This window comes from Cajanus cajan, chromosome 3 (genome assembly GCF_000230855.2).
Source record: "Cajanus cajan strain Asha chromosome 3, NIPB_CcT2T_4, whole genome shotgun sequence".
NCBI classification, from domain to species: domain Eukaryota; kingdom Viridiplantae; phylum Streptophyta; class Magnoliopsida; order Fabales; family Fabaceae; genus Cajanus; species Cajanus cajan.
The window spans coordinates 18,790,773-18,862,861 of record NC_138519.1 but is presented as its reverse complement, the minus strand read 5'-3'; the positions used below and the strand labels follow the sequence as shown (position 1 = coordinate 18,862,861).

The 72,089-nt window shown below is 34.2% G+C and overlaps 3 protein-coding genes across 4 annotated transcripts; 1 reads left to right on the top strand and 2 right to left on the bottom strand.

Moving 5' to 3' along the window:
* Window positions 1-34,297: 34,297 nt before the first annotated feature.
* Window positions 34,298-35,041, bottom strand: LOC109816916 (uncharacterized). Its single transcript, XM_020382074.2, has one exon. The coding sequence runs from the start codon at window positions 35,039-35,041 to the stop codon at window positions 34,298-34,300; it is 744 nt and encodes a 247-aa protein (XP_020237663.2).
* A 5,810-nt stretch (window positions 35,042-40,851) lies between these two features.
* LOC109788860 (malate dehydrogenase, cytoplasmic) lies at window positions 40,852-46,391 on the bottom strand. 2 transcript variants are annotated; one of them, XM_020347698.3, is made up of 7 exons: window positions 46,242-46,391; window positions 44,793-44,951; window positions 44,503-44,678; window positions 43,395-43,672; window positions 42,235-42,370; window positions 42,001-42,112; window positions 40,852-41,216 (listed from the first exon to the last, which is right to left on the bottom strand). In XM_020347698.3, the coding sequence occupies exons 1-7, from the start codon at window positions 46,285-46,287 to the stop codon at window positions 41,122-41,124; spliced, it is 1,002 nt and encodes a 333-aa protein (XP_020203287.2). In that variant the 5' UTR covers window positions 46,288-46,391; the 3' UTR covers window positions 40,852-41,121. The 2 variants fall into 2 exon arrangements, with proteins under 2 accessions (XP_020203287.2, XP_082926756.1); XM_083070630.1 differs by lacking the exon at window positions 46,242-46,391 and adding an exon at window positions 45,652-45,835.
* Window positions 46,392-49,134: 2,743 nt separating this feature from the next.
* LOC109788861 (P53/DNA damage-regulated protein) lies at window positions 49,135-53,241 on the top strand. Its single transcript, XM_020347699.3, has 5 exons — window positions 49,135-49,292; window positions 49,774-49,833; window positions 50,137-50,244; window positions 51,753-52,020; window positions 52,863-53,241. Exons 3-5 carry the CDS (start codon window positions 50,161-50,163, stop codon window positions 53,009-53,011), a joined length of 501 nt encoding a protein of 166 aa, XP_020203288.1. The 5' UTR covers window positions 49,135-49,292; window positions 49,774-49,833; window positions 50,137-50,160; the 3' UTR covers window positions 53,012-53,241.
* Window positions 53,242-72,089: the final 18,848 nt, after the last annotated feature.

Sequence of the window (72,089 nt, the reverse complement as noted above, 5' to 3'; positions counted from 1 at the left end):
CATGCCATTAGATTTTGGAAGACCCACAATAAAATCCATAGATAAAGAATGCCATGCTTTGTCAGGTATTGGTAAAGGTTGTAACAAGCCTGCTGGAAGTTGAGGGAGGCTCTTAAATTTCTGACATACTTGACATTCCCTGACCCAAGTCTTAATGTCCTTTTGCAAACCCTTCCAATAGAAATGTTTTTTTATTCTTCTATATGTTTGATCACTACCTGAGTGTCCTCCAATAGGAGAATTATGAAAATAGTTAACAATTCGGCTTCGTAGACTTTGATCCGCTCCCACTACTAGTTTACCTTTTTGTTTCAGCAAGCCTTTATCATAACTAAATTGCTTATATTGTTGTTGTGTTAGTCAAATTTTGTCCATAATCTTTTTCAATTTTAGATCACATTCCCAAGTAGTTTTTATGTCGGTCACCAGGTCACTTATTAACTGAGAGACAACTGCTAATTGCCCTGTAACTCCTTTCCTAGACAACACATCAGCCACAACGTTGTCTTTGCCTTTCTTGTATTCAATGCTAAAATCAAGGCCAGTAAGTTTCTCTAAGCCCCAATTCTGCATTAATGTTGTAGGAGGTTGTTCTAGTAAATGTTTTAAGGCTTTTTTATTTGTTTTGATAATGAAGTGGTTTCCTAGGAAGTAATGAAGCCACTTTTTTACAGCAAAAAGGATGGCATAGAACTCTTTTTCATATGCAGATAATAGCTGAAACTTCTTCCCCATAGCCTTGCTAATATAGGCTATTGGATGGCCCTGCTGAAGTAGAACTGCCCCAATTCCATATGCTAAAGCATCTGTTTCTATTATAATGGGTTGGTGGAAATCTGGAAGAGCCAAAACAGGTGCAGATACTAAGGATTGCTTGATGGTCAAGAATGTTTCCTCAACTTCTTGTGTCCAGTTGAAGTTAGTATCCTTCTTCAGTAATGAAGTTAATGGAGATGTTATTCTGCCATAATTTTGAATAAACCGTCTATAGTAACCTGACAGCCCGAAGAATCCTCTCAATTCCTTCACTGATTTTGGTGTTGGCCATTCTTGTAAAGCTACTACCTTATCATTATCAGGGGCAACTCCGTCAGCTGTTATAATGTGTCCCAAGTATTCAACCTTCTTCTTTCCAAAATGCACTTCTCGTAATTTAATGCTAGTGAATTTGTTTCCAATGTCTTCAAAGCCTTCTCCAAACACAAGAGGTGTTCATCCCAATTTTTTGTGTAAACCAAAATGTCATAAAAAAAGACAAGTATGAATTTCCTCAAATGTTCATGAAAAATATCATTCATCAAGTTCTGAAATGTTGCAGGTGCGTTGCTTAGGCCAAATGGGAGAACCACCCATTCATAGTGTCCACTGTGAGTTCTAAAAGTTGTCTTGTAGATGTCAGATTCTGCCATTTGAACTTGGTTATATCCACTCCTTAAATCTAGTTTCCTGAAATATTTTGCTCCTTTTAGCTCATCCAAAAGATCTTCAATAAGTGGAATAGGAAATCTATTTTTCACAGTCATAGCATTCAATCGGTGAAAATCAGTACAACACCTCCATGTGGCATCCTTCTTTTTTACAAGAACTAGAGGTGAAGCAAAGGAGCTGTTACTTTCTCTTATAAAACCAGTAGATAACATGTGTTTAATTTGTCGTTCAATTTCCTCTTTTTGAGTATGAGGATACTTGTAACGTTTCAGGCATATAGGATTATCTTTAACGAGGTTGATTTTGTGATCATACCTTCTTTTTGGATGTAATTGAGTAGGTTCCACAAAGAGTTCAGTATATTTCTGCAAAAGTTCATCCAACTCAAGAGTCTGGCTTGAATCCAATTTTGTGTCATCTTCTGCAACTGATATGCCAAAGCTAAGTAGGCCATGAATTGGAAGCAACATTGCTTGTAAACTAGTTGCTTTAAGTTTCCCAGCTCCGTCTACTAATATGTTTGCTTGTTGTTCTCCTATCAATGTCACAGTGCTGCCTTTATGAACGAATCTTATTGTCAAGTTAGCATAGTTCCAATATATCTCACCCAAGGTTTTAAACCATTGCATTCCTAGGATGGCACCAAAAGTTGAACCAGGTAGTACCAAAAAATCAGCAACAAAAGAGTGTTCACCAAATTTCCATTCTAACTTCTCACACTTCTTGGTTATCACAATTGGCTTATCACTTACAACCATTATAGGAAAATATTTTATAGGTTGCGTTTTCAACCCTAGTATCTTAACTCATTTTGCACTTATGAAATTATGTGTGCTGCCTGTGTCCATCAAAAAAGGCACGTCTTTTCTTTTTATAAGCCCTTGCAATTGTAAAGTATTACCTCCAGCTATACCTCTTAAAGCATGCAAAGAAATCTGTACCTGATCATTATTTAATAATTCTAAACATTTTTCTACTAGAGACTCAACTGTATCATTGTCACTATCATCAATTGCCTCTGCATCTGAATTTTCTTGTGCACAAAAGATGGCATTTAGCTTACCCCAAACTTTGCACTTTAATCTATGATTCTTCTCCCATTTATCACCGCAAAATCTACACAATCCTTTTGAAATACGCTCACTGATTTCTTTCCTAGAAAGTGCAGAATTGGTACTAGCCTTTGAATCAGTAACTGACACATTGACAGAAGAATTCTGTGGTTGAGTTTGTAAGCTAGTAATTGATTGGTCCCTGAAGTTGGAGAATAGATTTGACCCAAAACATGTATATTTAGTTTGATAATCAGAAGTAATTGATTTACCTATTAATATCTTCTTCTCCAATTCCTTAATGACATCATCTTGTAATCTTGCCAAACGAACAGCTTCTTGCACTGATTTGGGGTTGTGAATTCGTACAGATTTCTCCAACTGAACTTCCAATCCTGCAAGAAAGAAGCTAATGGCCATGTCTTTGGATATTACAACTCGAGCAAGCAGGGTATCAAAATTTTCCAGGTATTCGTGTAATGATCTTGATTGTTTCAAAGGAGATAATTCAGCAATTGGGTCCTCATAAGCGCCATCATCGAAACGGTTGCCAACGTCTTGAAGAATAGTTTTCCAGGATTTGTTCTAGAATTCTTGGTTGTGCATGTAATGTCTTTGCCACGCAAATGCTTTGCCATCCATGGATAGTAAAAGTAATTTGCCTCCCTGATTAATGGGTGTGCGTTCTAATTCAAAGAACTATTCTGTTTTTGCTCTCCATTCCCTGAAGTTGGTTCCATCGAATGAAGGAAACGCAATCCGGGTTCGTTCAATAATCTTGCTCGAGTCAAGATCTGACTCGGCTTCTTCTTCGTGCTCTACATTGGAGTTAAATGGTGTAACGTCTAATCGTATTATTATTAATCTCGGTAATATACGTATATATATAATATTTCTAGCTAGAAAACACATGTATAGTAATAATATTATATATCATATCGTACCATAAATATTTAACACTACGTGCGTAGTTGCTTACTTTTACATATATATTACATATTTTTGGAAACATTTACAATACGTGCCTATTTACATAATCTAGTTTCTTTTTCTATTTCTAATATAATAATATTTACATGGGTGGTTGAAACAAATTTACAATTGGGTTCACATGGTTAGCGGGCGGTAAAAAGAAAGTGACTATTATGGGGTCGTCGATCACGGTAGGGACTTCTTGGTTTGGAGAAAAGGTAAAACTCGACACTGCTACTCCATTAAATGTGACTGCATTTGCTACCGCATCAACACTCCATGTAGTCCCATAAAATGCTGCAGAAATTACTGAAGGAAAAGGAGCTGCGATTGTTGGAACATCCATTTCTATTTATTTAATTATTTTTATGATTATATTACACAAGAAACATAAGGAGTGGGAACAATTTTCAAATAAATAATTTTAATCACATACTATGCGTAGCAATAATTAATACAAAAAAAACATATGATATATTAATGATGATTAACATTAAAATTTGAATTATACTTGTAGTGACTAGTTAGGATAAATGAGCATTATCATAATATCAACCAATAAAAGGATATTTCACCTTAATAAACAATAGGATATTTCACCTTCATTTCTTACTCATTTAAATCCCCAAGGTCAAACCTCCAGCTACAAATAATTCAAATTTTATCTTCTATGACCATAGAATAATATTTATCTTTAAAACGAGTCAAAGACATTTTAATATAATTATATTATAATCAATCATAAAAATAATCACGCTAAATATATTTGAGAATTTATCATTATTTAAGCTTTAAACAAATGACATATACGTAAATAAAATATATTAAGAGCACTAATTAATTAAATGACAATGATAATCATTATAAAATAATTAAACAATATAAAATATGAACATATTAATAATTATTATGGATAACAATAATCATAGGTTAAGCAAATAAATGAGGTTAGGGACACCTCACTAGATAAATGTACAAAGAAAATAACATAAATAAATAAACATAATAGTAGATAAAATTTTAAGGAAACAAAGTTCTCCTCCCCTTTACCTTGGAATGTAGATTTATCAAGATTTTATTTTCTATCTTCTCTTCCTTCTCTCTTTCTCTCTTCTCTTTTTTTTTTTTTCTCTACATTCGTTACTTTGTGCCTCTCAATTTACTGCAATTGAGGCCTATTTATAGGTAAATGAGGGCTCACTCAGTTCACTGATTTGAGATAACATTCTTATCCCTGTAATAATTTAGTGTACTTGCCTATATACGTAATCAGATGAAGTGAGGTAATTCTTATTCTTATCTCTGTGCTGCTCAATAAATTCTTATCTCTGGGCTGTGCAAATTCCTTATTTCTGTGCCACGTAAATGCTTACGTTACTTTGCCACATAAATGCTTACATCACATGCTCATTACTTTGCCACGTAACTGCATATATATTACTTTATATACATAACATTGAAATCCGCTGCATACATAACATTGAAATCCGCTGCACATTCTCAATTATAACTTGTAGCACATTCCTTTTTTCCTAATAAACTATTGCAAATATATATATACGTTACATAGCATTGAAATCCGCTGTACATTCCCAATTATTGCATATATATATATATATATATATATATATATATATATATATATATATATATATATATATATATATATATATATATATATATATATATATATATATATATATTTAGTTTACTAAATATAAATAAAAATAGCCTACTAGTATCTACCTATTCATTTTAAATATACAAACTAAAATTTTAAGAGTTTGATTAAAAATAATAATAATAATAATAATAAAATTATGAATATTAGATGATTCTATTTTATTAATTAGATCATAATAATTATGTAATTAGGAATAAATATTTTATTTCAATAAAAATTTGATATATATATATATATATATATATATATATATATATTTATTCTCTATTATACACACACATATATATATATATTATAATAACTAAAAATTTCAATTACTATTTTAAGAAGAGTACACTTAATAATAATATTGAGAATATTGTTATCTAAAAATTTAAGACATTACAAATGGTTCGCTGTTGATGTTTAATTTGGTCATGACCTGCACCATCATCTCCTTCATCGAGTTGATATCCGCTTTGTGACTCTTCTGCGATTCCTCGAATGCTTTCTTGTTGTCACGGTGGTTCCTCGAATTTTCCTCCTATGAGGATGCCATCAGTTTCTCAAGTCCTTCAATTCTATTTTCCAGATCTTTGTTTGTTGTTGAACCTCCCATCGTTGCCAGCAATACTGATACCAATTGTTAGATGAGAATTGGTGTTCTCCTCTAACACCACTCACTCTCTCAATCTCACACGAGAATAGAAGAGGAAATATAAGAATATAATTGTATTACTCATGATTTTCTGATTACACTAGGGTCTTATTTATAACTCTTATTTCTAAACTAAATCTATCTTTATCTTTTAATAAATAATTTATTCCTATCTTCTAGTAGCTAATCTACCTTATCTTTTAATAACTAATATATCTTTATCTTTAATTATAAATTACTTATAACAGAGATCATGAGGAAGAAGATGTTATTTGCCCTTGCCACCAGGTGGAAATACTTCAAGACTTTCTTGACACGAGAGTATGTATTTGGAGAGCGACAAAATGAGACTCCCTGTCTAAAGTACCAGATTACTGACGAGGAGTGGATGCAATTTCGTGCCACTCGATTAGACCCTTCTTGGCAGGTTAGTTATTGATAATTCTTACGTTGACACAAATACTTAAGGTATATTTTAATCTCATTTTCTTATTTGTATTATTGTAGGTCAAAAGAGTAGCTGCCCAAGAATGACAGAGCAAGAATGATGTACTCCATCTGTTGTCAAGAGGGGGATATGAATTAAAAAAAAGAAAATGATGAAGGCTAGGGTAGAGGCATCAAGGTTGAGTCTGCTGACCTTTTAGATTCACCTCCCCGCTATGAGATGTGGATAGCAGCTCGAACAAAATCAGATGGGCAAATGACTTCTGAGTCTGCAAGGATCATTGCTGATAACATAGTAAGTAAAAATATACAAACTAACACTGTTAATTTCAACTCATTCAATTTATAAGTGTGGTTTACGGTATAATTATTTTTAATATGTTGCAGGAGGGTTTAGTTGAGTAGACCACCCAGGGCTTATTTGTTCCCCATGGTCGGGATGATATCCTCACAACGGCCATAGGAGGGCTAGAGCACGCAGGGCGTGTGCGTGGTATTGGTGGTTCTTGGAGTCACTGAGATTACTTTGGTGCACCACCATCGAGGAGCAGTGTAGACCCCTAAAATTGTCCGGGTCGGAAATAAAGCTCAAAGACTCTCAAAGACCGAAGGAAAGTCATCCGGAAGGACTCCTGGAAGACCCTAGGATGATTCTTTGTAGGTCTAGAAGTCTTAGAATAGCTTAAAATAAGGGTATGCAAGGATTGGAGCTCAATACACCCTCCCAGAGGTTCAGTACGGCCGTACTGAGCCATTTGAACTGCAATACGGCCGTACTGAACTCAATACGGCCGTACTGAAGATTTTGAACTTCAGTACGGCCGTACCAAATTCAATACGGCCGTACTGTATTTCAAAAACCCAGTACGGGCCGTATTGACCCCCCAGGTCGTATTGTGCCTCAATCCTATAAATAGGACGTCATTGGCACGTCCTTCCACACTTTTTACACATTACTCAACCCTCTTGCTGAGTATTCTTGGGTTTTTGAGCTATTCTCTGCCCTAGAAATCTCTCTGGGAGCCGATCCGACGAAGTTCTTGAGTCATGAGCCATTAGCTTGAGATTCGAACAAGTCGAAGGGAAATCTCTTTTGATTTCCATAGTAAAAATTTGTCTTTAGGGGAAAGGAGCGAGCGGACGTGTAGTGGGAAGGAGCGCCAAAAAGCCTCCTAACGTTGTTCTGATATATATAAAAGCCCGCTTCGGAGGTTTCTTTCTAAATCCTTTCTTTTACCGCTTTTATTGATTTTTGATTGTCGCATTACATGTTTAGAGCTTTCATCATGTAAATATTTAATCTATAATCGTTTCTAATAAATAGGGGTAATTTAGTAATTTTACATTGTTATTTATGAAATAATCCGTCATAGGGAACCCGAAAGGGGCGTTGTGGGGTGCTAACACCTTCCTCGCACGTAATCGACTCCCTTACCCGACTCTGGTTGTAATGGCCAAGGTTGATTTATGAAAATCAATTGCCTTATATCTTTTTCTAATGTTTTGAGTAAAATATTGGTGGCGACTCCAAGAACCCTTCTTTTTACGAAAATCGCTAATCTATGGAGGGTCCTGTTTGGGATTAACATAGGTTGGTGAGAATCATTTAATAAGTATTGTTAGTTCGATGAGGTCTCAGTTTGAGAATAAGTCGCTCTAACAATCCACCATTTTTTCAAAACTTTAAAAAGAGTCCAACCATCGTCGCGAATGCCAATGTCCGTTTCGGCGGGTGGCGACAGATGGCGACTCCACTGGGGAAGCCTCGAGAGTCAGTCCCATTTAGTGATGAATTATTTCTAAAATAATAGTTTAAAATTACTTCGTTACCCCTCGCTTGTATGATAACATGTTTTACCTAGTTGGCTTTAATAACTGTTGGATGTTTAAATTTCCGCAATCGTTTGAAATATAAACTGCACACGAACCTTTGCACACAACAGTTCCCTCTATACCCGGGGGCATGAGTGGAAAGCCATAGGGAGTGGATGTTAGTACGGCCGGTTGTCGAATGGGTCTATAGGTGCCCGTAGACCGTTGTCGGAAAACATCACTCAAGGTGAAAACCATGAACTCGAATCCGACAGTGCGTTGGAACTTTCCATCGACTTACGACGAGAGGAATTGGGTCCCTATAATGGGGGCACCTTGGGGGCCTCAGACCAGTGAGAACAGTTAGAACCTCCTTGAACATGCACTTTTCTGCAGGATACCCCTACCTCGTGATTCGCTCGTGACTGTTCGTGGATGAGTGAATTGTTTGTGCATCGTTTATGTGACATTGTTTGAGCATACATTGCATTCTTTAAACATACAACATTCCCTTTTTTTAAAAAAATAAGAATAAATAGGAATAAGAATCTTCCCTTACATGGTGTTAACATCTACCTTCATCACATTCATATAGGTAGTTTCCATTTTCACCCAAAAAATAAATAAATACAAAAACAAAATACCCAAGAAAGAGAAAAAAGGGTCATTTATCCAAACCAAGCAATATCATGCATCATCCTAGGAACATCCTGAAAACATGATAAAGCTTAGCTGAATAAATACAATGCATGCATATTCAACGCCATCATCTCATATCATGCATTCTTATCGAAGATCATGGAGGGATTTAGGTTTGCATTTCATACATCTCTCCTAGTAATTCATTAATAACATTAATAAAAAGAAAAGATTAATCGATGCGTATGTTCAAAGAATGGATCGCACGCCGTTTGTTATCAAGTGTAAGCCAACAACCGCGCCAAGCGAACGCACATCAACTCCGTTGTTGGTAATCAAGACGAATAAAGGGGAAGGTCCGATACCGTTGAAGATCACCGCTCCAAGACCTTTTCCCTACGAATCGAATAAGGCTGTGCCATGGATATACGACATCCATTCTTCTGCCGACAGCGATATCTCTAACATCGCTGGACTTGGGGGCATGACTAGGAGTGGCAGGATCTACACTCCCGAAGATCTTCATGATAAGGCTCCCAAGAATAAAGAAAAAGGAAAAGAGAAAACCGAGGAAAACAAGGTTTCCCAAGGAGTTCACGAGCTACCCATTATTAAGGATGATCCGGGGAAACAAGGGTTAGGATACAACCCTAATAAAGATCAAAGGACGAAGAGGAACAAAGATCCTTCTCGACGTTCTTTAAGCCAGATCTTTAGGAGGGCCGGTTCACAAGCGTCAAGGCCGGTCGTCGTCATCAAGTGTTCTTCTTTTTCCGATAGGGATGTATAGACCTGATGACTATTAGAGATCACTCCTCGGGGACAGCCCGACCCCCGAGCCTCGATAGGGCACATGTTTCCGTTAGAATTATAATAAAATCATTCTTTATTAATTCTTACTGCTTCTCTTCTTGCTTACAATAAATTTCTAGACCACGTTATTTTTAACCCTGTTTGAATAAGCATGAATGAAGTTGAAATTGTCTTAATAACAATAAACCCGCATCATTTTTATGCGAAAATGGGTGTGATAACTTGGAGCACCATTCCTTGGCCTCGACAAGTTGCCATCATGGATAAAAAAGGAATCCTTTAAAGAACAAAAATCATAAAAACAAAAAAGCTCGGCAGGAAACCCAAAAAGGGGGATGCGCAAAAATAAGAGCAAAAGACCCGCTAGGAATCCCACGAAAGGGTGACCTAGGCAAAAGTTAGGGTTGCGAAAATAAACAAAAACAAAGGTCCGCTAAGACGCCACAAAAGGGCGTTTTAGGAAAAAATAAGGACAATCAAAAAGCAAAAATAAATCCATGATGGTACCATGAGCTGAATTCAAAAAGAAAGGTTCAAGGAAACTATCTAAGTTGTCGAATCACAGCGTCAATAACAAGACTTCCTTAACTTCATAAGTGTTTAATCAAACAAGCCTAAACACATAAGCCTACCTTGGCCAGCCATTCTTACAAAAACCATTTTTGAAAAAATAATCCCCTCTAAAACACAAACTTCTGAACAAAAAATACCTTTCCCTTCTTTTCTCTTGTCCCAAACGATTTTAGAATAATATAGTGGAAACATGGAGATATAGTGGTCAATAGGAGGGTTGATACATCTTCTAAAGGAAGAGAAGGATCATTGGGTCGATGACACCAATCTCGATATAACACGCATCATTCCTCGGTTACAGAAATCGGCAGCGCACAGCCCGTCTAGAGGAATGGCAAAAATCCAAGCAAAGAAACGCATCGGTTAATTCTTTTGAAAAATAAATCAAATAGAATTAGGTGCATCATACCGCATACATGCATACAGATGATAGGTGTACTGGAAGATCACTTATTCTCTGTTTATTGAAAAAACAAACAAAAAACAAAAAAACAAAAAAATAAACTTCAGAAAAAACAATGCGCCCGTACCATGTTCAGTACGCCCGTACTAAAATTAGGGTTATGAACAAATTTTCAACTCAATACGGGCGTACTGAAATGAATACGGCAGCATTGGTCATAACGTCCACACCAATACGGGCGTATTGAATTCAATACGGCCCGTATTGGCCCATTCTTTTGTACATCAACAACATCTTCATTCCTCTGCATACTTTACCTGTGAGTGTGTTTGAGATCCCTCCGATGCCGAAAAAAAAAAAGGCCAAAATCGACAAAAAAAGAGAAAAGGCAAAATTCAGAAAATACAGAATAACTGAGCCTGGAGAGGCTTGCCGAAATAATACTCCCCAGAGATATCTCAGCTTGCACTCTTGGGCCGAATTCCCAGTGAAAGCTATCAGAGCAAGATCAGCAAGATTCATCAACGGAAGCATGATCATCCAAACAGAGCATCCGAGTCAAAAGACTCAGACTTCCTCAGTGGAAGATGGCTTTCCAACTCAAGCGACGAGTGAAGCTAAGCCTGCAGAGGCTTTCTAAATAATACTCTGGGATACACAAGATCCTCAATCCCCATTCGCCTACTCAGAGGCACTCCTTCAAAAAAAAAAAAAAAAAAGGAAAATAAGAAAAGATCAAAATGACAGAATCCCCCAGCGGATAACAGCCTACGCAGAGGCAACAAAACCAGAAAATCAAAAAAGAGTCACCCGAATAAGGATAACCGGGATACTCCACAAACGTCGAAAGGACGTCAGCCAATCATAAGGCATCGCTCACATCAGAAAGAGCATCTTTGTGTCTACATCCCCAAGGAATCAGAATTTCCCCAGTGGGCACCAACTACGCAATGGAAAGTTGGGACACAAGAACCCATGAGTAACTGCACATCCCCTAGACGGATCCCTGCGTCATCCAGCCCTCAGCGGCACCCAAATCGAAAACAACCGTCGAAATAGCATCGTGGACTGTGGAGACAAAATCATCTCAAATCCCTGGAGAGGGTAAACTCACGCTACCAAAGTGACCAGAAGCACGGAGGTATGCAACCCTGGGGAGGGCAAACCGCAGACCCTGGAGAGGGCAAACTCAAGCTGCCAAAGTGATCAGAAACACTGAGGTATGCAACGAGCCTGGAGAGGCGACGACTAATACTCAGCTACCCCGTCGTCAGAAACACGGAGGTATGCAGCTGCCGAGGTTGTCAGAAACACCAAGGTATGCACGAGCCTGGAGAGGCGACGACTAATACTCAGCTATCCCGTCGTCAGAAACACGGAGGTATGCAGCTGCCGAGGTTGTCAGAAACACCAAGGTATGCACGAGCCTGGAGAGGCGACGACTAATACTCAGCTACCCCGTCGTCAGAAACACGGAGGTACGCAGCTGCCAACATCGTCAGAAACATGGAGGCATGCACACCCTGGAGAGAGCAAACTCACGCTACCGAGGTTGTCAGAAACACCGAAGTACGCACGAGCCTGGAGAGGCGACGACTAATACTCAACCTGGAGAGGCTACTCGACAGTTTTCCCACCTAAAGACACTACAAGTTGGAAGGGTGGCTTACTCCCCGAACAATTGGGTCAACTCCTTTACTTGTCAACCGGTACACCAAAAAGTCGTTCGACTAAGTAAAGGGGGGGCAGCTGTAGACCCCTAAAATTGTCCGGGTCAGAAATAAAGCTCAAAGACTCTCAAAGACCGAAGGAAAGTCAGCCGGAAGGACTCCTGGAAGACACTAGGATGATTCTTTGTAGGTCTAGAAGTCTTAGAATAACTTAAAATAAGGGTATGCAAGGATTGGAGCTCAATACACCCTCCCAGAGGTTCAGTACGGCCGTACTGAGCCATTTGAACTGCAATACGGCCGTACTGAACTCAATACGGCCGTACTGAAGATTTTGAACTTCAGTACGGCCGTACCAAATTCAATACGGCCGTACTGTAGTTCAAAAACCCAGTACGGGCCGTATTGACCCCCCAGGCCGTATTGCGCCTCAATCCTATAAATAGGACGTCATTGGCACGTCCTTCCACACTTTTTACACATTCCTCAACCCTCCTGCTGAGTATTCTTGGGTTTTTGAGCTATTCTCTGCCCTAGAAATCTCTCTAGGAGCCGATCCGACGAAGTTCTTGAGTCATGAGCCATTAGCTTGAGATTCGAACAAGTCGAAGGGAAATCTCTTTTGATTTCCATAGTAAAAATTTGTCTTTAGGGGAAAGGAGCGAGCGGACGTGTAGTGGGAAGGAGCGCCAAAAAGCCTCCTAACGTTGTTCTGATATATATAAAAGCCCGCTTCGGAGGTTTCTTTCTAAATCCTTTCTTTTACCGCTTTTATTAATTTTTGATTGTCGCATTACATGTTTAGAGCTTTCATCATGTAAATATTTAATCTATAATCGTTTCTAATAAATAGGGGTAATTTAGTAATTTTACATTGTTATTTATGAAATAATCCGTCATAGGGAACCCGAAAGGGGCGTTGTGGGGTGCTAACACCTTCCTCGCACGTAATCGACTCCCTTACCCGACTCTGGTTGTAATGGCCAAGGTTGATTTATGAAAATCAATTGCCTTTATATCTTTTTCCAATGTTTTGAGTAAAATATTGGTGGCGACTCCAAGAACCCTTCTTTTTACGAAAACCGCTAATCTATGGAGGGTCCTGTTTGGGATTAACATAGGTTGGTGAGAATCATTTAATAAGTATTGTTAGTTCGATGAGGTCTCAGTTTGAGAATAAGTCGCTCTAACAATCCACCATTTTTTCAAAACTTTAAAAAGAGTCCAACCATCGTCGCGAATGCCAATGTCCGTTTCGGCGGGTGGCGACAAGCAGTACTGTTGAATCTTGCAGTCAGGAGATTATGCAGAGAATGAAGATGCAGTTTGAAGAGAAATTGAAGAACATTCGACAAGAGTTTGAACAAAAGTTTGAGCTTTTGGCTCGTTCTTAGCAACAGACTATGGTTGCTCATGATGGTGTTCGAGTCAGCACTAAAGGGAGTTGTGTTGCTCTAGATCCCTCAGGGGAACAGACTCACACTGATGTACCAAACCAGTATGAGTTATATGTTGAGGATGACTCCCCGCGGTTAGTGGCTATTGGTCGAGTATTTGAGGGTGGCTCAACCATCCGTGGTGTCCCTCTAGAGCCAAACTGGACACGGGTTGTGGTTGACCAAGTTCAAGATGCTGCTGCTCCAGTGCCTTTGCCCAATACAGAGGTTCAACGAGTGGGGCAAGCAACCGACACATTCTTAGCTTGGCCAAAACGTTTGGTGATGCCGCTTTCAGCACGGGCAAAGGTAATTCTATTATATTATCGCTCTTTTATATTCTTATAATTCTATTATTGTTTAACTAATTTTGATTCTTTCTTTAGGATTTTATCAATCGTGGTAAGGAGGTCATGAGAGAACCTTTTATTGATGATGCTAATATCGCAGAAGCTGAGGATGATCTCATATCTAGGCTTCTAACCATATTACCACGATTGAAGAAGAAATCAATTCAATTGCAGTGGGACATTAGAGTTTTTGGAGTTGATAGCTCTAATGTTCCACTATACATATCCCTGCCCAACACATTAGATATTGTTGGGGGAAACTCCATGTTAAATATATATATCATACAACTGTGGGCCATGTAAGTGATATTTTCTTTTATGACTCTAAAATTACAATAATTACATTTAACTTATAATAATTAATTGTGTGAGGTACATGGACAAATTGAGTGTGGAGCAAGCACAAGCATAATTATATGGATTTATTGAGCCTCAATCCATCCAAAAATCAGGAAACACTCATGTCCAGATCCAACAATATATGCAAACATGCATGAGTGAATCAGGAAGACATATATACATGGGTCTATACATTGAAGGGTTAGTTTTTTAATTGGTTTTTTAATCATGGTAATTTTATAACTAATTTGTTTGTCATACAATGTAGGTCCCATTGGCAATTAATGGTAATCAATCCTAAGGAATACACCATGGTGTGGTTTTGTTCACTACATCGAAAACCAAGCCACGAAATGAAATGTCAATTACAAGGGTAACTAAAATTTTTCATTATGTTTTAAAACTCTAACTATATATATTGGCTAACATCTGTTTTTATTTCAATTAATTAGAATCGTGTCTGGAACTAATATTTTAAGTGGAAGAGACAGATCAAAGACATTGAACTTCATATATCCTAAGGTTAGCAAATTAATTAATAGAGGCAATAATATTTGAATTTATCGACTTTGGAAATAATAGTTATTTGTTTCTCATTTTAGTGTAATAAGCAACAAGACTCGTTTGAATGTGGCTATTACAACATGTATTGGATGAGAGCCATAGTTTCTGCGGGTATTACTGATTCTTGGGGGCAGGTAATTCATATCAAAATTTATTTAAGTATATTTACCTTTATGATAATTAACATTACATATTAATGACACTTAACTTAATGTTTCAGGTCTTTCAAGATCCATCTCCATTGCCCGAAGATGAAATCATCAAGATAAGAGAACAATGAACAACTTTTTTTCTTCAAAGTATATAATAGTTAGATTTCTAAGTTTAATTAGTTGGATATTATGTTTCTAGTTTGATAGCATTGACAAACATATGTTCTATAACTTTTTTAGGATAATAGGATTTATATTGTCTTAATTTATGTTTTTTAATATTTATATATTATTTTCTTTTTGTCATTCAATTTTGAAATATAAATTATATTTGAATTTGTATCTTGGACTGCCTGAGTTAGGTTTTGTATTTTGGACTGTATGCAGGTTTTGGGTGTATCAAAAAATAATAAAAATTTTAAAAAAAACACATAAATTTACGTCGGACTATACCATGTCCAACGTAAATATACGTCAGACATGGTATAGTCCGACGTAAATATTTTAGTTTTTTTTGTTTTACAACCGCTTTTTACGTCGGCTCTAGGGAATGTCTGACATAAATTTACGTCGTCTATTGCAACCGACGTAAATTTACGTCTCTCGCATTAACGTTGGACCCTTTTCTAACGTAAAAACCTTAAAATAATCGACGTAAATTACCCCTTTTGCACTAGTGTTAATGCAACTTAACAACTTTAAACAACTTTAAAACAATAATCTACTTCAACTTATATATCTTGAATTATTAATAATTCAACGATAGACAACATGTAAACAACTTAGTTTCATCAACCACACAACCTATAAACAACTTAAGCCAACAACTACTCAACTCATCTTCATCAAGAAACTTAACAACTTTACAACCTTATAAACAACTTCAACAATATACAACATATTCGACACAAATTAAAAATCAACCATTTCAACAAAAAAAAAAACACAATGCATAAAGCTTCCCTAACCTGAATATTGGCTCTGAATAGCCAAGAATTTGGGAATAAGAAAAACTTTCCTCCGAGCTTGACTCCCGAACTTCAATCCTTCAAAATCAAGCTTCCTAGCATACCAGAGTCCTTCTCTCTAAACTTCTCTTCCTCTTTCTTTCCCTTTCTCTCCCTCCTTAACGCCTATTTATAGAGGTTAGGACTGGCCAGAACGACCCGTTTTGAATCCGGAATGGTCTGTTTTGGGCTCCTTCATCATGTGTAAAATTCACATGCAAAACGACCCGTTCTGAAACCAGAATGGCCCGTTCTGGCACGTCTAGAACGGCCCGTTCCCAAACCAGAACGGCCCATTCTAGAGTTGATTTTAACTCACAACAACCACGTTTGGAACGACCCGTTCCAGTCTAGGATTTATAGGCCAATTTAGTAGTTTGGAACGGCCCGTTCCAGTTTGGGAACGGCCCGTTCTAGGCTACTAAATCACCCATCACCTTCTGAAATACTTACTACGTTAGAATACCCCCCAACAAACAGGAATTTTTATCCCTGAAAATAAACTTACTTAGGAATAAAGAAAGATACTGCTCTCTACACTACTGCTCAATCTTCCCAAGTAGCCTCACCAGTAGTTGCATCCCAAAGAACCTTCACCAATCCAGTGGACTTGCCCCTCAACTCCTTCAACTTGAAATCAATCACAGCTACCAGTCTTTTCTCATAAGTCAAGTTTTCCTTGACCTGAATCTCATCCAACTCAACTACATGACTCAGGTCATGGACATACTTCCTCAACTGTGAAACGTGAAACACATGTTCCCCTTCAGCAAACTCCAAAGGCTTTTGCCTTTCATCAGCATTTCTGTCTACTCTGGGTAGTCTTCATACTCTCCTGAATCAACTTTACTTTCTCAGTAGTTTGTAGGACTAACTCCGACCTCACAACCACTGATTCATTATCTTGGTACCAACATAGAGGAGTCCAGACCTCCTACCATACAAGGCTTCAAATGGTGTCATCCTGATACTAGCATGAAAGTTATTGTTATACGTGAACTATACCAGTGGTAGGACTTCCTCCCAACTCCCCAAGTAGTCTAGAACACAAGCCCTCAACAAATCTTTCAAGGACTGAATTATCCTCTCTAACTGACCATCCGTCTATGGATGATAAGCAGAACTCAATCTCAACCTCGTGCCTAAGCTTGGTGTAGATGCTGCCAAAATCTGGAAGTGAACCTCGGATCCCTATCTGAAATAATATTGGAAGGCACCCCGTGAAACCGTACTATTTCCTTCACATACAACTACGTCAACTTCTCCAAGGATCACTTGATATTGACAGGCAAGAAATGCGTACACTTGGTCAATCCTTCAACAAGAACTCAAATAACATCACTATTCCTAACTAACCTAGGCAACCCAATAATAAAGTCCATAGTGATACTATCCCACTTCCACTCTGGGATCTCCATCATCTGCAACAAACTACCAGGCTTCTGGTGCTTAACCTTTGCCTTCTGATAGGTCAGACAGGCTGCCACATATTCAACAATGTCCTCCTTCATACCAGACCACCAGATAGTCTTCTTGAGGTCTTGGTACATCTTAGTCATACCAGGATGTATGCTAAGTCTACTCTTGTGTACTTCCTCCAAAACAACTTTCTTCAACTCAGTGTCATGAGGTAGGCAAATTTTGCCCTTAAAGCTCAAAATTCCATCTCCACCCAACTCAAAACCAACTGCCTTCTCAGTACCCAACAACCAAAAAAAATTTCACCAACTCAGGATCTTGCAACTGCTTCAACCCAACTTGCTTCAAGAACTCATTAGTTATGGTAGTCATTCCGCAACTAATGTGGTCTTGAGCCAACTCTACATAGAGATTCAAATCTCTGAATTTCTCAACCAGCTCCAACTCTTTCACCATCAAACTAGACATGTGGATGGATTTCCTACTAAGAGCATCCGCCACTACATTGGACTTCCCTAGGTGATACATCAACTGAAAGTCATAATCCTTCATAAATTCCATCCACTGTCTCTGCCTCATGTTCAACTCCTTCTAATCATGTGTAAAATTTACATGCAGAACGGCCCGTTCTGGCACGTCTAGAACGGCCCGTTCCCAAACTAGAACAGCCTGTTCTAGAGTTGATTTTAACTCATAACAACCACATTTGGAACGGCCCATTCCAGTTTAGGAACGACCCGTTCTGAGCTACTAAATCACCCATCCCGACTGAGAGTGGAGTAGCCAGGAGGTTCTGAAAGAACAGAAGCTGAGAACCTGTAGGGAATGGTATTCGATTTCTTTTAACAGCAAAAAAGCATTCGCCCTTGGTCTACGTGGATCAGGGGCCCAGCTAACACGTGAAACACTCCGCCTGAGCTCATCGAACTTAACTTGTAGAGTGAGACTAGTGCTCGATATGGTTCGTTTCATTTCTCGTTCTCTCGATATGCTTCAACACATACCTGTAATCTATCTTTTTTCAAGCTAGGCTTAGTATCTCAGTCTACGTTACAGTTAGGAGTGGATAAGGCTCTTCCATTCACTAGTCCAAATTGTTATTTCTTTAAATCAAAAAATCAATCAATTCAAGTTGATTATATCAAATCAAATATATGAACCATTGAATTCAAGTCTCAATTCAGCTAAGTTAATGGTTTCCAGTTTAACCGATGCAACTGACCAATTCGAGTCAATTTTTAAAATATTATTATCTTTTTATTTATTTATCTACCTTCACTACTAGAAATATGCTTTTTTTTGCGGATTTTCCTACGAAAAGAATTTTCCACGAAATATTTGCGATTCTTTTTACAAATTAAATATTATATGAAATTTTTGTGAAAATTTTTACAAATTAAAAATTGCAGGAGATTCTTGCCAAAATTTTTGCGAAAATAAATTTGCAAAAAATATCTACAAATTTTATTGCAACCACATTTAATATAAATAGTATTTTTTGCAGATAAAAAATTGTAAAATTTTTTTTTCCTATAAGTTTTGTTTTGTTGCAAATATAATTAATAGATAATATTTTGATGAATTATAGGAAAAATCGTAGGAAAATTTTCCTACAAATTTTCCTGCTCATTAAATTTTTTTAATAAATTAATAATAAAAATTTTAATTAAAAAATAGTTTTTTAAATATATATTAAGTATAATTTATATTAATTTAAATTTACCAACCTCTGTTCAAATTTAGATTTTTAGAATTTTTAGAACCCATAAGCTCATTCACACTTTTTCATCACTTTCGCACACTTTCTCTCTCTTCGATTCATATTCGCACTTCCTTTCTCTCTCGTTACCTCTTTCACCGATTAGGGTGTACTGCACTAGCTCATTGAATTCACTTTCCTAATGCTGCGATTCGACCACTCCCTACCCTAACAGGGACGGAGTATAACTATAGAAGCGGGAAGTTGTTCAATAATCAATAATCAGAGAAGATCTTATTCTCTGATTTTCAATAATCTCTATCAACATAAGAATATCACGGTTATTAGGGGTTATACTTTATATAATCAATCACAACCGATTTTCCTATTCTTCCAATCCTCGCAGCACATTTAACACCTCGAAGCTGAATTGGAATAAATTGGAAAATCATAGAACTAGGTAACTTAGGAGCTCAGGTTTCTATGGTGAAAGGTCTTGTTAGGTGTAATTATGGTTGTTTCCCAAGTAATGGAGGGGATGATTAGGAATATGGTGTTTTTTTCGGTTGCTAATATAATGAGAGCAGAAGAGATAAGACTTTATTTCTTATTGGTCATAAACAATATGCTACATGTTTATAATTTATATTTTTTTTGTTAGTTTCCTATAATTCATAGACATATATTTTGCAGTGTAATTGTGAAAGCTCTCAAGGTGGATAGTTTGCAAAAGCTTTGCTCATGTTTAGAACCTATTCTTCGTAGAGTTGTAAGACAATTGACTTCAAATTACTTTCACACTATTTACTGCTCTATGTATACTGTTTCTTAGCTTAGATAGATATATATCCTGTTATTTGACTCACTACATTGTATGATTTTTTTCTTTATCAGGTAGTGGCAAATATCATTAACTATTTGGAGAGCACATCTGATCCTCCAACTTTCATTCAGGTAACCAATCGAAACTAGCATAAGCAAACTACAAGAGCATCAGAAAATAAATTTTAGAATTTTATGCATGTTCATACTTTCTATGCCCATCTTTTACTTTTTTCTCCCTTGAACCAAAAATTATAGCTAGTTAGCTAACTAGCTCCTCCTCTTCTTTCAAAACTAGGCTACTTCCTTTCTCTTGTCCTTCATCTACCAAAATTATCTTCTCAATGTTTTCTTGCACTTCTTCAGCACAGGTTTCTATTTCTATTACTTATTCTGTTGCAATGTTTTGTTCATCATGCTCACTATTTTTCTCCTTGGTTTCTACTATCTCTAACATTAGCTCGTTGTTTTTAATTATTTTAGCTCTTTCATCATTGCCATAAATCCCCTCAAGGTCTAAACTCTTGCAGGGCCGGCCCTGATCTAATGCCACGGTAGCCCCCAACTAAAAGCAGAACGTGAATTTGAATAAGGAACATATAATCAATAGACGGAGAAATCATAGAAACTAGTAGAGGTGATGATTTCATTTATGAAAATATGTATGCACACGTTCATTTTTTTTCTACCTCATACCATATTTTAAAATACAGCTAATTCCCAGAAGAAATATTCTTTATTTTTAGGATGCTATACTTCATTGTTTTTTATTAGTAAAAAAACTAAGAATTATCTTCTAACAAACATTGGTACACATAAGCCAGTGTAGATGAGTTCTGGGAGTTTAGGGCAAATTGTGGTAAGATGCAGCTGATACTTAAAACATGACATTTGCCATAACAGCTTGCATGATAGAAATCAATGAAACTAACAATTTATTTACAGAATTTACAAAATTACTGCAGAAAATTAGAGTTGGAATTCAGGTGTTGAAGATTAAATTGATTGAAGTAGCACAAGCACATGTCTATGTTTCTGTAAAAGATTTTGACAAAACAAGGGAAGAATGAAAATAAAAAAATAAAGTGAATTTGGCAGTTTACTAATGATAGTATGAGGCTTTTAATGATTAATGGAACATGCAATAAATCTTTGAGTAAAAGGGAAACAAAAGGGTCAAAGGTAGAATAGAAAAAATTGTTAAATGGTCAAACCTGTTCCAGTTTGGTGTTGTGGCACCAAAATTAATAGTAACCCAAATGTTATCATATGTAGCAGACATAATTCTTGGTAGTGGGTGTTCGGAAATTTTGTGATGGATGGGAAGCAAAATTTATTGCAAGAGGTTATATTATCCTTAGTATTCATATGTTTCCCATAGGTAGACATAGAATCTGCAGCATTGGCCTTCATTCATGTGCTTCTTTAGTTTTGCTTCTTATACAAGTAATACAAACTCTATTTTCCCCCGACAATGTAAGTAAGGATCAGGATTCAATCCTAAGTTCATAAATGCATTGTGCACATTATTCTTTTGGACTTCCCAAAAAATTAAGATTTGTGTTCTTCTGAATACTGTACATGAAATGAAACTATTAACATAGATTGATCAGTGTGTAAGAGTTTTTGATTTTCAGTAAATACTTATTAAATAACCTTGATTATTGTTTATATTCCTGATCAGTTCAGATATGAATTTTATGATCATTGCTCTTTTTTAAAAAGCAAAACAGTCAAACTTGTGGAGTCAGGTTGCATGTTCTAGAACATTTAAAAGAAAAGTCACAACTAATATGGTATGTTATAGTTGGCACATTACCTATCACTTATATGTAGTTAGGAGTTCAATCCTTTGACCCATATATATATATATAAAAGAACATATTGTGAAACAAAGTTAATCTCTTAAATGGATTTTAGCACTTCGAGAAATTAATCTTTAATTCTTGATCCGAAGATAACCGGGATTTTAATATATATATATATATATATATATATATATATATATATATATATATATATATATATATATATATATATATATATATATATATCAAAAGCTAATCATGTTGTTCCAACTCCATGAAATCATATTTCTTTATTGGTGGAATTAAAAGTAGTTGGAGTGATGAATTGTTGCAATATGTAACAATTGCTATTTTTTATGGCCAAAACTGCACTGAATTATTTTTTATCAGAGAACTTCACTAATGAACTGGTATAATAATACAGTTCGGTGAACCACTAATCTAAACTCTATTACCTAGTAGTCTTATTCTTTGGCATTTAGTATGTAAATGTTATATCCCCGTTTTAATGGGACGTAATTTTGGACTTTGATGCATATTTTCTACAAGATGATATCGATGTAGTTCATGGAAGGTGCTAGCTGATTCCCTTTTTAATCTAGCAAAACTGGATGATGTTCCTTCTCAAATCTGGTTTATTATTAGCTACAATTTAGTTTATAAGCACTTGAATTAGGCATTTTAAGATGTAGGTGGATTACTATTAGCTAGTTCCATTATTAGTTGCTTTTAATTACTATTATTATTAGATATAAGGAATATTCAATTATATTCCTTATAAGTTGTATGTCTAATTTTATTGTTTGATTCATGTTTCTTAGTCATTTTGGAGTCAAGCTGAAAATGGAAATGACCACTTATCGAGCATGGATGTATAATAGGCTTCTTCCTGGTCGAAGGGGATATACAACTGAGTTTTTAAATGGCCTTGAAGAGTTTATGGCTATTTCTCGTAAACAACCAGTTTATTTGAGTGAAGGAAAAATAAGGTGTCCTTGTAAGTCATGTAAAAATGAGGCTTATTTAACCCTAGATGAAGTGAATGTTCATATTCTTCAAAGAGGATTTACACCTAGATATTGGTATTGGACATCCCATGGAGAGAGAATCCCTCGTACAAACGTTGATGTTGATATGCATTCAGTTTCTAGCAGTAGTCAACAATGGGGTTATGGAGATGTTAATAGACATCAAGACATGGTATTTGATGCTGCTGGTCTTAATGATGAGCAACAAAATTAAGAGGAACATCCAAATATGGAAGCTGCCAAATTTTACGAAATGTTGAATTCAGCTCAACAACCATTATGGCCAGGATGTGAAAATACATCTGAGTTGTCTGCAACTATTACAATGTTGAGTTTAAAATCTAAGCACAACATGTCACAAGCTTGTTTTAATGATGTGATGAAGTTTATGAAAGAGTCAAGCCACCCTAAGAATGTCATTCCTTTTAATGTTAGGGAAACAAAGAAACTTGTAGTAGGGCTCCTAACATATTTGATTTGTGTCTTGAATGCAATAGATTAAATCTTTAGTATTTATTTTTTTTTCCAACTGTGAGTGTTATTTAATTTAGTGGTTTTTTATGATGACATTGTTATAATGATGTTAAATGAGATCTTGACCTTTTATGTTTATAAATCAGGAACTAACATGGACTGGAATTAGACTGGAAGAGTTTCAGCCATCTTGCTTTGAGAAGGTTATTGTCATTGCTCAATTTTTTTTTGCTTAGTTTTGATTATGATGATAATAGGTTTAAACTTAAAGAGTTCAGGAAAGTTTTGGTCATCCAAATTTGAGAAGGTTCTTGTCATTATTTAGTTTCTTTACTTGGTTTTGGTTAATAATGTGATGACACACATTATCAAGTACATCATCAATGTTTTACATTCTATGATATGGGTATTGAGTTTATATATGCTTTTCTTTTTAAATAACTTCTGGATGAGTCAATCATGCCAAATGCAATACTTGTTCCTGCACGCACTTTTCTTTTTTGTCGTTGGAACCTTTTTTTGGGGCTCAGGTGACTCAAATTCATTTGCAAGTTACTTGTCGGTGAACTGTTCAATAAAATACACTCGAAGCCAAGGTGGAGCTCATAATCTTGGCTTGTTTATTCAATGAACCCAAGTTTAACTTTTCAAATTTTTGGTTCACTCCCTGATTTAGGGCTCAAGTCATCCGACTTATTCAATTATAAGCAAACAGTTCAAGTAGCTAAAAGTGACCACTAGCTACCCTAAGTTGAGTGAAATATGAACGACTCAAATGAACTGCACACGAGCAGTATATTTATTTTTTCAACCAAAAAAAAGAGAGTAGTATAATACTGTTCTGATTTGATTTTTAACTGACACGGGTACATACATAACGATAAAAGGAAAGAGTAGATATTCTTTTTAGTAAATATAAAGAATGAGGTTAATAGTGAAAGTTATAAGAATTGTGAACTTGTAGGGCATCATAATATTAAAAAAAATTATAAAAAATTACCTGCGATTTTTCTTAAGAAATTTACTTGTGAATTTGAAATTTTGCAGAAAATTTACCTACAAAATTTTAATTTTGCAGAAAATTTACTTGGGAAATTTTAATTTTGCAAGAAATTTACTTGCAAATTTTAATTTTCGTGAAAAATTTCTTGCAAAAATTTTGTGGATTTTAAAATTTGTAGAATATTTTTTGCAAATTTTTTAAGAATTTTTTTTCCACAAGAAAGTTTGCTGCCATTTTTTTTTTGCAAGAAAGTTTTCTATAGATTTTTTTTATAACAAAAATCATAAGAATTTTTTTTGCGAATTTTGAAATTGGCAAGAAACAATTATCCATGAAGGTATTAGCTGCGAAAATAAATTTGTAGAAAAATTCGCAAAAAACTTATTTCCTACAAATTTTAATGAAAAATTCCTAGGAAAATCTTTAGGTAATAGAAAAAATTCTAGTAGTGCTTTATATATAGATAAAAAAAATGTAAAAAAAAAATATGTACGTTTGTGGTCTCAATTTCATGTTTAATAATAATAATTAATGAATGGATAGGGGAGTTACTCCATTGCTTTACTTCATAGTGGGAGAAAAATTGAAAAGAAAGAGAGGAAATAAACAAAAATTCATTTAATAAAATATAAGTAAGAAATAAAGTAGAACTTACAATAATTATTAAAATTAAATTAAATTAAAACAGAAAAAATTAATATTTTAAAAATTATATTTTATTTATTTAAAATTTATATATAAATAAATAATATATATAATTATTATTTTACGCTTCTCATATTATTTCGTTTCTATGTATATAGACATACTGTGTGTTTGTATCAGCGTCAAAACGTAATTTTTCACGTTTGACCGAAAGGAAAAAATAGCAGCTTCTCCGTAAATTGATACTTGGACATAAAGAGAAATGAAGAACTTACGTTTAAAAATTGAAACCAAACATGCACATAATGTATCACCCTTACTACTAACTACAATAGTGGTCATATACGGAAGATGGTAGCTTTACTTCTGAAACTGGTCACAATCACGGCCACATATTATAAAACAAACCAAATAGAAAGAAAATGTTAATTTTATATTTCCCCTCAATTCTGCGACAATTCTCTCATTCCAAAGTATAAATTTTTTATCCTATAAATACCCACAATTCTACCCTTTGAAGCACCCATGTTTTTGCAATATATCCTCTAATTCATCACTTTGGCAATAATTTCCTCTAAATCTACACTTCGAGCACAGTACAAAAATATCAATTTCTATTAAAGTAAATGTATTTTTAATCTTTCAAATTTGAAATTGGTTTTTTTAATTTTTATTATTTTATTTTAATTTTTATACGCAAATATTGTCACATAAAATCTATTTTGTATTTTTGTTAATGAATATATCACATTAAACTTAATTGATGTTACATAATTGTCTTAATTTATCACTTTTATATATGTTATTAATATTTGTAGACTAAATAAGATTTTTGAAAATTATAAGACTATCTTAAATTTAAGTTTAAATTTAAGAAATTAAAAATATATTTAAATCATAAAATTACTCCTTAAATAACCTCTCTCTCTCTATCTATCTATCTATCTATTTATATATATATATATATTATCTTTTAGTTCTTACAAACATTTCCTCGTTTTTAAAAGTAGTGCATGTATGGAAAATAAAATTTAAAGCACAAATGCGTGAGCACTAGGGAAAAGAATAAGTCAGACCTTATAGAGTGATTTATGACCTGTCTTCTTCAAAGTTTGACCTGACCTAACCTATTTAATAAAAGATCGAGTTTAAGGTTTTCTTTAAAAAAATTATTTATATAAAAAAAAGTCAAGTTTATGTTTATAAAAAAGTTTGTTAGACTTGATAAGTAGATATATTTATTTATATAATATAATAAAAAATTAATATATATTATTAAAAATATAAATAAAGAAATAAATTTGTAAATAAAATAAATTATCACTATTAAAATATTTTTTATATAATTATTTTTTTCTTCATTATAAGTTTTTAAGTTTATAACTTGTACATGAATATACATGAATATACATGGTTACATATAAATTGTCCTTTCAATAAAAAATGATTCAATTTTTTTTCTATATTCCTTTTAAAGTTTAAATTTTAATAATATTAAATATTTTATATTTTAAAAATAATTTTGTTAATTTTATAAATTAAGTTTATTAACTTAATTAATATTAATAATTTAAATAGATTAATAAATCAATACAGATTTTAAAAAAGTCAGGTTAGACTTAAAAAAAATTATAATAAATAATAAATTAAACTTAAATTTTAATTCAGGCTCAACCCATGTATTTAAAATCTACCATGTAGTATCTACATCCCTAGTAAACAGGGTAAACGCCACACTATCGAAGATTTAAAAACACTAAATGGTATTTAATGAAAAAAATTGTTAGTAGCTTCTACATGCATGTGTTAAAACGTTAAATGCAACAACATATACAGTATGAACTGGATAAGTAACTAAACGTTCAACATTTTCTCATTATTTAATCAATTAAGCTAACATATATAGCATACTGATAATCCAATACTCCTATTAATGAATAATACATTAATTAAATACATTTTTTTAAAATATTACAATTATATGATTTTAATTTATTAAATATAACAATTACGTGATTTTAATTATATAATTTTTTTTATTAATTTAAATTACATATATTATTCATTTTAATAATATAATTATAATATATGTAATTTAAATAAACAAAAATTATATAATTACGATATTTAAAAAACTAAAATCGTATAATCACGATACTTGAAAAATTAAAATTTCAATATTGAAATAAAGACTAAAATTACTTAATTAAAATCTTATAACAAAATTGTATAATTATAATAATTGAAGGATAAAAATGTACTAACGCTAAGTAAATTTAATCATTTTATTTTTATATAAAATGAATGCATTCATAAAATAAGATTCAGCGTGCTGTCAAAAAATTATATGATTCAGCCTCTTCTAAAATAATATATGTTTAAAATAAATGATTCAGCCTACATTTTATTATAACATGGTTTCAAAATTTTAATTTTTTTTCTCTAATTATTTGATTAAATATTTATATTTAGAGTATTATATGAACAAATTATTACATTTAATAATATAAATTAAATCCAAATTAAAGTAATTTAATTTAAAAGTATAAAAAATTTACTTATATATATATATGGATTAAAAACAATAAATTATTAAAATTAAAACTCATTTATAAATACTTGTTGAATCTTTTTCATAGCTCGATAAATAATTTAATAAGCCAATGATTTTTTTCCGTGTTTCAGAATACGGTTAACCAACATGTTAACTAATAAATTGGATCGGATTTTGCGTTTTTTTCTTCTGCAGTACCTCGTCGTGACATGAGCGTGAAAGGAGGAATCCTTTTTTTTATAACTTTTATAAGGGCTAAAATCATTTATTTTGGCTTTTTGGCTCCCATATTGTAGGGTGGATCTCGAAAGATATGAAAGATCTCTCTCCAAGCCGTACATACGACTTTCATCGAATACGGCTTTCCACAGAATTCTATATGTATCTGTTCTTACCAGATTTTGACCGTAGGGGTGATCCGTCCAGTAAGATCGGTGAGCCTCCTTTGCTTGATGTATTGGTGCTCCAAGATGGGGGAGGTACCTGCAAAAGAGACTCCGATGCCAAAGTTAGGATTTGTATGAGTAATAGTCTCGTATAAGTAATGCACGTACCTTGGAGTGAATTAGGTTTGCTTTGGGCTCTGGGCCTGAGATAAGATATGATAGCGGATCTCGTCTGGGACGAGATCCTCGGTAATCAGTGATTAGATAATGGATCTCGTATGGGCGAGATCCTCGGGAATCAGTTGTCATTCACCTGAATGCCGAGCTGACGTCGCACGACGCGTGCCCGAGATCATCTTGCACTGTGATGCCGAGCTTGGAGCTCGGCTTCGCGATACGGTCAGTACACTAGCCCCCCGAGCTCCGAAGACCGTAGGTCGAGGAGTTAAGACCGAGCTCGCCAGGGGGAAGTGACCCTTCGCGTATGTCCGCCTGTCGAGATGCCACGCGTGCAAAAGTCGTTTCGTATTTTGAAACGCGAGGTCGGCGCGTTAGTGGTCATGACGGTTATGCAATGATGGCTTTCTGTGTCATAATTGGTCTCATTTAATGCGTGGTCAGGCGTGTCCCTTGGGTGACACGCGTCGTGACCGTTTTGAAATTCTGGGGGAGAGTTTTTTCTTTTCTTTCACTCGCGCCTCTTGGCCTTTTTCACTTTGCTCTTTTCCATTATTGTGGATTCTTGTGCACGTCGTTGCTCTCGCTTTCGTCCATTCTCCGTCTCCGTTTCAGTCACCGTTTCCGGTAACCCCTTCGTTGTTAGGGTTATTTTCTGAAGAGGAGTACCAGGTACTTCCTTTTTACTGCCTTCTTTTCTCTTCTTCCCGGTTTTTCTTCGAGTCTTTCTTTTCTTTTTCATGGCTGGGGAGAGTAGTGCCGGTTCTTCTGCGCCTTCTCGGGGTAAGGCGCGTGGTAAGGCGGTGGCTATCGGGAAGGCTACCGCCGAAAAGAGGGATCCGCCCCAGGGCCCGGAGCCAGGCATTCCTGGTTATGACTGGGTCAAGTGTGAGATGGCGGGGGTCCAAAGCGTCTTTCGGACCTTTCTTGATGTTAACAGGATCTCTAGGTCGTGTAGGGTTTGTGACCCTTCTATCTCCCATATGATTCGGCTTGAGCCTTGTCAGGCCGATGAGGGCGTGTACATGGGGAAGTCTACTGACCCTCCCCATTTCTATATGTACCTAAGCTTTTTTGAACTTCATCAACTCGGCTCCTTGCCAGTTGCACCCCAATAGCTGGGGTTTTCTGAGGGCTTTTCAAGTCCTATGTACAGTGCTGGGGATAGAGGTGCCTCTTCGCGTCTTTCTTCATTTTTATCAACTGAAGCTAGGCGCTCCGCCTTATGGTATTTTGTCTTTGAATGGGAGTAGGAATGGGGGTTTGTTTACTCTCTACTCCCAATCATATAAAAACTTCAAATAGGAGTTCTTCCGGGTTGCCCTTGTGGGTATTGACCCCTTGGAGGATGAGGTGTTCCACTTCGGCGGCTTGCCGAAGTTTCCTTTTTACTTGTGTTCCAAACCGTCTAGGTTTCATGGATTGCAAGCTCGTTCTGTCGCTTGCGAATTCGCCCTACAGGGAGAGGGGCTTAGAGAGTGAGTATTTCGTGTTTTGGTGGTTTGCTAGGGTTCGTGTAATTTCCTTTTGTTGATGTGTTTCCGTTTTTGTTTGCAGGCATTATGGGGAAAAACTTGTGGCGCGAGCTTAAGCACCGCTACAACGTTGCCGAGCTCAAGGTTCCCGAGCCTCTAGAGGAGGATGTTACCCCCCTGAAGGCTAGTCGGAAGAGAAAGAGGGGAGGGAAAGAGGCCGGGGGAACCTCGGTCCCTCCAGGTGCCGAGGAGGTGACCTCCAAGGCCGCTGATGCTGATGCGGTGGATCTCACTAAGAGTCCACCGCCCCAGGTGGCCTCTGAGGAGGTGGCTCAAACTGCTGAGCCTACTGTGCAGGTCGCCGAGGTGAGTGTCCTTTCTCTTTATGCACGTCTTTTGCGCTGACTTTGTTTGGTTTATTGAGGCGGAGTGTATCCTTTCGCAGGTCGGGGTGACCGCTGCCGAGGTGGGAGACCAAGCTGCTGAGCGAGTTGCTCGAGTTGGCGGGGTGGTGAGTATCTTGTTTCTTGGGTTTTTCGTTAATAATTTTATTGTGCTTTCTGGTCGCTTGACCTGGGGCCGTTTTTTGCAGGCAGGAAATGCCCCTGAGGCGGCGACGCAAGCTGCCGAGCGGGTTGCCCAAGCTGCTGAGGTAGGTAGCGTTTGTTTGCTTGATTTTGTGGTTCCCTGTATGTCACTTGGTTTATTTTTGACATAGGATTGATTTTCGCAGGCAAGGTCGGGGGTCCCCATTGTGGACTTTCTGGATGCCGAGTAGGGGACGCCGACTTCCGTCGCTGTTGAGGCCCGTGGAGGAGGCCCTAGTCATGAGGTTCCTTCATCTGCGGCTGCCGCTTCGGCGTCGCCTCTTGGCCTTTCGTAGGAGGCTTCCCGGAGCCGATATCTGACTCACCGTTTCGGGAAGGTTCTTTCCAAAGTGCGGCTGGACCACGTGAGCGCCTCCGCCGACATGGATTCGCTGTGGAGCGGGGGGGTGACCAGGGAGAAGTTCTATCCTCAGGGTTCGTTGAGCTCCGAGGACCAGGGGTTGATAGACGGGGCTGGTCCCGAAGAGAGTTTTGATGCGGCCCAGGTCCTTCTACAGAGGGTTATGGGCATATTGGGCCATTGGAAGCCCAAGTGGGGCCAACAGCGGGATGATTTGGTCAAGCAACAAGAGGACCTGGCCAAGTTGAGGGGCCGACTTCAACCCTGGAAGGAGGCAAACAAGATCCTGAGGGAAGAGAATAAAGCTCTTAGCGCAGCCCTTGATGAGGGGAAGCGGCACGAGGCTGAGCTCCGCTCTGCGCGTGGCGACCTTGCACGGGTGCAGAAGTCTCTTGAGATTGCGTTGCGATCCAATGAGGCTTATGCCTCTCAGGTGGGGGAGCTGCAGGAGCTCGTCGCCTTCTCTCGAGGCCGCGCTCGCTCCTTAGAGGATGAGGTGACCTCTTCTCGTGGCCAAGTGCGGGCTCTGGAGGACGTTGTGACCTCCCTTAAGGGAGAGTTGGCGGCGGCGGCTGAGGAGCGCCTCCGTAGCGAGGTCATTCTTGGTGGCCGTGAGGACGAAATTGCCACCTTGAAGGCGGAGCTCGCAGAGCTGGGGGCGGGGAAGGCGGCTACGGACAAGAGGCTCGCGGAGGTCGAACGCTCCGTTGTGGTTGAGCACAAGAGGGGCTTCCAAAAGGCTGCTCGTCAGGCTCGGCTTCTTGCTCCCGGATTCGACTTTTCTTCCATGCATGTGGAGAAAGTCGTCCGCTTTGGGAGGCTAGTCAAGGAGGACGATGCCGACGACAGTTCTAGCGGGGATGCTTCAGCCTAGGCCGCCTTCGTAATAGCTAGATTTATTTTTCTTTGGCTTGAATTGATGTACTGAATTTTGAGAACTTTGTTTGTATATATATATATTTTGCTCTATCTTGTCCGTATTTGCGTTCAATTTTGGTTGTTCGCGCTATTTGAGGCACATGTTTGGTGTCTGTTATATGCTTTTGTATATGGTGATACTTCTACCTTTAGTTGGTGAAGTCGAGATTCGAGGTCGGCCTTAGTTTTTGTTTAGTAGGACTTTTTGTGGGAGTTCGAACCCGGCCGTAAATGAATGTGTTAAGATTCGTATTTGGCCCCGAATTTCGACTAAGTAATTGTTGTGAAAGTTCATAAATGACCCTAGACTGGAGTCAAGGTCAGAATTCAACCTTAAGTTGGTCGTGCCGGGGTTTGAATTCGACCCCGGTATTGAGAGTGGGGTGTGTTTTGCCAGGGTTCAAAGTCATCCTCAGGTTAGTGGTTCGCACTCGACCTTTATCGGGAGTGTCGAGGCTCATATTTGCCCTTACACTTCGATTTTGAGCAACTGATTGATTTTATTGTGGTTTGGATTTGACCGATTTTATTAAGGTTCGGGTTTGACCTTGAAAGTGCCGAGGTTCGTATCCGACCTTAGGCTTTGGTGGGGTTCGGGTTTGATCTTAGATTTGAGCAAAATGATTTAGCTAAGATTCGAACTCGACTTTTAAGCGGGGACATCGAGGTTCATACCGACCTCGGTTTCGAATAAAACGAAGTTTTTGGCGAGGTTCGTATTCGACCTCGCATCCGGATGTTGTGGTTCGTACTTGACCTCCTATGCTAAGGGAGGTTCGGGCTCGACCTCGGACTTCTGTTTGGGTGAGCGTTTCTGTGAAGGTTCGATGACCTTGCTTTATTGGCGCCGAGGTTCTAAGCCGACCTCAAACCGAAGTGTAGTGAATTGGATGGGTTGTCCGTATCCGCCCTTAAGTTTAGGGTCATGTATGTTTCGTCACGGTTCGAACTTGACCTTAGGTATACGGCTTGTACTCGGCTTTTAACGATAGTGTCGAGGTTCGTACTCGACCTTAGATTTAGGGTGGTGCGTGTTTCATCGAGGTTCAAACTCGATCTCGGATATGTGGTTCGGACTCGACCGCCGAATAAGTTATTAAGGTTCGAACTCGACCCTTGACAAGAGCGTCGGGGTTCGTATTCGACCTCGAATTCAAGTGAAGTGATTTGATTAAGGTTCTGAATCGACCTTTAAAGAAAGCGCCAGGGTTCGTACTCGACCTCGGAAATGTCGAGGTTCGGACTCGACCTCAAATTTGAGATATGCTATTTAGCTAAGGTTCGAACTCGACTTTTAACGAGAGCGTCAAGGTTCGTACTCGACCTCAGGTTTGAGATAAATTATTTAATTAGGGTTTGCACTTGACCTTTAACAGAAGCATCGAGGTTCGTACTCGACCTCGAATTTGCTATTTGATTACGGTTCGGACTCGACCTTTAAAGAAAGCGCCGGGGTTCGTACTCGACCTCGGAAATGTCGAGGTTCGGACTCGACCTCAAATTTGAGATATGCTATTTAGCTAAGGTTCGAACTCGACTTTTAACGAGAGCGTCAAGGTTCGTACTCGACCTCAGGTTTGAGATAGATTATTTAATTAGGGTTCGAACTCGACCTTTAACGGAAGCATCGAGGTTCGTACTCGACCTCGAATTTGCTATTTGATTACGGTTCGGACTCGACCTTTAAAGAAAGCGTCGGGGTTCGTACTCGACCTCGGAGATGTCGAGGTTCGAACTCGACCTCAAATTTGAGATATGCTATTTAGCTAAGGTTCGAACTCGACTTTTAACGAGAGCGTCAAGGTTCGTACTCGACCTCAGGTTTGAGATAGATTATTTAATTAGGGTTCGCACTCGACCTTTAACGGAAGCATCGAGGTTCGTACTCGACCTCGAATTTTCTATTTGATTACGGTTCGGACTCGACCTGTAAAGAAAGCGTTGGGGTTCGTACTCGACCTCGAAGATGTCGAGGTTCGGACTCGACCTCAAATTTGAGATATGCTATTTAATTAAGGTTCAAACTTGACCTTTTAACGAGAGCGTCAAGGTTCGTACTCGACCTCGGATTTCAGCGTTTGCATAGTTAGAGTTCGTTTTCATCCTTTAGATAATCAAGAAAATAAGAATATGAGATGAGCGAAAGGAGTAGTTTTATTTATGGTGCTTGTGTGCCTCGTTAAAAACCCTCTCAGTCAAAGGCTGAGGCGGGAAAAGAGTGCACAGCTTTGTTCACACTGAAAGAAGAAGAGAGACTTAAAAACTTAAGGGGCTATGGTGGGGGGATTCCCCTTGCTTTGCTTGCTCGACGAGGAAGTCTTCAGGCTCTCGGCGTAGCATTGCCGAGCTGTTTTCTGATTAGCTTTGACGGAGATGACTTTACCGTCCTTGCCCGGGAACTTCATGGTGAGGTGTGGGGTTGACACTACCGCTCCGAGTTGGTTCAAGGTTGGCCTCCTGATGATGATGTTGTAGGAAGTGTTGGCTTCCACGAGGAGGTACCGGATCATGACCCGCCTTGTATCCGGTGGCATTCCGAAAGTTGTCAGCAAGTCTACGTATCCCCGGGTGTGAACTCGCTCTCCTGCGAAGCCGACTAGGGGCTCCGTGTGAGGCTGGATGAGAGAGTGAGGGACGTCTAGTTTGAGGAACGTTGGCCAGTACAGGACGTCAGCCGAGCTTCCCTGGTCGATGAGTATTTTCTGCACTTTCCAGTTGGCTATCTCCACCACGATGACCATGGGGTCGTCCTGGTTAGGGTTGACGCCGGCGTAGTCTTCGTCGGAGAAGGAGATCGGCGGTGAGCTTTGGTGCGGGGCCGAGGTGGTAGAGTGGACGCAGTTGATGTTCTGTAGGTGTCTTCTTCGGGCCGAACTGCTGGCGCCTCCTCCCGCAAAACCACCTGCAATCGTGTTGATTATTCCCCGCAAGGGGGCTGAGTCTGTCTCTTGACTTATTTCGGCCTATACCGCGCCATTAGCATTTTGCTGGGACCCTGTGGGTAAGTCTGTGCGAGCTCCTGACCCGCGGCCTCTCCCGCGTCCCCGACCTCCAGAGCCACCTCGGGAACCTGGCTGTCGCTGGATGTAGTGGCCGAGGTGGCCTGCCTGGATGAGTTCTTCGATGCAGTCCCGGAGTGTGCGGCACTCGTTAGTGGTATGGTCGTAGTTCCTGTGGTACCGGCAGTGTTTGGACTTATCGGCGCTGTTGGGGGTGTGGCCGGGTGGTGGAAGGGCTAGTAGGTTATTGTTACTGGCTTCTTCCAGGATGTGGAATCTCGGGGCGTTTAGGGGAGTGTAAAAGTCATACCTCCCGCTTCTGTTGGCTCTGGCCGACTTCTTAAATTGGCTGTCATTATTGACTTTTACCTTATCTTTGTGGCTCTGTTCCGGTTTTGCAGGGCCCTTCCCGCGAACTTGGTCACGGAAGGCCGAGTGCTCTTCCATCTGAATGTAGCCGGCGGCGCGGGCACACAGTTCATCCATGTCGCGGGGGGCGTCGTGGCATAGGCTGTCAACGAACAATCCGGGTTTCAGTGCCATGAGCATGGCGTGCAGGGCGACCTCCGGGTTTAGATTCCGGATCCGAACCGAGATGTTGGAGAAGCGCTCCATGAAAGCTCGTAGAGGTTCATCGTCGTTCTGCCTGAGGTTGGCCAAGGCGGCCGAGGTTGTGTGGTGAGGCCGGCTGGTGGCGTATTGTGCCATGAATCGCCGCACCAAGGTGGCAAAGCTGTCGATGGATCCGGCTGGTAGTTGGGTGTACTAATGAAGCGCGGGTCCCTTGAGTGAGGTCGGAAAAACCCTACACAATATAGCGTCGCTGTTAGTGTAAAGGTTTACCTGAGTTGTGTACGAGTCTATGTGCTCGTCGGGGTCCGTGGTGCCGTCGTAGCGGTCAAGGTGGAGGGGCTTCCACCCGCGGGGTAGCGGGGTCTCCATGATGCCATCCACAAAGGGATGACGGCGGAAGGGTTCTTGGCCCTCGGAGACGTGAGTGGGGGCCCTGCTAGTACCCTGCCCTGTTCTGTGCTTTGATGCATGAGACTGGTGCGTGGCAGGTCGTGAAGTTGGTGCCTTAGTCGTCGCTCGGGATTGGGAGGCTGAATGTGTCTCCTCCTCATGATCGTCACTGTCGTGCGGAGGTTGATTAGAGTGATGTCGAGGGAGCTGGGCGCGGATGCGCTCATTCTCGGCGCGTAACGCTGCGAGGTCTGCTTCATTAGCGGTTCGCATTGCTGCGAGGTCATTCTCATGCTGGGCACGCATGTTCTGGAGGTCGGCGTCGTGCTGTTGTCGCATCTGCTCAACTTGGTCGATCAGCCGTCTCAGGGTTGCAGCGTCGCTGTCTATGGTAGTTGAGTGGCTTGCGTCGTCTGCTGCTCGTCTGATGTGGCTTCTAGTAGAAACCATGCAGGTGGCCGATAAGAGTTGTCTTGATCGGCCCCACGGTGGGCGCCAAATGTTCTTACCGGATTTTGACCGTAGGGGTGATCCGTCCAGTAAGATCGGTGAGCCTCCTTTGCTTGATGTATTGGTGCTCCAAGATGGGGGAGGTACCTGCAAAAGAGACTCTGATGCCAAAGTTAGGGTTTGTATGAGTAATAGTCTCGTATAAGTAATGCACGTACCTTGGAGTGAATTAGGTTTGCTTTGGGCTCTGGGCCTGAGATAAGATATGATAGCGGATCTCGTTTGGGGCGAGATCCTCGGTAATCAGTGATTAGATAATGGATCTCGTATGGGCGAGATCCTCGGGAATCAGTTGTGATTCACCTGAATGCCGAGCTGACATCGCACGACGCGTGCCCGAGATCATCTTGCACTGTGATGCCGAGCTTGGAGCTCGGCTTCGCAGTACGGTCAGTACAGTATCTATGATATCGAGTATGGAATTCTATTTACTCACTTGAAATTGAGTATCTGTTTCCCCTCCTTTTCCTGCTAGGATTGGATATCCTGTATTTTACATTTTCAGTATTTTTTATTCTAATACCACCTTGTGATTGTAATGACAATTTGATTAAAATAGTAATATAATAAAAGTAGAAACAACTTAAGATATCAATAGTCTCATGATGTGTTTATAAAAAAATTTATGATCATCAAAATTGTAATAAAATTTACAAAAATTTCTTATAGATTATTTTTTATAAAAAAAATTGTAATAAATTTTTGTAAATTATTTTTGTAAATAAATTCATAAAACATTTCTGTAGATTTATTATTGTAAAAAAATATGCAAAAAATTCCCTCAAATATTTTTTAAAAAAAATTCAAAAATATAACATTTTTTTTAATAATATTGATTTAGGATTTTATAAGATTTTAAAAGGGGTTTTTTTGAGTAAAAAAATCTGTTGGTATTCAATCAACATTTTAGGTCACTTAAAAATAATCTAGTGGTATTCAATATGATTTTTCTAGATTTTTTTAAAGAGTTCATTAAAATTCATTGATATTCATTTGAGTCTTTTTACAACTTAAAAATAATCCATTAGTATTCAAAAATATAGGGATTTTAAAGGATAGTTGTATTAGAGAGATTTTGAAGGACTTTTTAGTGGTATCTATAAATACTAAATTCATAAAACAATCTCATTCAAACCTATCAGATTTTGGAGGATTTTTTGAAGTGACTTTTTAAGTGCTTCAAGAATTTTCAAGTGAGTTTTTCATCTTTTTTTTTATGCTCATGTCTTCTCCATTTTGTTCTCTTGCAAATAATACTACACTACTATTCATATAAACTACTATTCATATTTCATTCCCCTATTTGGTGAAACTTTTATACGTAAATGATAGTGTCATTGACTTGCTCTATTTTTCTCTTCATTCTCTTTAATTGTGTGACACCCTCTACCCCAACATTAATACACAATAAATGTAAACAATATTTTTTTTTCTTTTTGAGTAAATAAAATCTTTCATAGTTGATAACATCTTTCATGGATAAAACAAATGTCTCAAATATCATAAGATAGAAGGTTCACATTCCTAACTCATAAACCATAAAAAGTTAACATGTAAGTATCAAAACTCAAGAAATCATAAAAAAAATAATAAAGGAAATATAGATTAATTCCAGTAAAGGTGGCAGTGCCTCCTAGTTATGAATTAATTTATAACTTCTAAATCATGTAATAAAAATATAACAAAGATACACACTTTAGCCTTTCATCAAGAACATTCAAAATTACAATTCTCAACATACACTTTCAATCGCTGCAACTATAGACTTCATCTACGTTATACCTTCTCTAGATATTACAAAAGAAAAGAAACTGAGGATTTTAAAACAATAACATCCTAAACTAAGCCTAGTTATGCCCTGATGTCACATATTCTATCAGAGCATGCTCAACTGAAACTTTAAACCTCATCACCAACATCCTCATGATGATGATCACCTGCAACATAATTTAAACATGTACAAGAATAACAAGGGAGTGAGAAACATCTCACTCTAATTCAGATGTAGAAATAAATGTTAAGCAACGCACACATAATCATAACAAATACATCACTGGTGACCCAAGGTACACCTAAAATGTCTCAGTACAACACTGGTATGCGGCCTAAGCGGCACACCTGGATCACATAGCTTGTTACATCACTGGTGACCCTAAGGTACATCTTGTTAGCTTGTTACATCATTGGTGACCCTAAGGCACACCTTGTTAGCATGTTACATCACTGGTGACCCTAAGGTACACCTTGTTAGCTTGTTACATCACTAGTGACCCTAAGGCACACCTTGTTAGCTTGTTACATCACTGGTGACCCTAAGGTACACCTTGTTAGCTTGTTACATCACTGGTATGCGGCATAAGGGACACACCTAGAGTTATATATGTATATGATGCATGTCATACATTCACTATTTCATTGACTCAACATTTCACTTATTACGAAATTTCATTTATTACCTCATGTCATCATTTTTCGTATTCTCATAGTCATAAATAACTTATCTCAATAGCCCATTCTCATGTCATTTGTTCATATTTCACATAGTCATGTCATAATTATTCCTCATAAGGTCCGCACAGGAATCCACAGATCACTCTTATTCATATTAAAACTTATTTATTTTTAAAATTAATTACATATTCATTCATCACTTCCAACAAGGAACACAGTAGAGCAATAATTATTCCTCATAAGGTCCACACAGGAATCCACAGAACACTCTTATTCATATTCAAACTTATTTAATTTTAAAATTAATTACATATTCATTCATCACTTCCAACAAGGAACACATTAGAGCAATCAGAAAGTAAAACAAAACACATTCATGTTCCTAGAAACATACATCAGGCAAGGGATTGGGGACCAATCCAACTACTCAACAATTATTCCCACACCCTCGAGCGAGGTTTCTCACTCCCTCCCTTACCTCGATAAGTAGGAGCTGAAACTAGAGCAGAACCTTGCTAATCTTCTCCTCTAAATTCCCTCTTTCTTTCTCTTTCTTTCTCTCTCTCTCTCTCTTTCTCTTTCTCTCTCTAAGTTTTCACCTTAGTCAGTTATATTTTCTCACAGCCCCTCCCTCCTATTTATAGGCATAATTCAAGAGTGGCCGGAATTGCCCGTTCTCAAAATTAGAACGGCCCATTCTGGAATTGATTTTAACACACATTAACCATAATTGGAATGACTCATTTCTAACTTAGATTTTAGGCTATTTTATTTGTCTGGAACGGCCTGTTCCACTTTTTGGAATGTCCGTTCTACTTATGAGAACGACCCGTTTCGCTTTTTGGAACGACCCGTTCTAGGCCTAAAAAAAATAATAATAAAATAAAATAAAATAAAATAAAATAAATTTTCATATAAAAATTAATTTTTTATAAATATTTAAATTTTTAAAAATCTCTAAAATGTTCTATAAAATCCCCTTAATGAAATAAGCTCCATAAATATAAAATAATAATAATTAACTATGTAGAAGATTCGGGATGTCACAAATTGACTTGTTCTATTTTTCTCTATTAATTAGTTCAGATTGTTTCTCAGTTATATAACATAGAAAACGCTTAAAATTTCAACTTTTAAGTAATAATTTTTTTATAACACGCGTCAAGAAAAGGGAAAGGTGAAAGTTAAAATTGATATCATGATCTCTATAATCAACTATAAATCTTCAAGACCTTGTAATCAATTTAGATTTATTAGAACAATATATATATAAGATGAATTTGAGTTAGAGTTTCTATGAGTAGAATGAGATAAGAATGAATCTTAGTTGATGGAAGAACCCTCTAAGCACAAAACTGTGATCTCTCTCCCTTTCTTGAATTTGTTCCTATTATCCTTTCCCTTTTATGACTCAACAATTATTTTATTTCTTTTTTACTATAAATTTTATTTTATTTTTATTTTTATATTGTAAAATTAGGATTTTTTATATTTTAAAAAACAAAATTATCATAAGACATTGCAGTGTCTTAAAATTTAATATTAAAAATATTTTTTCATAAGTGAATAATTGAAAGCAATTAAAAAATTAAAAAAAAATATTTTGTACCTGTAACAAATTTCATATATTTTTTTCTCCTAATTGATGTTTGTAAATTTCTAAGATATTTTAAATGAATAAAAGTGTATGAAAGACAAACTTTCACTCAAATACCAATATAAAATGAAGGGACATATTTAGTTATAAGAGAGTAGGGTAGCTGTCTCACTACTTTTTTAATCATTTATAAATTTATAAATAAAATATTTTAATCAAAAATTATAAAAAAAATTTAAAATATTGTTTAGAATAATTTTTAGCATGTGCAACACTACATAACTTTCTTCGTAAAGAATATCATTCTAATGAATTTCTAATTGGAGTGGTGGACGAACCTTCATCTTCAACGGTTAATGAAAATCATAATTTTGAGCCTATTAAACTTAGGAGCAAGAGTGAAAAGATACTAATACTTGAAGGACTAGTATAACTATGAATATATGAGTAATGCTATTTAGAAGAACATGATATTATGGAGAATTATTATTATTATTTATCCAAACATTGTTATTTTTTTTTATTATTTTTCTCTTTGACTTTTTTAAAATTTGAATGTATGAAAAAAATCTTGAACTCTTTTTGTATTTGTAAAGTTCACAAAGTCCCGCATAATCCATTAAAATTTTAATTTAAAAATCTTGCAAAATCCATTAAAATCCTTATTGAAAGTCTTGCAGAATTCTACAAAATTTTAAAAGTTATGAAAATCCTACAAAACCTTTTAAAATTCATAAAACTTTTTTCAACTAAAAAAGTTCTTTAAAATCCTAATCCAATACACCCCCTAAGATATCAATAATCTCATGATATGTATTAAGTAAGTTTTACTTTCAACTTTCAAACTCCACTGTCCATTGTTTTAAATCTTGATGCAATTATATTTTCATTACATACATGATTAAAATATAAAGAAACTATCAGGATTCAAGAAAATACTTGTGCAAGAAAATAGGTAAGACGTGTGTAACACTTTTGTTTTTGTGCAAAATTCATATAAGATATACTAAATAATAGATGTAATTTATTAATAAGGAATGGAACTAGAATTCATATATTTTAGTATATAGCATATAAACTAACACAATGTCTTTTGCCTGAAGGGCTAAAGTTCTTACAAACATACAATAAAAATAAACTGAAGTGATCACAATTTCAGACAGAGAGTGAAACTTTCTTTTGCTTTTTCTGAGTTGAGGAAAGTCTCCCTTATTTTATTTTCAAGAGCCACAATTATTGAGTAGTGATTCCAAGAAAACATGGGTGCTCAATTAAGGCATGACTTGGCCAATTCTTTCTCCTCAACGAGCTCTGCGGCTGTTTTGTCCATCTTGTCCTGTGAGAATTCATCGATCTTGAGCCCTGCCAAAAGCATGGAAAACATTATCAAATAAAATATCACATTGAGTAGGATTATTTATGGATCTGATATTTTAAAAAGTTTAAATTGAAATTTATCTATTTTATAAATTGCTTCATCGAACCATTTTTTATAATGTGGATTTATTTATTTTTTAAAAAATGAATCGGATGTTTTTTAAAATTAGATTGGTGTGTTACAGTTATAAGCTTTTTCAAAAAATTCAAATTGAACCGACCAGAATTGTTTGTAAAAATAGATTAAGTAATTGAAATTGTTTTACAAAATAGATTAATTCGATTATTTCATCAAAATGGATTGAATTTTTTAATTTGGATCAATTCAGAATTTTGCACACCCATAACATTGAGTTGAGTCATTGCCTGTATTTTCTTTTGTCATATACTTTTTTCGTCGAGATTCAAAATCATGTATCTTGGAAGTTTAGAAACAAAAGAAGCACTATCAACACTCGTTTTAACACATTTTTGCTAATATTTTTTCTACAATTGGTTAAAACTAACAATTTGTAGTGTGTCCTATTGTCAATAGAGAGACTCGATAAATAAGATATCAGACCCACAAAATTTGTAATTATCAATAAATTTTAGCCAATAAAAAAAAGTATTAAAGAGTGTGACTATCATATTCCTCTTAGAAACAATTGATCATCACATAAATCTTCTGTGCTTAGATTGACATAATTAACACTTCATTGAATCCAAAGGCTTGAAAGAACAAAAAGAAATTTAAATCCTACTTAGTTTATAAGGAAAAATAATGTACCTTGAACAATACTCCAGTCTCCTTTCTCACATGTAACAGGGAAAGAGTAAATGAGGCCACTTGGGACACCATAAGATCCATCAGAATACACTCCCATTGATACCCATGTTCCCTGAAGTTGATGCAAATACAACAATAGGTAAACAAATATAAAGTTGCAGTAACAAAGTATTATAAGTAAGGAAAAATTTGCAAAGGGTAAAATTCTATGTAGGTTTAAAAAAAAGAACCAACCTTAGGAGTACCTACAACCCAATCATGTATGTGATCACATGCAGAACTTGCTGCAGATAATGCACTAGAGAGCTTCCTGGCTTTAATGATGGCAGCCCCACGCTGCTGAACAGTGGTGATGAACTCAGTGTTTAGCCTGTCACAAATCATAAAGAAAATCAGTTTCTTAATGAAAGCAAATTGCTTGCTTATGCTTACAATGAGTAAGTAATTTGTAAACTAATCGTGTAAGAAATTGTCACGTATAGGAAGTGTGTGATACTTTAAAAGTCTTTAACAAACATGGATTTTGAATAGTTGACTGTTTAAAATTGACTCTCTATGAAAATTGGTGGATTAGGGGGAGGGACGTAAGAATGGAATGGAATGAAAAGAAGGGAGTGTGGTTGAATCTCTCCACTAATATAACAATTAACTATTAACATTTGTTGATAAAAGTAAATAAAAAACTATTGAGTGTTAAAATATTTGGATATTACTTAATATATCTTTATACACATGCACATTGTTCTTTATGCTAATGAAATAAGTATTATATACGTACAAAAAATTTTCTCTCATTCCATACCTAAAAAATTAGGAAGTTTAGCAATTTATTACAAATTAACATAAAAAGAAATTTGTTTTTAGTATATAAAAAAACTATAGAAAGGGAAATTCACCGTTAGAGCAACATGAGTAAACTCTCTGTCTAATAGATGTTTTTCATAGGAATCGAGCCAAGAATCACCTTGTGGGTTCAAACATACTAATGACATAGTGCAATGACTATATTTAACTAATTTATTTATGGGTTAAATATGTCTTTTATATTTAAAATTCTTTTTAATTTTTATTATTAGTATTTGGAAAATTTTTATTTGATTTTATTTTCTAAAATGTTTGCCCGTGAAAACAAAAATCTTGACACTAGGGACCAAAAGTGTTATAGTAAGAAAAAGTTCTTAAGAGTAAAATTTGACTAAAATTGAAAGATTAAAACTAATAAAAAAAATTTGAAAGATTAAAAGTGAAAATTGATATAAACATTCGAGAAGTAAAAACATCTTTAATCCTTTATTTGTTCTTCTATACCATTGGCAAGACAAAATAGCACAAGTAAACACAATAAAGTTCAAAGCCTAAAGATATGAGATTGAGATAGTTTGAGAGAGAGGTACCAGTTATCATCATTAACTAATTCTCTGACTGGCTTCTCTCCACTGCTGGTGGTGGCAGTTGCATGGTTGACATCTGGATATTGGGTTGAGGAGTGATTCCCCCAAATGATGACATTTTTCACATCACTGACATTAACATTTAGCTTCTCAGAGATTTGGCCTAATGCTCTATTGTGATCAAGTCTTGTAAGGCAGGTGATATTTTTCTCAGGGATTGAAGGAGCAAATTCTTTCAAAATGAGAGCATTGGTGTTTGCTGGATTGGCAACCACTAGTACCTACATTAACAAGAGCAATTAGGTTATAGAGGAATCTATCTCATTCATTCTATAATGTCACAAGTACTACCAAGAAACCAGAAGTGTTCAAGTGTCAAACTAATTGATATTGCTATAAGAAAAGAACCAGTAACAATAACAATTACATCAGAAGAGGATGTCCATCTCATCATTTATTTAAAAATACTGAGAACACAAACAAAAGACATCACCCTACTGTGACATCAAATCCTAGATAAAGCAATACTTAAATTGCAATATCCAATATTAACATTTGAGATTCATTTTTTAATGTAAATCCCCCTCCTAATCTCTGTAGTGAACAAGACATTAGATAAGAAACTATGAAGGAGGAGAAAACAAGAAAATAATTAGATTGTAATTGTGGAATTTGTGTTATGTGTTGCTATAATTGTAATTAAGACAAAACTTAGATATAGAATTATAGGTATTGTTTTCTAATTAGAGTCAAAGTTTTATCCAAATTTGTTATTGCTTTATCTAGAAGTTTCATCACCTCAATAATATGCATAACAACATAAGTGTATATTATCGATATCTGCATTAAATATAAATACATATTATTAAGATGAAACTTCAATTCTAATTAGATAACATTCTTGACAATACCTATATTCTATAATTGTTTTATTCTTGTAATTATTGTTACCATTTTGAAGGCTATTGAGGCCAATAAAAGTAGGCTCTATAGTAGAAAGACATGCAGAATCAAATACAGTTTCATTCAGCACTTACTGAATAAGCTCTCATCAAACGATAACTTGCATGTTTCAATAACTTAAAAGAGTCAGACAAAGTAGTTTTCTAACCTTACAATCTGCTGCAGCATGTTTCTCAAGTGCTGAGGCTTGAGCCTTGTAAATTGACACATTTTTACTCATCACATCTTTTCTTTCCATTCCTTCCTTCCTTGGGAATCCACCCACCATCACAGCAATGTTCACATCCTTGCAAGCTTCAGCAACATCAGTAGTAGCAACAACACCTGTTGCATTTATATGCACAAACAATTAGCATTATGATATCCCAAAAAGAAGAGAAAAAAATTCATGATGTAACAATTATACTTAGGTAAACATTATCAATTTTGAAAACATGCCTTTAAGAAGTGGAAAAGCAGCATCAATGAGTTCCATCTTCACCCCTTTTAAGGCCTCTGCTGCTGGTTCAATGTCAAGCATGTGCAAAATCACAGGCTGATTTGGGCCCAGCATTGCCCCTCTTGCAATCATTGGAACAAGTGCATAACCAATTTGCCCTGTTGTTTGAACCAAATCAAAATCAAGAGGTGCTTCCAATGAAGTTAAAAAAGTAATGCTGCAAGCAAACTTTACCATCCTAAATTTCCAATTATTCTTCTTGTGACCATAAAGTCTCACACATCTCAATAGTAGAATAAGACCAAAAAGAAAACAATGCATGATGTGAAGTTGGAATTGACATAGAGATTCACAAAATATCTTTAAGTTTTTGACACTGCACATTTTATTAATTTTATTTATATGGACCACAAACATGTTAGAGGTGTAATATAGCTTGAAGATCATTTCACAAGGCTAGCCAATGTCAACTAAGAACTCAATCTAAGATTTTAAATTGCTGTTGTGAGAAGTTGTAGACAATTGGACAACAATTGTGGTTGTGTACAACCCCAATAATCTTAATTTAATCTGTCAATTAGACCGTTTCTTAAAACCCTGTCTTGTAATTCATACACACGTACACACATTTATGATTATTTGATACATAGAGTTCAACGTTTAAATAAATGGTCTACAATCATGCTTTTGGCCACAACATTAAGGTTTTAGGGTGTTTCGGGTCACAATTTGTCACTGTATCAAAGAACCTGGAAAAATAGTGACCCTGACCAAAATTTAAAACCTTGTTAAGATATGCAAATACAAGAAAGATTAGAGGAAATTTGAAAAATGGGAGGAAGAATATATTAGCCATGCCTGCAGCACCAGTGACCAATACCGTGATTGGTTCCTTCTCTTCTTTGAGGAGACCAAACATGTATCTAACGATCTTCCAAAACAAAACAAAACATAACAAAACAAGACTAACTTTTTTAAGAACTGTATAGTCCTTAATCATCTGCCAAGCTAACATTTCCAATTCCATGATCAGTTTCAGTTAATATCCAAGGGACATGATCTACATTATCCTTTTATACATGTAACATAATTTTAAAATTGAAGAATCTATGCTCATGTAACATGCCTCTACAGCAAGGCAATTATATACCATAACAAAGTGCACAAGAAAAGCAAGTGCAAGAGAATCATCATCACCTTAGCAATAAAGAAAAGAACGTTTATCAAAATTAGAATATTTATACCTCATATTTTTCTCAGATGGCAAATCTACAATGAATTCAAGTAATAAAATTATGAAATTAATTCAAAAGCACAGACAATATCATTTTATATTCTCAAAATAATTTTTAATTGATTGGTCTGATAAAAATGTTTACAATTTACTACGACAACGGTGCATGAGAATAAACTTTAAAATTAGTATGGTGTATTGAAAATAAGATTACCAGCAGCACCAGTGACCAGAACTCTAACTGGGTCTGTAGCCACCATTATCACTGTGATTTCTAGGAAGAATATAGAGATAATGGAGGTTTATATGTGGCAGAAAGAAAAGAAAGTTATGTATATAGAAGAGAAAAGTGAAAGAACAAGATATAAATAAAGGTGGTGAAGAGAAAAAAAACAAGGGGGAGTTAAGAATAACGGTAATTTAGGATGGAAATAAACCCGTGACTAAATTAATACTGAAACAGTTAGAGGAATGTGTCATCAAAAAAGGAAGGAAAAAGTCTCCTTTTGTCATGTGCTGTAAAAATAATAATAATAACAAAAATGTCTCTTTTTGCCATGTGATATTCTGTATGTTTGAAATGGTAAACTGAAATTTGTGACAGAACAGTTTAAGTGAGTAATCTAATGAATCATATGTATCATGTCACATAAATTTATATGGATAAGCATACTTATAAATTTGAACTTGATTACATACAAAAAAAAAAATCAATAGAGTGCATCATAGGTGTTTCTTTACTTGCATAAAAAGGTTTGACATTTGCTGAACAAAATGATTTCTAATCACTTAATACTAATGATGTATCAAAACCAAATTAAATATATATTTATTTTATATTATGTGGTAAATATATTGTTGTTCTTTTATTAAATCCAAAAAAAAAACATGAAATTATTTTTAAAATACTTATGTTCAAGTTAAGGATAATTTAGAAGTTTTTTTATTAGTTATTTTTTTATTCATTTTTAAAATAGTATTTTCCATCGAATATGAAACTTATTTAAATTTATGAAAATAACTTATAACTTTATAATCTTTTTTCAATTTATTTTAATGAGGTTTATGGTCTTTTTGATGTGGTCAAGTTAATAATTTATCTAGGGACACAATCTACTTCATTACTCTTTTATACATAGAACATAATTTTAAATTGAAGAATTTAACATTATTTTTTAACAAATTTTGTGTAGGAGTGAAAATATATTGAGCTGACTTGAATTTAATTCAACTCAACTCAATAATATTTAACATAACTTGTAATTTGACTTGAATTTAACATAAACATTTTTTAGTTTAAATTTGATTTAATTCAAGCTCGTTAACAGTTGAATTCAATTTGTTAACTCAAATTTCATGAATCATAATTCTTTTTTTTTTTTTAATTTTATACATTTAAAAATTTTAATTTAATAATATATTTTAGATAAATTGATTTTTAAATTTTTTAAAAGACAAACATAACTTATTTTATTAGCTTTGTAAAGATACAAAAATGAATTCAAAGAAGTATAATTACAACCAAGATTTGTATAAATATAAACTACTATATCTTACATAAAATAATAAAAAATCCATAACAATGAAATTCTAAAGAATTCATTTCTTTTATTATAAATTATTTCAAATTTTAACAAGTTGAAACAAAATAAAAAAGTTAATTATATAAATTATATATTTACATATTAAATTAATTTATGAACTAATAAATTAAATTATACACAATTCAACTCATTTATTTATCAAACATAAATTTAATTTATTAGTTCATAAATCAAATTTAATAATTAATTAACAAATCGAATTTTGAACAATTTTTTGTTGGTTCATATATCAAGACATGTAGTCTCATGTAACATTATGCCTCTATAGCAAGGCCATCATATACCATAACAATGTCCACACGAAAAGCAAGTGCAAGAGAATCATTCATCATCGCTGATTATTTCCAGTCCCTCCTTGAATAAATTTTTGAATCTCACATGTCATAACTGCCAAACTTATTAAATACAAAAATAATTAACGAATATGACCTGACAATAATAATAATATCAATTTTTTAAAGCATAAAAAGTAAAATAAAACATTATAAAGCCCAAAATTAAGCATAACTTATTTTATAAAATACTAATTAGTTCATCTGTGTCTTACATGAAATTTTTTTTTACAATTTTATATTTATTTTGACAATAATTTATTATTAAATATATTTTTTATTTTGTTTAAATAATAATATAATTATCTTTTACATTAATATAAAAAAATGCTTAAATGTATATAATATATATATATATATATATATAAAAGAAATATCAAAATATACTCATATAATGTAAGTAAAAAAAAAATATATACCATAACTTTTTTTACATAAATGTAATTAAATTTATAAATTTCTTTTGAAAAGTTTTTAATTCTAATTTTATTAATGTGCTATTATTTTTTTAATATTACGTCAATTTTAAATAAGTAGATTTTTGTGTGAATTTTATAATTATTTTTACATCAAAACTACAATAATTTAAAATTAATGTAATTAATGTTTTATATTTTTATTACTTTTTTTTAAATTATTGTTATTATATGATATAATTAATATAATTTTAATTTTAATTAAAAAAATTGTATATGAAAATTTATTAGTGAAAAATTTTAGAGGAAAAATGTTGTAGAAGTTGTCCCCTTTATATATATATAATACACATTTTATATTTAGTATAGATTAATTTTATGTATTTAATTAATATATAATATAATTGGAACTAGTAAATACACTAAATTTATAAAATATATTAAGTATTATAATAATATTTTATGTTAATTTTCTTACAACAATTTTATGCTAATATTAAAACTATAATTAAAGTTTTGATATTTATTTTTTTATTTTGATATATTAATAAAAATAATATAATATAGTACTTTTTGTATTGTTTTGTTGGAAGAAATTTTGAAAGGAAGGAAATTGAGAGTGTTGGAAGAAAATAATTTGTGTAGGATTTCTTCCCATTATATTATTTATTAATAGATGTTTTTTAAACTTTAATTTTATTTTCAGGTAAATAAACACATAAAAAAAAAAAAAAAAAAAACGAAGAAAATGAGATTAGGAGGAGTACAAGACCTAACTCCCTCAAGAAGTGTTTCACAATCAACACTTGACACTTTGGTCCGTGTGAGACGCTGGTGCGTTTTAGCCTCGTCCTCACCGTTTCATCCGACGCACGCTCCCGCAGGCGATTCTCCCCGTGCCCGTCAATTCCTGGTACGCACACATATGTATTCTTACATAAGTTTTTGGTTCCATAATCCTTTAAATGATTATGAACAAATGATTCTTGTTATGATTAAATTTGTGGGAATAATTTTAATTTTAGAACCCATTGAGTTTCATAGAGTTAAGTTATATTCTAATATGACATAGAATGTTAGTATTAATGTAATATGTTATTAGCAGCTTTGCCGTGTCAATAGTGATTCTACTGGCTCGATCAGTTTGAAGGTTTTTAGGAATATTTCATGGTTAGTTATATTTGGGATAATTATTCTACCCATGTACTTGTTCATTGTTTTAAAAAAAGAAAAAAAAAATCTTTTTTTTATGCTTCTAGATATAGTTGTGAATTGTGATTTTCAGAAGTTTGCCAAGAAAACTTGTGAACTGGGTTCTTGATTCAGAGAACCAAACTCTTTTAGTTGAGCTCTATTACCCCAGCTGAATCCCTTGTGCATTGACATTGCTGCAGCTGCAACCGAGGGGTGAATAGGAAGGCATCGCTCTGTTGAAGGGAGCTATCTTCCAGAAGGTGATGTTTTCATTTGAATTTTGAACTCACATTCTATGGAGATGTTGATGTTTATGTTGACCGTCATAGGGATTTCTGTGCAATGTGTAAGCAAGTACATTACTGCTGAGATAAGCGGCTGTTTGGATGGAGAAACATATATGGATATTCCTTCATCTGTATATTTGCTTTGCAGTTGCATTTCTTAGTTCAAATCTATACGAATATCTTTATTTTTCCAGTTGGATTCAACTGAATGCTTGTTGTTTGTGGCCATATTTTGCACAAATTTCTCTAAATAATATTTTCGTTGCAACTTTCCAGGAGTGCTTTTTTTTTTCTTCAAACATGGATGAGTCCATGAAACAGTTCCAGAAAAAGTTAACAGAACTGGAAGTGGAAGCTGAGCATCTTCTTTTAGCCCGACACCAGGTAATTCAAAATTTTCAAATTAAAGGTGATTAATGCTTTTAAATTTTTTTAGAAAGAAACTAAGTAATTAAAAATCCATTGAAAAAGAGTTAAATCTAGCTTGTATTGCTACATTGAGGACAAGATATGTGAAACTTAATCTGAATCATATGTAACTTTAAAAAGGTGTATTTCTGCTAGTGCTAAGTCACACATGATTGAAACTTCAGGGTGCCAATTTTTTTTTTTTCTTTCTATGGGTAATTTTGGAAACAAATTAGTCACATGCTATTCATGTGACTAAATCTGTCAAATTTTATGTGAAAATTAACAGAGGGGTTGTTCTACCCACATTGAAAACCTTGAGGGTTGAAATTGAAATACATCTTTTTAAAGTTCAGGGACTAAGTTGCACATAAGTCAGGACCAAACCCATGTTCATTTGCACTTTTCCTATTAATCATACAATTTAAGTTTATACACTTGATTCTAAATGAACTAAACCTAAACCCTATGAAAACATCAAGTTCTACTATAAAAAATACCAACATTTTTTCAACATTTTAAAATATGAACGTAACCACTAAGCCTCATGACTATGTTAAATCCATTCACAAGTCATTTTAATGTGTCACAAAACTAATGTGTTGGCTGTTACCAGATTATTGCAAGACAAGATTTTTAGGGTGAGAGAGCTGGGGATGTGGAGGGGAGGGACTAAGCAAATTACTTAGAATGGCTCACGAGCTCAAGACTCTCATGCCCTTCACCTTGAATCATATGTACTAAATTACATGACCTGCTAGTACTTTTGTTGCAACTAAACTTTGACTTTGTCTTTATCCCTCCAAGTTGAAAGCTTAATAAAATTTTAGCTTGTTTAAAAAGGAAACCCAAATTGATAACCCGGTCGTTTGTACATTTTAAAAGAAAATGATACTTTTTAATTTTAAAATTTTTTAGAATTTTAAAATCCTTGTGAAGAGACATATAAGTGGTTTGTGTATGTATGTATGTGTGGAAAAGATCTGTAGAACCCTCCTGGAAGTAGAGCAGACTAAATGGAGGGTAACCCAGCTAAGCAGAGGGAGACTGATAAAACTATAGGCAAAGCAATCAAGGAGAGTTTAAAGGTCACATAACATTGTTTGATCCTACTATCCACTAATTCAACATACCCTTTTTGGGATCTGCTGCTCTGTGTGCTATCTAGGATTCATAACTGTATATCGAGCCAGAACTTAATCAACATCATGCCAAAAGTTACAATGATTCAACCAATGTGCCAAATGACGACACTCATTTTGGATGCACAATTTCTCACAAATTAACTAATTACTTAATCCAAAGTAATTTCCTTACTAGTATGTTATGTCCTCAACAACAATCAATTCAATACCATAGTATCAATCAAGAAATCTATTGTTTATTATTTTAATAAAGTTTTTTTTTTCTTCTACTGGATCTCTTTAATAGCTTTTCAATGAAATTCAGTGGCTATACAATTGTCCTTTTTTGAAAAAATACAGCTGGTTGAGAATGATAAATTGAGAAATGGGAACAGAGAAGCACTTACTGCATTAAGGAAAAGGGCTCGAACAACAAAAACTAGTGTTCCATCACCTTTTGAATCAATAATGAAGGGAGTTGTGGGGACCAGCTCAAGACCATTGGTGCAAGAGGTTTGCAACACCTGTGGCAACCATGACTCTTCTGAGCAGACGTGGATGATGTTTCCAGGAACTGATCTGTTTGCCAGAATTCCATTTCATGCTGCTCATACTATATTGGAAACAGGTCCTTCTTTAGTTCCATTTTATGTGCTGGGATATATTGCTTGCTTTGATATTGCTTATTACTTCTGTCTTTGTGGGGGCATTCTGCAGTAGTAATGTTTGGTAATAACCCCTTATCAATGCAATTTTACCATCTTTGCTTCTGCAATTCAGGAATACTTGTGAGATAAATCTTTTCCCCCTCCTTATGTGTTCTTATTATAGTGGATGAAATGAGAAGTTAGGTTATATGCATTAGTTTGGAGTCTGGATTATCAACAACTTTTCTATTTAATGTGAGAAATGTGTAGATACAATGCAATTATGTCTAACTGGAGTTTTTACTGTGCCTCTCTCTTTTTATTTTTTGTAAATCCTTTTAAGATATTTAAATTTCCTGTCATACTCTTTATTGATTGAACCTGACTGTGGTAGGCAATTTCTTCATGGGATTGCAAACCCTGCAACACTGAAATGAATGTAATTTTACCTAAATGTGGGTTTGTCATCTGCACTGTTGAGGCTTTTTAATGCCACTTCAAAGAGGGATTCTTTTGTCTAGAATTAAATCTGAATTTTTGATTTAGGAACTTTCATATGATTTTTATATTAATTTATTTTTCATCCTGAAACACAGAATAAGTAAATGTTTAAGCATGATCATTATTAAGCACCAATTTTATAGTTTAGAAGTTCTGATTAGACCGAGTATCTTCATTGCTGCAACTTTTATTGTGATAGTCCGAAGTTTGAAGTATAGCTATGACTGCTATGCTATGAGTGAAGTCTTTTTTTATTGAAAAACTGATTTCTAATTTCAAGTGGTTGCTATCTTCTTTTTACTGACCATGTAATTATTTACAGATCAAACACAGCTTGACTTTGAGGCAAAGAGACTACAGAGCGTTGTGAAGGAAAAATCTTACCTAATATCAGAGGCAGGTGTTCTTTCAGACAAGATAAGTCCTGGAGTGCTCAAATCACTTGTAACCTTAAATGACAAGCCAAAGTAAGACGCCTTGTGCTAACTATATAGTGAGAAACCTTGTGGCAGTATCAACTGGCAGAAAATGGGACTGTTTTCTGGAAGAGTCTTTCATGAGGCATTTAGGTTAGCCAGTTTTTCTAGTCTGTTACTGTAATTGTGTATAAATTAGTACTTTTTTGAATTATTTTCCCAAGTTCATACATTACTATGACTGCCACATTCTATCCTACAAATGGAGCAATTGTTACACATTTAGTGCATGTTTGGTTTAACTTATTTTGAAGAAATAATAATTTATCTTTATTAGCTCTAAGATAGATTTGGAAATTAAAAAAAGGTTATCTTTTTCAAAGATAAGTTTTACCAAATATGGGCCTGATTCTTTAAATATTGTGTGGACCTTGCATTTTCTCTTAGGGATTTCCTTCCTACACCCGTCCTTTTTTCCCCTGCACCTGTTAGTTGTATAAATTTCTTAAATTACCCTTATCTCCACCACCTTCTGGAACACTCAATCTGGAATACTCATTCCTGAACAATGTTGATCTAGAATACCATTCCGGAACACCCATTTTGGAAAAGTTAAACGGTTTCAGAACACTCATTCCGTAACAATGTCTTTTCAGAACACTGATAATTTAACTAATTTATACAAATGACGGATGTAGGACAAAAAAATGATGGGTGTAGGAAAAAAATAACCCTTTTTCTAAACTTACCGAGCCTGCTGTATCAACCTTCCAACCTAGTAATTAATTTAGAACCAAAGAATAAGAATGATGTTTATGCTCATGGGCAATGTGTAATTATTGTCTTGTTCGTGCAAAACTAGTAGCTGTGTGGTGGTAGTTGAGGTGGGGGTTTGTTCAATTGAACTTGGACCATTGACTTTTGAATAGCTTAGATGATATGACATTCAGCAACCATGTATTGTTGATGTTCACATTTCTGTGGTCCCCTTAGGAGAAAGATCTTCAAATTGAGAGGAGCTGTTGATACGGATGTTTCAGCATGAAAGATTGCAATATAAGCAAAGGGATTGTGATCTTACAAAGTTGTTGCAGAAAAGTATGCTGTGGTGGGAAAGATAGAAAAAATTAAAGTGTTGGGATAATTCCAACACTTGATGGAAGGACTTGTCACCAATCAAGAAATTGAAGTTTTGGAGGGTGACAAGACTTTTTTCTTCTACTTATTATATCTAAGATGAGGTGGTCCAAACTGGTATCTTAGGGGTAAAGATACGTGGGAACCAAAGTAATTTGGTTGCAAGAAAGAGGCAATAACCTTGCTGATAAGAAACTAACATTTTTATCTTCCACTCATTTCTTCTCTCTTATTTCTATCATTTCTTGGCAACAAAACACACCCAAGGTTTTAGCCTTTTAGGTTACTGAGGGTGTCTAAGTGGTTATAAGGACAATTCTCAAGTTTCTGTGTACCCAAAAATACCCACGTCCATAATCAAAATATATATTCACGATATATACATAAATTATGTTTTGAAAATACTTGCAATAAAAGAAATTAATAAATACACATCTCAATAGTAAGAATTATAATATTCACTAAAATATACATTTTCTTTTTAAGATGAATCTTGATAAATATTTAACCATGAACAATGTCTACCTAAATCCGATATGGGAATGAAACTGCCCATGCTTTAGATTTAGATTTTTTTAAGGTGTCTTAACTAGAACAATGAATCGTTCTTCCCAAAACAGTTTTTTTTTTCTTTTCCTTTTGGGTATTATATAAGAAGGCATTTATTCTACACGAGAGAAACCATAATAAAATATTACAAAGTAGAAGAAATCCTTGTACAACATCAGAAGGAAAACAGCCAAATGAATGGGCTTTTTTTAATGTTTAGACAGTTCAAAATCAATAAACTTAATTCCCGGAATAAAATTGATAAGTTTCTTAATAATATATCCGTTCATACTTTAAAAATTAATTATACTTTAGTACCCAAGTTAATGTGTTTTAACATCAATTCTTTCAACATTGATTCTCTAAATTAATTCTTATACTAATGGAGTCCGGTGGATATAAACAGCAACACTTCCATCATAACACACATGACAATTATCACCGGTATACTTAGATCAACTAATATAAAATTGTTCTTATTTAATCAATAATATTGAGTTTGAGTTTTGTCTATTTTAAATATATAATTATATTAAATAATTGAGAAAAAGAAACTTTGTTGTCAGAGTGATAGGATACAATCCGAACTCGAATAAGATTATTTTTAATAATGTTCTGTTAAAAAAAGAAGTTGACAAATAATGATCTCCACTCATGTGGTCTGAAGCATTTTATTGCTCTCTTTATTCTTTCTTATTTTGGGGGAAAGCCCTTTACCCTTTACACATAACCAAAACAAAACCAAAAGGGTAATGATAAATACAACTCCGTTTTCATATAAACACATCCTTTTTTTTTTATAAAATATAAAATTTTTAAATTATCTTTCTTTTTTTTTTAAATATATAAAATTTCTAAATTTGCATTCTGCACCCCTTTTTTTTCTTTTCCTCACACCCCTCTTCTTTTTTATTTTTTCTGCATCCTGCACCCCTTTTTTTTCTTTTCCTCACACCCCTCTTCTTTTTTATTTTTTCTGCATCCTGCACTCCTCTTCTTTCTCTTCCTAACACCCTTCTTCTTCCTTGTTTTTCCCGCACCCGCACCCCTCTTCTTTCTCTTCCCTGCACCCCTCTTCTTCTTTCTTTTTCCCGTACCCCGCACCCTTGTTCATTCTCCTCCCTACACCCCTCTTTTTCTTTCTTTTTCCTGCACCCCCCTTCTTCTTTCTTTTTCCGGCACCCCCTTCTTCTTTATTTTTCCCGTACCCCTCTTTCTGAAATAGTAAAGTTTTTGTTCTAAAAATTATTTTCCGGAATAATAAAGTTTTTATTTCAGAAAATACTTTCCATAATAATAAATTCTTATTCCAGAAAGTATTTTCTGGAAAAATTTTGTTACATAATTCTGGAAAGTACTTTCTAGAATACTAAAGTTACTGTTCCGGAAAGTTCTTTCCAGAATTATATAAGAAACACACTTCCGAAAAATGTTTTTTGGAACAATAATTTTACTATTCCGGAAAGTACTTTCCAGAATGATAAAATTAAATTTCAAATCTTATTTTCCGGTATGACAAATTTAACTTACGTGTTTCTTTATCTCCTCATCCACTACCGTCGTCTACGATCCTGTTGTCCATAAGTAATGTTAAATAAGTTAAGAAAAATTATAAATATAAAATATAATTTAATATATTAATTTGTACCTTGTATTGAATGTAGAGAATAATGAAGATTGAATGAAAAATTAGGATTTAAGAAATAATAGAGTAAAAAGTGAAAAATAGAATTTAAAAGATAGAAAGATAAAATATGATTATGTTGATTGTAAAAAAAGAAAAATCAAGAATGAGAAACAAAAAAGAATAAAATCATCAAAAAATGACTAGAGTGATGAAAAAGGAGAATGAGAAAAAGAAGAAGAAAGAAAAAGAAAAATCATGAAAAAAGAGGTGAATAAAAAACAAATTTAAAAATAGAACTTAAAATAAAAATTTAGTTAAAAGAATATTTTAAGAATTTTATTTAAAATAAAAAAAAAAAGATTGGAGGTGTACTTATAAAAGATAGGAAGTGTATATATCATCAGCCAAACCAAAATTGGGTCAAGAGACATACTTTATGGTCCATCAGCTGAATTGGACTTACTTTATAATGGCCCATATCATAATTCTTGTGTTATACTAATATTTAACAATTTTGTTTGAAGAAGAATAAGATGATGATGTAAAATTAAAAATGGTTGATGTAGTAGACATTCCGTACAGAGGGTCAACGTCTGTGACAGGCTTTTCTCTTCTCTCTCTTCAGTCTTCATCTCATCTGCCACTGCTCTGCTCAATTTTGGATTCTCATGCCCTATTTCTCTTCCTCTCTCAACCACAAACAAAAACAATTTCATAATTATGGTTCCTTAAATACTCATCTTCTTAACTAATAGTATATCAAGACATTAGGTTTTTAGTTTATATTTGAGAATAACTTAAATTAATATAATTAAGTTAAATATTTAAGAAATCTTTTTATTATTAGAATAAAAATTTAAGTGCAATTTCTATTATTATTTTTAATTAAAATTAAAATTTTATTTTATTAATATATGTAAATATATATTAATAAAATTTATATTAATATAAATATATATATTCGTGAAGTAAAACATCGAGTCTAATTAAAAAATAATAACAAATCCAATTAAAAATTGTATTTATCTTAAAATAATTATGACAAATTAAATTAAATTAAAAATACATGTTAGCATACCCGGTGACAGATGTTGATAGTCTCAGGCGAGTTAGTAGGTTGAGCGCGTGGTATGGTGACATCTGAATTTGAACTATAATTTATTATTTTATTTTGGTGAGGTATGAAGTCTGAACTATAATTGATACCTTCACAAATCGCATATCATTCACGCCGTACACTATTGATAGGATCATCACCCTCCTGCCATTATATTATATATCTTCTCATCCATTTACCATTCTACCCTCAACATTCCTTTTATTATATATATATATATAAAAGGATTTACTTTTTTTAAAACGAAGTTTATCTAAATATATTTTTTTCGACAATTCATATTATGTATTAAATTTTAATAATACAATCGTTGAATAAAAAATTTTAACATATAAATTAATTTTATAAATTTTAAAAAAATTAAAAACTATTTAATATTTAATTTTATTATTTCAAACTTTTAAATTTTAAAAATTGATTAATGTATTAAAAAATTTTAATTCAACGATTAAATTATTAGAATTTAATATAGAACATGAATTATTGAATAAGACAAGTTTAAATAAATTTATTATTTAAATAAATATGCGCGCACACGTGTATACACACACTCTAAATAAACTTAGGTTATGAAATTTTTATTTATTTATTAATTAAAATAATTTTTAATCTTAAAGTTTCACTTACTTTATTTTTTTAATCTTTATAATTTAAAATAGACTTTTTTAGTCTCTATATTTATTTTTTCAATCATTTTTAGTCTTTATAGTTTAAGATAAATTTTTTAGTCTTTATATTTGTAATTTTTTAATCATTTTAGCCCTAGTCATTAATTTCTTTTTTAACATTATTTGTTTTGTATTGACGTGTTAGAGGTCTTCAATTTTGTGAGTATAAAAAAAATATCTTAATAATGAATGTCATATGTAAAGGTACAAAATAAATATGAAACGTTGAGAGTCTTAATGTAAAGTAACTCCGCTAAATAAATTTAACATTATATACACAAAGTTGAATTAATGGATTCATCATGTCAACATAAAAGAAATAATATTAAAATATAATTAACGACTAGGACTAAAAAAATTAAAAAAAAAATCTACAAGTGTAAGAAATAAAAAATATTTTAAGTTATAGGAATTATAAGAAATTGAAAAGATAAGTATAAACCATAAAAACTTTAAAGAAAAGTAAATAAATTATAAAGATTAATTATTTTTATTATTTAATAATAAAAATTTAATGAACATCATTTTTTTATTACTAATGTTTAAAATGATAAATTTTATTATTTAATTTTTATAACAAAAATAATATTTTTTTAATCTTTTGAAAATTAATGTAATTGATCTCAATTTTTTTAAGAATCAAAATAATATTTGATTTTGATTTGAATTTTATTTAAATGCATTGATGTTATAAAATGTTTTTACACTCTTACCTAATTGCATATTGTTGTGGAAGTTAGATTTGTTGACCGGTATATTCTAAAGATGATTATTTATTATTTTGCAATGCAAATATTACATATAATAATTAAATTCCGAGTATATTGTTCTATTTCATATTTAAATAAAAATCAAATTAGTGGTATTTTTGTTTGTTTATGAACATGATCTATAGAGTCTCAAAATTAACAATTAAGTATGAGTGATATTGTGAGTTAAATCTAATAGGTTAACCTGCCAACCTATCTATTTTTGGTGGTTGGGTTGGGTAAATAAGCAAACATGTATGTGTAAACCCCAATGCATAACAATCGATGATTTTAAGGCAATTAAATATCTCAAAAAAATTATTTAAGGAAGATTTTGACGTGTGAAAAGTTTTGATTAATGAAGAGTTAAATGAAGTATCAAAATTTTATAATTAGTGAAATGCAGTCGTTGAGATATTAAGTCTAATAGGTATTAAACTCGAATCCTCCATCAATCTACCTAAAGCAAGACAAGATAACATGAAGATAAAAGGTTTAAAAATATTACATGTTATTTTTTAGATAAATTGACATAGTGTCACTCATATCATAGATGATATTTATGGTCTAGTAAAAAAAGCTCTTATGAAATTAGATTAATTAATTAGTTAATTATGTAATTAGTTCATAATTAATTCTTAATATCCAAACTAATTAATCATGAAAAGGTAGTTTTACCGTTTTTAGGAGCAATAGAAGTTTATCCTACCTTTTTAAATTTACAAACCAAACACATGCACATCACTAATGCGACCTATTTTTGTGATTTTCGCACGTAAACAACGTTTCTTGTATAAAGAATGATTGCTTAAAAGTAAAATATGAGAAAAATGTAATAATTTATATATTAGGAAAATTTAATGTTACAAAATATGAAAAGTCTGGACTCTCATTGCAGTAGGCCCAATGGGCCTAAGGTTCCAAGAAGTGCATCCAAATGCTCACTATTCCGAACCCATCGCCCAACAACAAAGAAGTGAACCAAACTTATAAAATATGAATATTGAAAAAATAATTTAAAATATTGAGAGTTTTGACTTTTGAGCATTCTGGTCTGTGATCATGTATGTTCCAATACCAATAGTTGTTGTGCTAAAAATAATTATTTATATTTTTATACATATTTATTGTTTTAAAATTAAAGTATAATGAATTATTATTTTTTAAAATAAAAGATAAAAAAAGTAAGTTAATGATGAACATGTGAATTAATTGATACTATGAGATTATTCAGATTTAACCGATATTTTTAAATTTAAGTAATAAAAAATATGCTAAATACTTGAAGGTCAATACTAATGATATTACATTTAAGTTAACCCAAGGACAACATCTCAATTTTAAAAGTTAAAAAACCAGAATAAATCTTTTACTCATGAAAATAATTTTTCATAATAAAATAAACTAAAAATATATTTTAGTTATTTTAATATGACATAGAGTTTAGGTAAATTAGAATAATACCTTAATAACATATTTTCCTATTGATGCTTAATAATATTTTGAAATTTTTAATATTGATAAATTATTGAATTTCGTTAATTAGACTAATACCTCAAATACAACATGATGATATTTTGTTTTATTATTTTTTAAAATGTAAGATTGAATTGTGAGTTGTTTATTTATTTTTAAATTTCAATATTTAATTAATTTATGATGATAGATTTTAGAGATTTGAATTTCATAAGTTCATTTTTTAAGGATGTTAGAAAGATAGGCTTTAGAGGCAAATGATTTATTTTCTTCTTCTTTTGACTTCCCAATCCTTCCCCTGAGGTAATGTTGTGCTAACTAAGTTGAGATTTGAAGCTTAGGAGTTGAGAATCAGTGGTTAAAGTTGTCATACAACGAGCTCTTGAAGAGTTTCATTCTTCATCGTTCTTTTTTCCTTCCCTGATTTTTGGAGCAATTGAGCTAAGGAAAGTTGTTGTTTGATTATTTAAAGTTGTTGCATGTAGCATTTGTTGTTGATTTTTCCCATCATGTCACTCTCTACCTCGCATGCATCAATGAAAATAATAGTGAAGTAATTTTAAAAGAAAGGAGGTTATGAAAAGAAAGTCAAATAGAATAAAATAAAGTTTGAAGTAGAGATATCATATTACAACTAACTAGAAACAAAAGAATAAATTGAATGTCGATTTAAATTAATAACAATGAATATTAACAACTGTCCTAAACATGGACAAAACAAAATCAAATTTTGTCTAAGTCTCGATGTCAAATCCTATCAAAGAATAAACCCAAAGCAAGGTCTAAGTCGCATCTCCAACATCGTCATCATCATGTTGAGTTTTACCTACTACAATACCAAATAGAACAAACACAAGAAACAAGGAGTGAGAAACATCATACTCTAACTCATGACACATCATATAGCCGAATAACCAACACACATTAAAAAAGTAAAACAACTAGAACATCACAACAACGCAACATAATATCACAACTTATCATATAATAACAAAGGTACATCACAAGAGTTAAAATAATATATTCCACCACTAGGCATCAATAATCCACAACAGAGTTTCACTTCAAACATGTAATGCAATAGAGCCTACCAATTTTGACTTTGAAACATAAATCCCTTTATGGAATTACAATTAAACCATATACATATACACAAATATACATTTATTATAGAATATTGAAATTGCAAGCCCTAACGTCGATCAAATGTCTTTACACAATTGTTATATCAAAACAATACAACAAAGACACAAATGTCATCTCTAACATGGCTATCCACTAAGCATACTTGTCAACCTAATCTTGTCCTACTCTAATACCAAGTATGATCATTACAGTTCAACCACGTGAAAAACAAGGGTAAGTTTGTGAAAGAAAACAACATAACACAAATCAACACAATTGTGACTCGAACTCCAATTCAGCAACGCATCACAACATACAACATGAATTTACAACTTAACAATGTTATCAACATACAACTCAACATATAAACAACTCAACTTATCAATAATCCAAAACTTAAACAATATCGCAACATGACAACATAGTATTATAATTCTTTCAACTTAATGCAATATATCATCACAATATAATGGCAATGTAGCAACTTACAACACAACTACAACTTGGTAGAATGTCAACTTAAAAGCATCAAAGCAATATAACAACTCAACATCATATTAGCTTTTCAACTTTAAGCATAAGATCAATGGGAACAACATTCTCTTAATCAACTAAAAATAAATAAACAACTAAATCAACTTTAATCTCAACTTTCAACAACTAGTATAACTTATAACATGTATTACAATCTCAACATAACAACTTCAATTACAACATGAAAAACTTTAAACAACTAATGCATCGTCATACATATCAACTTATGGAGATTTTTAACAAGTAAGGTGAGTATTTTAAGTGATTAGACCCTACCAAATCACCACGACTGGTATAAACTAAAAACAACGATTGACACTACGACTAGAAACAATGGCTAGTAGGGATGACAAAATGAACTAGTTTGACTCGTTTAGGCTTGGCTTGCCAAAAGCAGGCTGGATCGGGCTGGCTCGTTAAAGAAAATGGGCCACAAAACTTTGCCTACCCCACCTAAGGGCAAGTTGGTGGGTCGGCTCGCTAGCTTGCAAAAAAAAAAAGAATAAAAAGGAAAAAAAAGAAAAGAAAAAATTAAAAAGTTTTTATATTTATTTTGAGTTACTTTTTAACATTTTTTTTCAACATCTAAAGGGCCTACATAAATCAATGTATCTAAATACAAAAATTTTAAATTACAAATGATTTGATTTGATTTCTTGCACAACAAATCTCAAATTTGTTGTGTAACAAACTAGATATGTAATTAACTAATTATAGTAATAGTCATAGCTCTTATAACATATTTATTACATAACAAATATCAAATTACATATAATAAAATAAAATCAAATACACAATAGATTTACTACACAATAAATCATAGATTATACATAAAATAAATATGAAGTTACTTAATTAAATTAACATACAAAATAATAAATAAATAAATATTAAAAAGGGGCCTATTTGTCAGCCCACCTCATCCCACCTTTTGGCCCAATAGGCTGGCAAGTTAGGCGGAGTAGGTCAGGCACGCTAGAATGCCTGGCCCAACTTGCCAATTTTTTACAAGCATGCAGGTCGACTTGTTTTGCCACCCTAATGGTTAGCATAAAATTAGAAACAACCACTTTTTATATCAGTTATAAAATAGAAAGTCAAAACATTTTATGTCAATTATTTTTATAGCTGATATAAAATGTCAAGTTTTTTTCATATTGTCAGGATCTATAATAGGTTTAAAACTAATATAAAAAGTCATTTTTGCTTATCATAAAAAGTGTCACACATACTAATAATAATAAGATATTTAAATTTTTATAATGTCAACTAAATTTTTTATTTTAATATATTTTAAGTAAATAAAAATTGACTTGAATAAGAATAGATAAAGATAAGTTTATGTTTTTCTATTGATAATAAATTTTCTAATTTATTAATATTTTTATTATAATTTAAAATTAAATTAAAATAATAAAATCACTAGAATTAATCTGATAATAGAATATTAAAGTAATTTGTAATAATTTTAAGTTCAAATCCAAATAAATTCTACAGATTAAAAAAATTGAAAGAATAAAGACACGTGATATAAACAAAAAAGTGAGATTTTTTAAATTTCTATAACGAATTTGTGAGGGAAAAAAGGAGAGAATATAAGTAATAAACTAGTTGCGAAGGTGAAAAAGAATATCACTCTCCACATTATATATAAAATGTATACAATTAATAAAAACATATGATTTTTTTTAATATTTTATTGATCATTTTATTCCTTAATTTTAAAATATTTCTTTTTATTTAATTTATTTTACTTTTCTATAAATTTGATTTTTAAACTTCTCACCTCCTTTGAATAACTATTCTTTACATATTTTTAATTTCAATTATTTTTATTATTTATTTATTTTTATTTTATGTAATGTACATATTCTATTGATTATTTTGTGCCTTGACTTCCAAAATGATCTTTCCCTTCCATTTTTTTTGTAAATTTATTTTTCAAATTTCTTATACTTTTTTTTAAAATAATTATTGAATCCCCACACTATCTGTTAATTGTAACGACCCGCTATGGTTCCTACACTTAGTGGAATCGCATTACTACTAATAGACTAAGAAGAATATTAAAATTGGATAACTCATACATACATATATATATAATAATAATAATAATAATAATAATAATAATAATAATAAAAATATGTTTCCATGTACAAAATATAACACTAAATATGTACATTCATCTAAATAATATCACCCTAGTGCCGGTCAAGCACGACTAGTCAACACTTCAATTGACTCTGACACTGGGACAAAACACTTGATCTCGTCAGCAGCAACCCCACCAACTCCAACCTAACCCTGACCTGCTCTCATACATAGTATGATCATCGCAGTCCATCCACATGGAAACAAAAGGGTAAGCTAAAGTTCAATAAACAACCATACAAGCATAAGAATAAATATCTATGCTACTCAACTATCAAATCATCCAATCATGATGTCAAACACTATACACTTCATCATAACAACATTCATGCATTTAAGCAACACATGAAAGATATCAAATGCATATCTATCATCTAATGCGTCGTCACACATACACCTAGGAGATCTCCCTAACAGTAGAGCAGTATATGTGACATCCCAATCCTACCGAAACCACCCCAACTATTTTTACGTCCAATGCACCCGCTCGGTCACAGCTAAACAAGATATAAATCCTCACTCGGGTTTACTCAGATGATGTCACTTACACACTTGGAAATCCAATTTCACCGTCAGGTATAATACAGCTGGATACAGGCTTACCACGACCTTAGCATGCATTACCAAGTCACTTGTAGAGTTCGCCCACCGACTATCTGCAAGGAACCACTCACCTTCCCCAGTACTTGGTTAAGGGAATAACCCTCGACCTCATACCCCGCTCCAACACTAGCTAAGGACTCAGAGGAGACTCACCCAAACCAGTGGCCTATCTAAGCATCACTCTCACCCAAAACCAGTGGCCTATCTAAGCACCACTCTCATCAATCAGTGGTCTATCCAAGCACCACTCTCAAGAGACTCTATCTGAGCTCTTCCAGTTCGAAAACATTTTCCCTCTCCTCAAGTCCTAGGCTAGACACATGCCATAAGGAATCACATGCAATAATGCATCATACATCATACGTGGTCTATTCACCATTATGATCAATATCATCCTCATATGAACATATACACATGTCATATCATATTTAAACATTCATATACAACATTACCAAGCATATATATGAATCATACACCATCATACATCATATATCATACATACATTATCCAACTTCACTCTTAAACATGCAAAAGCATCTTTTTCAATCAACATCATTAAGCATATTCATGCCCGGCATAGCCAACTCGTGCCCGGCCTAATATCCAACCTGAGAGCTCTAAGGCTCATTCATGCTCGAAGCAATTAACTCGCACCCGACGTCCTTCAAATAGAGACTCACAAGTGTCTCCACGCCCGGCACGTACACCCTGCGCCCGGTGCCAAATCAGATAGAGACCTCCAAGGGTCACCACGCCCGGCGCATCAACCCTGCGCCCGGCACCACATTAGTAAAACACCAAACGGGGCCACTATCTGATATCGCGCCCAACGTGGTTCTCCCTACGCCCGACGTGAACTCATCCAGAGACTTCCATTTTCAATCGCGCCCGACGCGACTAGCCTCGCCCCCGGCGTGATCAAGAAATGGTTGCCTCTGATGAATGCATGCTCGACGCCAAGAACATGCGCTCGTCGCAAATTCATACAGAAACCCCCAAAACCCAGAAAATTCCATCCAAAACCTAAAAATCAGGAAATCCAGCCACATGCAATCCATGAAACACAACACATATGCTTCACACAATTCAAAAATAACCTCAGATTCAACATGCATCTAACATACGCATCAAAATCATCAAAAATCCCATTTTTCCCAAAACCCAAAAAAATGAGAAGTTTCTCCAATCCAACCATGGATTCTCAAAATTCATGCATCAATTGAGTTCCTAAACTCACATGCAACCCAACGACATACATTCTAGCTTCCCTCACCTAAAGATTGACTTAAAACAACCAGGAATTGAGAAGAAGCAAAGAAATTCCTCCGGAGCTCGACTCGCGAACTTCAATCCTCCAAAATAAGCTTCCTAGCCTAAATTCCAAGAAATGATAGAAGGAGTTAGTGATTTAGAAAAGAAGAAGAATCAATCAGATAAATTTGAGAGAGAAAGGAGCTCACGGACACAGAGTCCTTCTCTCTAAAACCTCTCTAGCTTTCTTTGAGAATGAGCTTGTAAGGCTCTATTATTAGAGAAAACCTTATATACTCTTCTTTCTAGCACTCACTAAATCCTGTACCAACATACTACGTTACATTAATCATTCATACATATTTAATTTTAATTATTTTATCTTTATTTTTTAAAAAATACACGAAGGTAGGAACTAAACCTTATGTTGAATTAATCACGATACAGCATACGAAAAAATAAATAAATACGACGTCCATTATTTGTTAAATCATGACTAGATTAAAAAAAACAAGATATATCTAAACCTAATGTGGGATCAATCACGATACATCATGAGAAAAAATAAATAAATACAGCCCCCATTATTTGTTAGATCATAAATAGATTAAAAAATTTAACGGACTCTATATATTACACGAGGTGGAAAACATGAAAATTGCTTCACACTAATCTTTAGTTATCCCTAATTATTACGATACTTCTTCATATTAAAGGCACACCGATTTCAGTTTTTATTTATTTATTATTATTATTTTATATATATATATATATATATATATATATATATTGTAAAATTCATTTAATCACATATTGATATATAAGTTCATTGATTTTTATAATAATTATTTTAAAAATTATTTAATAATTAAGTTAAATAGATAATTTACTTCTTACACATGTTGCTCATCAATTATTAATTTTGTTTTTATTATCAATTTGGTTCTTGTCACTAATAATCTTGATATGCATCCTTAATTTAATTTTATATGTAATAATTAAATTAAGAATATATTACATATATAATAATATATAAAAGTGAAAATATGATAAGTGTTATGATTTCATTAAGTTTATGGTCTAGTTTGAAGCACTTATATCAATTTTCCTTGCTTTAGACCTTGTTTTTAACTCAAAACATATCTAAATTATTAGGTGATCACATTTTGTCTTTGAATCATGTTTTTAGGTAACTTACAAGTATTTGGTTATTGTTTTGTAGTTTAGGAGAAAGCTAGGAAAGAAGGAAGGAAGTCAAGCACAAAGTGGTGAATTTGAAGTTGAAGGAATTTTTGGTTAAGTCCCCAGGCTAAGCCCCAGATCTAGGCTTAGCCTCAGCTTGGCAGAGAATCCCTGGAACAGAATTTTGATCCCCACGCTGAGCGTGGAACTGAGGCTGAGCGTGGGAGTCCTAAAACCTCATTTCACTCCAGACCTATCCTCAAGCTTAGCGTGGCTTCTCACGCTTAGCGTGGATTGTGCTGACATGTCATTATTCACATAAGACAAAAGCTTTTATGACCTAAAAGTGGGATTTTCGAGGAGATAAGAAAGGAGGATCATTCTTGGACTTTGTGTGGCGACTGGAGAGCTCTAAAACCTTCAAGACCAAGCTTCTTCCTTTCTTCATCATTTTGTAGAGTTCTACATGTCTATGTGTAGCTAAACTCACCCTTGTTGGGGTTTGATGTAACTTAAGGTTTTTAAGAGATTGAGAAATGATTTTAAACCTTTGACTTGAAATAGAGCAGCTAATGGTGCTTATTGCTAGAGATAGAGTAAATGCCATTGGTCTTTCTTAAGCTCTTGTTTTTAAAGCTGGTTTCTTGGTTAAACTATGCAAGAGATTGATAGTTTAAGTTAGAAACTTAGATTCCAACTTGTAAGAGATTAGGGTTGGTTACTTTTGAGAGTGATTGATAAATTCTGAATGATAACTATTGTGAACTTAGTGATAAGCATGAGAGGAAGGTTTAGTGAAGTCAAACCCCAACAATTTATTAATATTGCATTAGATTCAGGTTTTGCACTCTAAGTGTTTACCAAAATACCAAAAAGAATTGTTATTGCTTGTTTACATTATTTACTGTAGCAAATCAAACTCTTATTGCTTTTCGGTAGCTTAGTTAGTATAACAAGTGAAATTGCAAAGTGTTGCGCAAGTCCCTTGGGAGACGATACTCATACTTTCATTGAACTACTTATACAATTTGGTACACTTGCTAAACGAGATAACAAAATCATTGTACGTTAAGAGGGATTTTAGGATTTAAGATTTATAATTTAAGAATTGTATATTAAAAGAGATCAAAACAATAACGTTTATATGTATAGGAACATTCGAATATAAGAGATGATTAAATTATATATTTAATTTTAAAATTATTTTTTTAATTGATTGATAATATATTATTTTTTTATACTATCGGTTCATGAAACTGAATATTAGCAAAATTACTACTTTTATCTTGGTTTGATTGCTTTTGTTACTAATGTTTCATATAATTTTAAGAATTTTTCATTTAACTTTTAAATTTGTACATTTTTATACTTAACTTTTAAAATTTTATACATTTTTTTGTTTCGTTAATTGATCATTTAACGACTTTAGCTAATCATTGACATGATATATGAATTGCTAAAGTGATACATTAATTGTTCATATGATATGTTGATTGCTTGCGTGAATTGATAATGTGTCATTCTAATGATAACACATCATAATGTTTTATTAGTAGTCAATATAACATATCAATATATTAATGTGTAACGACTTGCCGTGGTCCCTACACAGTGAAATTGTACTACTAATTAAGCTAGTTAACTAGGATAAATTATTAAGCTAGATAACATATATACATGTAAAAGAAGTAATAAAAGAAAATTTAATATTTACATCCAAATCATAACCATATGTATATACAGTCATCCAAAATAATACTATCCTAGTGTTGGTCAAGCACACCTAATCAGTTACCCCAACAGTAACTCCGACACCAATACAAAAGCATCCAACGCCTCAATAGCAACTGCACCAACTCCAACCTAACCCTGATCTGCTCCCATACACAGTATGATTATCGTAGTCCATCCACATGAAACAGAAGGGTAAGCTAGAGTGCAAATAAATAAACATACTAGCATAAGAATAAGCATCTATGCTACATCATCATCAAATTCATCAATCATTTCCATAAAGTCAAACAATGAACTCTATCATACAACCATCATGCAATAAATGCAACTGATGAAAGATATCGATGCATATCAATCATCTAATGTGTTGTCATGCATTCACCTAGGAGATTTCCCTAACAATAGAGCAGTATAAATGATATTTCATCCTACCGAAATCACCTTGACCGCTTTTACGCCCGAAGCCCCCTATTGGGTCAACAGCAAATCGAGATATCAAATCCCCCAGGTGTTTACTTAGATAGTGTCATTTACACAGTTGGAAGTCTGGTTCCACCATCAGGTATAACACAACTGGGTACGGGCTTACCACGACCTTGTCATGCATTACCAAGTCACTTGTGGAGTTCGCCCACTAACTATCTGCAAGAAACCACGCACCTTCCCTAGTACTTGGTTAAGGAAATAACCCTCAACCTCATACCTCACTCCAACACTAGCTAAGGACTTAGAGGAGACTCATCCAACCCAGTGGTCTATCCAAGCACCACTCTCACCCAAAACCAGTTGTCTATCCAAGCACCACTCTCATGCATGTTAGTGGCCACTCTAAGCACCATTTTCAAGCATATTAGTGGTCTATCCAAGCACCACGGAAGAGACTCTATGTGAGTTATTCAAGTTCAAAAATAATTTTCCTCTCCTTAGTCTTAAGCTAGACACATGCCATAAGGCATCACATGCAAAAAATGCATCATACATCATACATGGTCAATTCACCATCATGATCAACATCATCCTCATAGGAACATACATACATATCCAATCCTGTTTTAAAACATTCATACATACCTTTCTAAGCATACATATGAACCATACATCACCACACATCATATACCATACATTAATAAATCAACCACATTTTAAGTAGCACAATCCAACCACATCAATCATAGTGTGACTCATGCCCGGCGTAGCCTTGCTCGTGCCCGGCCCAATTCAAAAAATAAAAATTCACTAAAGAAACCATGCTCAACGCAATTCATATTGCGCCCGACCTCACGAAGTCAGAGACTTCCAGGGGTTTTCCATGCTTGACGCCATATCTATAAAACACCATACACAGCCACAATCTGATATTACACTCGGCGTGGCCCTCTTTATGCCCGACGTGACTCATCTAGAGGCTCTCATCTCAAATCACGCCCGGTGCGACTAACCTCACACTTGGCGTGATTAGGAAATGACTGCCTTTGTTGAATACACGCTCGGTGCCAAGAACATGCGCCCAATGCAGATTCAAATAGCAACATCCCAAACCCAAAAAATTCATCAAAAACCTGCAAAATTTCAAAAAAACAGCCACATGCAATCTATACCATCTAACATCTAAGCGTCATACAATTTATAAACACACTCAGATCCAACATACACACACCTAGTGCATCAAAATCATCAATACCCTGAAAGTGGCCCAAAGCCCCAAAACTGGGAAAAATGCCTCAATTCAACCATAGTTTCCCCCAAAACCATGCACCAATTGAGTTTCTAAACTCAAATTCAATCAAACAACCTACATTTTAGCTTCCCTTACCTAAAGATTGGCTCAAAACAACCAATAAATGAGAAGAAGGAGAAGAAACTCCCAATGGTCGACCCGACCACTTCAATCTCTAAAATCTTAGCTTCCTAACCTGAATTTCAATAAATGACAGAAGAGATTAGTAATTTGTGGGAAGAAAGGAATCAAACAAAGAAGTTTGGGAGAAAAAAGAGCTCATAATCCCAGAGTCATTCTCTATAGATTTCTTTGGAGAAAGAACTTATGAGGCTATGTTCTCTAAAGAAACCTTATATATCTTTCCCCCTAAGAGTAACTAAACTCTAGACAGTTCACCTAGCACCGTGTTACATAATATGTCACATCAATAATTAACTTGTTACATTAGAGATCAACTAACGATATCATATGGTTAGCCAATGAAGTATTAAAATATGTAAAATATTAATAATTAAGTGACAAAATATGAAAATTTAAAATTAAGTGACAAAATTCACTAAATCCAACCAATAAAGTGATACAATATGCAAAATATCAAAAGTTGAGTGACAAAATGTACAATATTTTTAAATTATGTGAGACCCGCTCCCCCTCCACACCCACAAACCCTCTCTTTCTCATTTTCCCTTTCTTCCTTCCATCACTCTCTTCTCATTCCTTTAATGGTTGAAACCTATGTGTTGGTGTTTGATTTGGAAGGTGGAGCTGTTGAGAATCAAGGAGAGCAACAAAGCTAGTCTTCCTTCCCGAAGCAATTTCATTTCTTTTCTTCTTCTTCTTTTTTTCCCTAGGAGCTCAGAACCAGAAATTTTCTCTCCCCGAGGTAAGGGAAGCTAGAATTTATTGATTTTGGGACAAAATGTTGTATTGTTGCAACAAATTTCTGGTTGCATGTTGATTAAATTGGAGTGTGTGGAATTAGAAAGAAGGGTCTTGAGCTGTTTGAAGAATGTGATGGTTTGGGTTGGATTCTTGTTGCATGTAGGGTTTGTGATGTTTTATAAGTTGCATGTTGATGGTAGGATTGCCGTCTCTCAAGTGCAGGTATTGGGTCCCTTTGGGTTGTAAGTCTTGATGGGTTTTGGGTGAAAAACATGTGGGAAGCCATGGAAGGGCAAAAAGTTTAATCTGGAGCGCTGAATTGAGCGCTGCAGTGCTGGGGCTATATGACCGAAATTGGTCTTAGGATCTTCATGCAAGTTTTAGCCTTGGATGTTAGCTTTCCAATGGCACCAGAATCACAAAAAAAAGAGGTCTGGAACTACAGATATGACTGTTTTAGTGAACAGGGGTCAAGCTGTCAACTTTGGTCATAGTTGTTGCGGTTTTTAAAATTTTTAACAAAGTAGATGATAGAATTATGACTGGATGTCTTCATAATAGTTGTATAAAATCTTCTTATCTTTCATATGAGATAAGGATGAGCATGATGGGAGTAGTATAACTCCAA

Excerpts from the sequence above, each read along its gene's own strand:
- LOC109788861 (XM_020347699.3), top strand. The coding sequence starts at position 50,161 with ATGGATGAGTCCATGAAACAGTTCCAGAAAAAGTTAACAGAACTGGAA. Across the intron at positions 50,245-51,752 it reads TTCTTTTAGCCCGACACCAG|CTGGTTGAGAATGATAAATT; the intron begins GTAATTCAAAAT and ends GAAAAAATACAG. Across the intron at positions 52,021-52,862 it reads TCATACTATATTGGAAACAG|ATCAAACACAGCTTGACTTT; the intron begins GTCCTTCTTTAG and ends AATTATTTACAG.
- LOC109816916 (XM_020382074.2), bottom strand. The coding sequence starts at position 35,041 with ATGGCACAATACGCCACCAGCCGGCCTCACCACACAACCTCGGCCGCC.
- LOC109788860 (XM_083070630.1), bottom strand. The coding sequence starts at position 45,820 with ATGGAATTGGAAATGTTAGCTTGGCAGATGATTAAGGACTATACAGTT. Across the intron at positions 42,371-43,394 it reads TTAGTTAATGATGATAACTG|GCTAAACACTGAGTTCATCA; the intron begins GTACCTCTCTCT and ends GATTTGTGACAG. Across the intron at positions 41,217-42,000 it reads AGACTGGAGTATTGTTCAAG|GGCTCAAGATCGATGAATTC; the intron begins GTACATTATTTT and ends TGCTTTTGGCAG.